This window comes from Acipenser ruthenus, chromosome 45 (genome assembly GCF_902713425.1).
Source record: "Acipenser ruthenus chromosome 45, fAciRut3.2 maternal haplotype, whole genome shotgun sequence".
Taxonomy (NCBI): domain Eukaryota; kingdom Metazoa; phylum Chordata; class Actinopteri; order Acipenseriformes; family Acipenseridae; genus Acipenser; species Acipenser ruthenus.
The window spans coordinates 1,904,315-1,976,403 of NC_081233.1; the positions used below are offsets into that span (position 1 = coordinate 1,904,315).

At 40.5% G+C, this 72,089-nt stretch overlaps 1 protein-coding gene across 1 annotated transcript; it reads right to left on the minus strand.

The window, feature by feature from the left end:
- Window positions 1-8,106: 8,106 nt before the first annotated feature.
- LOC117404794 (E3 ubiquitin-protein ligase BRE1B-like) lies at window positions 8,107-35,186 on the minus strand. Its single transcript, XM_059013036.1, has 7 exons — window positions 35,122-35,186; window positions 29,639-29,715; window positions 28,306-29,073; window positions 25,994-26,339; window positions 25,153-25,312; window positions 24,370-24,635; window positions 8,107-8,241 (listed from the first exon to the last, which is right to left on the minus strand). Exons 2-7 carry the CDS (start codon window positions 29,650-29,652, stop codon window positions 8,107-8,109), a joined length of 1,689 nt encoding a protein of 562 aa, XP_058869019.1. The 5' UTR covers window positions 29,653-29,715; window positions 35,122-35,186.
- Window positions 35,187-72,089: the final 36,903 nt, after the last annotated feature.

The window sequence follows — 72,089 nt, forward strand, 5'->3', positions numbered from 1 at the left end:
ATCCATGCGGGTGTAATAATGTCATCACCCTTTCACACAGCATGAAATCACACAATCCATGCGGGTGTAATAACGTCATCACCCTTTCACACAGCATGAAATCACACAATCCATGCGGGTGTAATAACATCATAACCCTTTCACACAGCATGAAATCACACAATCCATGCGGGTGTAATAACGTCATCACCCTTTCACACAGCATGAAATCACACAATCCATGCGGGTGTAATAACGTCATCACCCTTTCACACAGCATGAAATCACACAATCCATGCGGGTGTAATAACATCATCACCCTTTCACACAGCCAAAGAGGTCGCGCGAGTACAACCTTCAAACCTGTCAATCAACAGACTGTTCACTGACAAGACCGAACACGTGCACGCTGCGCCTAATGTGTAAAGAAAAAGGAGCCGAGACGCAATGACAATAATACCGACCCTAAGAAGAGCATATTCAAAATCAGAACACGTTTAAGAACATAAGAACATAAGAAAGTTTCCAAACGAGAGGAGGCCATTCAGCCCATCTTGCTTGTTTGGTTGTTAGTAGCTTATTGATCCCAGAATCTCATCAAGCAGCTTCTTGAAGGATCCCAGGGTGTCAGCTTCAACAACATTACTGGGGAGTTGGTTCCAGACCCTCACAATTCTCTGTGTAAAAAAGTGCCTCCTATTTTCTGTTCTGAATGCCCCTTTATCTAATCTCCATTTGTGACCCCTGGTCCTTGTTTCTTTTTTCAGGTCAAAGAAGTCCCCTGGGTCGACATTGTCTATACCTTTTAGGATTTTGAATGTTTGAATCAGATCGCCGCGTAGTCTTCTTTGTTCAAGACTGAATAGATTCAATTCTTTGAGCCTGTCTGCATACGACATGCCTTTTAAACCCGGGATAATTCTGGTTGCTCTTCTTTGCACTCTTTCTAGAGCAGCAATATCCTTTTTGTAACAAGGTGACCAGAACTGAACACAGTATTCTAGATGAGGTCTTACTAATGCATTGTAAAGTTTTAACATTACTTCCCTTGATTTAAATTCAACACTTCTCACAATATATCCGAGCATCTCGTTGGCCCTTTTTTATAGCTTCCCCACATTGTCTAGATGAAGACATTTCTGAGTCAACATAAACTCCTAAATCTTTATCATAGATTCCTTCTTCAATTTTAGTATCTCCCATATGATATTTATAACGCACATTTTTATTGCCTGCGTGCAGCACCTTCCACTTTCCTCTATTAAATGTCATTTGCCATGTGTCTGCCCAGTTCTGATTGTTGTCTAGATCATTTTGAATGACCTTTGCTGCTGCAACAGTGTTTGCCACTCCTCCTATTTTTGTGTCATCTGCAAATTTAACGAGTTTGTTTACTATACCAGAATCTAAATCATTAATGTAGATTAGGAATAGCAGAGGACCTAATATTTATTTGAAAGAGTATTGTACGGACTAGTGTTAGATGTTTACAATCATGTTTTCTACATTAAAAAAGTCCAGAAGGACGATATTGATGAAAAAACGCCCCCCCCCCCCCCCCACACGAGCATTGGTTTGCCCCGCGGTCTGCACTATTATCAGCGATGTGTGTGCAACAGAAGCTGCTGGGAGATTACAAAAAACATCAATTAAACTTAGGCTAGGTAGTTGTTAACTTTAGTATGTTTTATTCTTTATAAATTAAATTATATTCATTGAAAAAGGCAAGAGAACCAGATTGTTATTATTATTGTTTTGGTTTAATATAATATAGCAGGCTAATGTTCCTATTGAAGTAGGCTACAATATATTTTGTTGTGTACTACTCATTTAATCAAACCAAGTAGTGTTTGAAGTTGCTTGTATCGTTCATGACGTTTTTCAAATCAATTAAGCTTATTTGTGTATAAAAACGAGAATAGATTTGCAGCCAGTGTCATCTTACTTAAAGGCGCTCAAGCTGAAATCGTAAAGTAATTTAAAAGTCGGCTACAAACGTGGCAGCGGACTGTCTCTCTTTAACACGCACGCAAGAACTTGCAGACTTGATGCAACTGTGTTGAGATTTTAAAAAGAAAGCGTTTTATGAGATTTTTAACTATAGGTACCGGCACTATGACTCAAGCTCAGACACAAATGAATCCCTACGCTGTAGTGACGTGGCATGTTGCTTTGAAACCACGCCCTCTATAGTGCTTCAGTGGCGGTACAGCCTTTCACACAGGCAGTTAAGACGCTTCAGTGCCGTCTCTGAACCACCTGGTGAGGTGCTTCACAGACAGTATAAAATATGATGGTATTGCTGTGGCCGTATAAGCAATTCACACAGACCTATAAGCCGCTACAGTGGCGGTTCTGAACCGTCATAACTCCTCTGTGTGAAAGCACTTAGAATACCTGGCCAGGTTAAGTTAATTCTCTATTCAATTGCTAAGTAAGTAATTTATTGGTCGTTTATAAAGTCGGCCTTTCAGATTCATAAGGTAAAATTAGGTGAAGCTATATCAATTTACTGTCAGTTTTTGGTAAGGGGTTTATCTCTGCACTGGTCTCTCTCTCTCTCTCTCTCTCTCTCTCTCTCTCGTTGTTTTAACTGAATGATCTTTTCCTTAATTTCCACATGGAAATTCTAATTAGATTCAGGTGTTTTGCTAATTGCCTTGACAAAGGGCTTATTGAGCTTGATTAATCATTATGTCTTTAAGTATCTTAATTGGGAGCTCTTTAAATACGGCTATTACTTCCTGTGAAGGGGGAGTGGGTTCCTTTTTCTGGGGTGATTCTTTTTCGGGTGTGGTTTTTGTGGATGCAGAGCGTTTGGAGGAAGGAGCAGGGTTTTTTTTGAAGAGGAAGGTTGCTGGTCTGTAAAGGAGAGACCGGGAAGCAATAATCTTTTGGTTGTTAGAAACAGAGTGATTTCTCTAATCTGCCATTTTCCAGTTTGAAAGTAACCAGTTCTCTAATCTCCTGCCAAATTGAAACTATCCACATCATTCAAATGGTTTATTTTTATCCTAAGAGCAACAACGGTGACTAATCCATTTCTTATCCAAATCATCACTTTTTGTCTCCTTACCTGGTTGGAAACTCCAAGCTCTACAGGACCCAGGAGGACCCGGGTGAGATCCCCTGATGGGGAGGAATCTCTTATTTTTTAGCTGCTGGATTATCTGTTCTGTTCTGACTGTTTGTTTGGGATTATTCTCCTTTTTGTTTATTTATCAGGGTTTAACGAGCACCCCGCTCAGAAGTCTCGTTTTGTTTTTTTTGGTTTTCTGTTTAAACTGTTCTGGCTCAACTGCATTCTCAATACAGACCTGATATATAACAGCTTGGGACTTTCAAAGCATTGGCTGTTGTTGTTTCATGGACATTGTGTTTTCTATAAGGACTGCCTGATGGACTCATTGGTAAACACTTTAATCAACATTGGCTATGTTAGGCTGTACATTACTGAAAGCTTTGATCTGTCCTATATGACTGGTATTGATGCGTGTTCTGGTAAACATGTTGACTGGTCCAAATGCTGTCTGATTCAAACCCATGTACACCAAATGTTTGACAGGAGGCTGTGTGGTCTAGTGGTTAAAGAAAAGGGCTTGTAACTAGAAGGTCCCCGGTTCAAATCCCACCTCAACCTCGGACTCATTGTGTGACCCTGAGCAAGTCACTTCACCTCCTTGTGCTCCATCTTTCAGGTGAGACGTAGTTGTAAGTGACTCTGCAGCTGTTGCATAGTTCACACACCCGAGTCTCTGTAAGTCGCCTTGGATAAAGGCGTCTGCTAAATAAACAAATAATAATAAACACATCTGTCTACAAGTATAATATTCCAGGCATATTCAATAACATCTGCTATTTGAATTCTGGTGTTGTCTTCTGGTTTAATTTTCTTCCTATTTTCTAGGTGTTGTAAACAATCCTGACTTACCCAGCAATTTTTCTTGGTTCTGTCGCGCAATCCTACTGCTTTGGAGAGTTTATATTGTTCAGGGTAGTTTATTTGTATTTCCGTCATAAAATACTAGTTAATGGACGTTGCTTAAGGATTAGGTTTGTTACATATTTAGCATTAAAAAGCAATCCATGTGATTTCTTTACCAGTCGTTCATTATTTTGTGTATCAGCCTCCACACAAAGCCGAGCGCAGTGCGGTATACTGTAATGATGCTGCAGTCAGTCTGCCCAGACTGCAGCTGAACCATCTTAAAAACACGAAGCCTCCAATAAGCTCATTTGTAAAAGTTAGTAAAGAATGGCGCTATATAATCTAAGGAAGCTGAATGTGAACTCCTAGCTGGAGCAACGAGAGAGGGAGAGAGGGGGCGGGGCAGAGAAGGAGGCGGAGACGCTGCTAGGCAACCGGCTCCTGAACATTCCACTCCGCTGAGCAGAGACCGTTAGGATTTAAAAATGCCAAAGTTCCGAGCGCCGTTAGTATGGGCTGCCAGAAATGAGGAGAAAATAAATACAGCTTTTTATAAATGTGTGCATTCAGATATCATTTAGAAATCTAGTTACAACATTTAACAGTTAGCTAAATATTTAAATAAATCTTAAATCTCTCAACTAGATTTAACATTTAGCTAAATATTTAACTGGCAGCAAATGAGCGTTTCACGTGATTTGATTGGTTCTTGTAATGTTGAAATTTGCATGTTTATCAATTAGCATAAAATAAGTGCATAGCGTGTGTGTGTGTGTGTGTCAGTACTTGCAGGGAAATCTGTGTTGTGTGAAAGGTGAATTTTTCCATTCTTTGATAAATCGGCAGAAAATATTGCTATTATGGTATACATAATATTGCGGATATTTTTAATGACAATGGCCTGCGTACGTTCCATGATTTGCAACTTCAATATAACTTGCCAGGATCTTCTTCTTCTATTTACGTCTCTGTTCTGTAATGCGTGCCTATGGTGTTCCCTGGGGAGCACAGCTGCCTATGCACCCACTTCACAATTTATTAGATAAACAGGGCAAAACAAAAGGGTTGGCTTCAGCCATTTACATCTCTCTTTTAAAGACCTCTTATAAACCTCTAGCACTTTTTACCATATGGAATAGAGATCTGAATTTTGGAGATGACGAGATTTGCTGGAACACTCTCTGGGACAACATAAATCTGGCTTCCAGGAACCCTAATCATCAAATGATTCATTTCAATTTTTTTCACAGGGTATATTTAACCCCTCGCAGATGTTTTCAAATGCGACTTACCCCCAGTCCTTTGTGCATGCTCTGCCCCCAGGGTGCTATGGGTACTTTTTTACATATGTTTTGGGAGTGTCCAGATGTGGCTCACTTTTGGTCCCGAGTATCCTCATCCTTATCCACCATTCTTAACATGAATATTCCATGTTCTTCTCGGGTCCTTCTCCTGAATGATCACTGTACTCTCGATCTCTCACGGCAGCAGAAGAGGATTTGGTTGGCTGCCTCACAGCAGCTAAAAAGTTACTGGCGCTCCGCTGGGAGCCGCCCCACTCCCTCCCTTGGCAACATTGTATCCTCACTTTCCTTGACATTATCCATATAGAACTGTCTACTGCTCGAATCCATGGTGCCAGGGGGGACGTGGAGGCATAGAGGGCACCAACAGGGGGGGGGGGGGTTTGGTTTGTGTTTGGGTTTTTATATTATCTTGTGTTATGTATTGTTCCATGTTGTTCTTTTCTCTTTAAATAAATAAAAAAAGGATCAGAATAAACTGCTGCTGTTCTTTTATACAGCTCTGTAATGTGTGACATAGTCTGATTGGTGTATTTTATACCCCTCTGTAATGTGTGACATAGTCTGATTGGTGTATTTTATACCCCTCTGTAATGTGTGACATAGTCTGATTGGTGTATTTTATACCCCTCTGTAATATGTGACATAGTCTGATTGGTGTATTTTATACCCCTCTGTAATGTGTGACATAGTCTGATTGGTGTATTTTATACCCCTCTGTAATGTGTGACATAGTCTGATTGGTGTATTTTATACCCCTCTGTAATGTGTGACATAGTCTGATTGGTGTATTTTATACCCCTCTGTAATGTGTGACATAGTCTGATTGGTGTATTTTATACCCATCTGTAATGTGTGACATAGTCTGATTGGTGTATTTTATACCCCTCTGTAATGTGTGACATAGTCTGATTGGTGTATTTGTATTGAATTGTGTGATGCAAACAGGTGCATTATGGGTAGTTCCTGGTTACTTTTACAAGGTTGTTTACCATAACTATTGTGATCAAAGCAAAATGTAAAAACATTTTTATTTACATTTAGCTAATATTATTCAAATTCTTCCATCATCTGTCTTAGTGTATGTGTTAAGGAATGTTTATTGTGTTAACAAACCCATCTATCACTAAATCCATTGTTTCAGGTGACAAACATACTACTAGTGAAATCTAAGTAGTTTTGTATTTCCTTGAAAACAGAATTCCTACTATTGAAAGTATTTTTTATATTAGGGATTTAATTTTAATATTGGTTATAATTCAAAAGACTTCCACATGTGATCATGTCATATTTTATGCATCAATATGAGTAGTGTCAAATTGAAACTCCCTATACTATGCATGCAATGTGAATTGTGTCCATGCTAACTTAACACACACCAAGGATATCAATTAAACAATAAGAAATGTTAGACCTTAATCAGAGTTCAGTTAAACAAGCAGACAGACACAATTTCATAGAAATCTTATATGTACACGTTTACCATATATATATATATATCATCACGGGCCCTACCTTCTTATATGAATAACAACAAATTATATATATATTGTGATAAAGATCACTCTTTTTTTGGGTTTGTACCCCCTTTAAAACAGACGCAGACTCAGAAAGTGGAAGTAATTAGGCGTTGACGCTGCACTTTTAATGAAACAAAATAAAAATAAACAAACAAAAACTTGGCTCCACACGAGCACTTAACTAACACACTGTCACCTAAACTACCACCGGACAGCTAAGCTGTTTACCGGTTCGTACAAAACTGTACACACTCACGTAGAAACGGTTGCCTTCCCGCAACCAGACTCTTCACTCACAGCAGCCCCAGTCTACGAGACCGCCGTCTTTTTAACCACTAACAAATAAATTATTCAATTAAATAAAACAATTAACAAATAAACATTAAACAATGAAACAATAAAATAGATAATACTTAAATACACCCCAAATAAACAAAACTGGCTGTTCCTCAGGGATATATATATATATATATATATATATATATATATATATATATATATATATATATATGTATATATATATATATACACACATATACATAATCAGGGCTGGAAAAATCAGACACACTTAGTGGAAATTACTTGTGTCGCTGTGTGAGAGTAAATTCCAGCTCAGACAGTTTGTGTTTTGTGTGAACACAAGCGAGACACGCACTGTACCTTTGTGTTTTGTGTGAACACAAGCGAGACACGCCTGTACCTTTGTGTTTTGTGTGAACACAAGCGAGACACGCACTGTACCTTTGTGTTTTGTGTGAACACAAGCGAGACACGCACTGTACCTTTGTGTTTTGTGTGAACACAAGCGAGACACGCACTGTACCTTTGTGTTTTGTGTGAACACAAGCGAGACACGCCTGTACCTTTGTGTTTTGTGTGAACACAAGCGAGACACGCACTGTACCTTTGTGTTTTGTGTGAACACAAGCGAGACACGCACTGTACCTTTGTGTTTTGTGGCCTACAACTAGCAATACGGGCGGGTCTTAATTATAACACACGTGGAGAAAATACACTGAACTATAGTATGAAAACTATTTATGAGACAGTGTAGTATGCTAATCTATTTTACTTTTGGTAAATAGGAGAGAGAGGTAATTGTATGAAGTGCCTGTTCCAACCACAGTTGTTTGTCCATCAGGAATAAATATTACGTGAACCTGCCATGCTGTGTTGGTGTGATTGCTTAAGGCATAGCAAGCTGGAGCGCAGAGCAGCAAGCGAGATGGGACCGGTCACACGTACACCACATCTATCGCGGTGACGGTCTTTCTCTTGGCGTGCTCCGTGTAGGTGACGGCATCCCGGATCACATTCTCCAGGAAAACCTTCAGCACCCCGCGGGTCTCTTCATAGACCAACCCGGAGATTCGCTTCACTCCTCCGCGGCGAGCCAGACGACGGATAGCTGGCTTGGTGATGCCCTGGATGTTATCACGGAGTACTTTACGATGACGCTTAGCGCCCCCTGCTCAGAGTCCATTACCGCCTTTGCCTCGTCCATATATAACTTCAATAGGTATTAAGAAACTAACACAATGGTTACAACACACTCGGTGTTCTCTTATATAGACACAGATCGGACCTGATTGAAAAACAGGCCAGCAAAGACCCGCCCACCACTGTCCCTGGTCTGTGAGCGCGTGTTAACACGAAACTGCTGACGAGTTCACTGCGCAGTGTTGCTGATTAACAACGCGAATGTGCATTTCTTTATTGAATTGGTTGGGGGTTTTTTTGCAGTATTTGGCGCATTTCTTTTAGATATCTGTGTTACAAGGAGTAAAGAAACAACTAGGCAGATTCTTTAACCTGACTCGAAATAAGTTGTTTCACATTGTTTTCCTACATAATGGTTCTGTATTTCCCTGTTTATTTCAGTTGTATTTCTGCAGGAGAATACAGGTTTACACACACTGACACAGACACACACCGACATATACACACACACACACACACTGACACACACACACACACACAGTACATTATGAAAAGAAAAAAAAACAAACTACTATTTTATTTTTCACCAGGAGGCATTCCCTATGACATACACCCCAGTATAATATTTAAACTACTCGGACAATGCTGTGGTGATGCCAGAGTAATTACATTGTTGACAAGTGTAGATAGTGTAGTTTTCGTCATCTCAATTAAACATGCAGTAAAGTTCCTGGTGAAAGGATAAGTTATATTGTAAACACAGCCCTTCTCTATTAATATCCTCCGTTGTTTATGTAGATTTGTTCCTATTTCAATATCAAATTGTATTTTTTGTGCAGGTAGAAAACACAAGACAGGACGTTTTCACAAGGAGTGTGTTGCCAACGGGTCAGTTGAGTCTACTGTCAGGGTTCAGGTTTTTACGTACTCTTTTATTTATATATTTGCTCTGCACACACTCTTAACCTCAGGGGAGACGTTTAGGAGGACAGAGATGTTATAAACGCCTAGTGGTTTTTGTTCATGCACTGGACGAGCTGCATGTCCAGACAACCTTTAGTAATCAAGAAAATCACACAGACTCATTTATTTAGAATTTTTATGAATCTGAGCAATAATAATGCTCGTTCAGTTTATTAACTGCGTTAATATTGGATTGGTTGGTTGCGCATACCAAGCAACTGGGCGTTCCAGAGCTGTTTACAAGTTCAGCATTGATACTTCAATATAATAATACAATTTATATATGTTATGCAAAGCCCTCGGGCCGGCTAAGCAAAAAAGCTTAAAGCACCCATTAATACGTTTCAGCACATTCAATATATCACCCTCTTAATACTAAAACAAGGTTTCATACATGATAGCAATGTAGTCAATACATGTGAGATGCAATAGTCAAATATATGCTTACCATAATAAGCAAAAGAACAAGGAACTGTCTTTAAAAGGCCGATTCTTCTGAGTTCGACAGCAATCAGTTTTGCAGAGACTCTGAGAGCACGGACCACAGCGGCTTGCCAGATCTAATTTTCTGCTGCTCAATATGAATTTACTTTGAGTTTTTATAGGATTTTTTCCCCATTGAAATACAGGAGAAGTCCCAATTAAATCTGATCATCAATCTGCTTTGACAGTTTCTTATCTTTTGAAAAATGACAAACTCTAAAAATTCCAACCAGCTTTTCAAACTTAATTGGAGTCATATGCCAACAAGTTTAAGGTTTAACACCTGTCCAAAACATTGGATCATGACCTAATTTTTCTACATTCCTACCTTGCCAGACTTCCAGCTAATGTATGTAATTCATAGCTCTTATCTTAACACTGAAAAGGCATTTTTGTCCATTATTTTTAATGGGATTACAAAATACCCTCTTTTATCTTAGAAGTTGGGTGAACCAAAATTCACAAGGTCCTTGCTACAATACAATACAAACCAAGTTTGCATGTGTATTAAAAGAGATGCTGTTTGTTATATACAACATCGACATTTAGTTTGATTATATAAACCTGGTTCTACAATATATTCCTTCATAGCATATCATCTTTTCAAATTGGTTTTCCTTCATATACAGATGTGTGGTAACAATACATTTAGTAGGTTTGATAGGGAGTTACTACCCTATCCCTCTTTTCACAGAGTTATTTAATTATTAAAACTCTCAGTAAAGTTTTTAGCGCTGTAGTCTTTTTTAACACATTAAAAACATAACAGCCTCACATTAACTGGACCAAGTCTGACCCCCCTTTGGTTGTACAAAATTCAGCAAACGCAAGCTGGTTTTTAAGACAGTGTCTTCTTCAGTGCTTGATTAATGGTTTTTCTAGTTACTCATTCCACATCTTACTTATCTCGCTTCATCTTTACCAGGCAACTACTTATTTTCTAATGTTTACTTAAAAAAGTCTATCTTTATTCTAAACTCCCTTTTTTGAGACTAGAAGGTATTCCCACTTCATAACTGAGAGCTTTACTACCTAAGTTTTACTGATAAGGAGGATTCCTGCTTCGTCTGCCAAAAGCACTTCTCTGTACCAAGCAGCGACCTCACTAGAAACAGGTTTACAGAAAGTTCACAACAGTATGTTTTCTTGTGTTCAATCTATCTGCTGCCTTTCAAAGTTATTTTCTATTTTTATTCAGCCTTATTTTTAAACACATTATTGTATTTGCTGCACTATTTTCAACTCGGAACTTTATTTTAGATTAAAGCTTCCTATTTTTATCAAATAAGACTTAACTCTTTTCTTGTTTACCAGTAGCAACATTAAGACTGTATTAGTTCAATTTATCATATTCCCCTTACTTCAGAATACATTATTTTAGAATACTTGTTCTTTTTAAATCAAAGACTTATTACAAGTTCTATTCTAAAACCAGTCATGCAGTGTACTGGTTCTTTTAAGTCTTTCCAGTTTTTCCTCTTCTCCTAAAAAACCTCTATTCCCTTTTTACATCAAAATTCTATATTAGTTAAAGCAAGCATATTAACACACACATCTACTCAGCACAGCAACATTCTACATCAAACTGGAATGTGTTAACAAAAACTTGACCCTCAGTCCTGAGAGACTATTTGGAGCAAGCCAGCATATCATGCAGTCCAAAATCCTAACACATATTTTTAACATAGGGATTATTCATAGCACTTTCACACTACACATACAAACTAAAGATTATTAAACACTACTGTTATAGAACATATTATTTTGTTTTATTGTCTTACTTAATAGTTCCTTTGTTTGTATGCAGTAAAACCTTTATATAAACTAAACATTTATATTTGTTAGTTTAATTGATATTGTAATGTCCAAAATACTTTTTGTTTAGTTGAAGACAGAAACTAAACTAATTCTTAAATTGATTAAATGAAATGCTCGCTCCTGCGTTTACATTCTATTTGCATTACAGTAGAGCCTTAAACCAATACAAAGTATATTTAACATTATCTCAAATTTGTCTTAACAATGTGTTTAAAACATTCAAAGTCAAGCAGATCAATTATTCTGTTATGCTAAGCTTTTAATATGTTCTTTCAACAGTTTAACTTTAAATGGTTTTACAATATGTGTTTCTAATTCAGATACCTCAATATAGCAGTCACTCCTAGATATTGTAATTTCATTTTACTCCATTGGTGTACACAGAAGGCAAAAGGTTAATTTTAATTAGACACCTGCTTGGCAGAATAATGCAACCTTGAATATTAAAACTTAGGACTGCATTACTTTAATACAGACTAACATCCTCATACATTTACTTCATGTTAGTATAATAGGTTTCTTATTTATTTAAATACTTTTAGTTTTTCCTTACTATAATCAGACCACACACATTTTAACTGAATCTGGATCTTCAAAGAACTGAACCCCCTTACAAGCCAGGTCTTCCATACAAAAGGATCTAATGACATATAGCACACAAGGGACGTGCCAGAACCGTCTGTGACAGGGCGCCATTTTACCCCCTAACGTTCATCCAAAGTTGTGTCAGATTGAACATTCCCTTCACCCGAGGAGTGGAGAGGACAGACAGAGTTCAATACAAAGGTTTTCTTACAACACAAAACAGTCTAGTTCAGCTGCAGATTGTTACAGTGGAATAATAACCAAGCCAAAACCCGAGCTCAGCGGCTCAGTGAATGTGGTTTGGAAGCTGTGCAGGAGGGTCATTGTGTCAGAAACACCATAAAATGACAGAGTGCTGGCATTAAAGTCCAGATCCACTCCTATTCTGGGGGAGCGGGGGGCAGTTATTGCAGTTTTATTGGTATTGTGCCAGGCAGAGTAACTGGAATCAGAGCAGTACAAACTCCAGGATTTGTCATTGTATCCAAGACCACAGGAAAGATCCTCTCCTTTCTTGCTGATTCCTTTTATATGTGACTCCTATATCAGCCCCTCCCCCACTCCACTCAATCTCCCAGTAACAGCGAGTCCCAGACAACCCCTCTCTGCAAAGCACTTGGGTAGAGCTGTCAAATCTCTCTGGGTGATCAGGACATCGCTGGATCTCTCTCCTCCGTGTCACCTTTCTGTTCCCTTCAGACAGACAGAGGTTTCTATGCGCTGTGTTGGGGTCCAGTGTGAGCTGACAGGAATCTGATTGAAGAGAAGAGGACGGGTAGAGGAGAGACAGTTTGAAAAGACAAGTATATTTAGTAGGGATGTGCTTTTGGTAATTTTTTATGAATGTTTCAACACTTTGCAGTTTAAACCATATTTACACACACACACACACACACACTGAACACACACACACACACTGAACACTGACACACACACACACACACTGAACACACACACACACACACTGAACACTGACACACACACACACACACTGAACACACACACACACTGAACACTGACACACACACACACACACACTGAACACTGACACACACACACACACTGAACACACACACACACTGAACACTGACACACACACTGAACACTGACACACACACACACACACTGAACACTGACACACACACACACACACACACACTGAACACACACACTGAACACTGACACACACACTGAACACTGACACACACACACACACACACACACACACTGAACACACACACACACTGAACACACACACTGAACACTGACACACACACACACACACACACACACACTGACACACACACACACACTGACACACACACACACACACACACACTGAACACTGACACACACACACAACACACACACTGAACACACACACACTGAACACTGACACACACACACACACTGACACACACACACAACACACACACACACTGAACACTGACACACACACACAACACACACTCACACTCACACTCACACTCACACTCACACTCACACTCACACTCACACTCACACTCACACACACACACACCTTCCTGATACGAATCATTTTGCTCTGGAAAATGGTTTTAACGTATCTATTGTTTACATCAACCAGGCCATACTGTCCTTACACCCCCCTCACCAACAAATGTTTGTATGCTAATATTCTCATTGTGTTGTTACGTCTGTGGTACAGAGACAAAATAAACAAGTTTAAACTACTTTGAAAGCCCTACCATTTTATTATTATTATTATTTATTTCTTAGCAGACGCCCTTATCCAGGGCGACTTACAATTGTTACAAGATATCACATTATTTCACATTATACAGATATCACATTATTTTACATACGATTACCCATTTATACAGTTGGGTTTTTACTGGAGCAATCTAGGTAAAGTACCTTGCTCAAGGGTACAACAGCAGTGTCCCCCACTGGGGATTGAACCCACAACCCTCCGGTCAAGAGTCCAGAGCCCTAACCACTACTCCACACTCCTGCCGCACTGCTGTATTTAATTAAATACATAAATGTAATAACAATTGGGTAGTTTTATATTTATGAGTGTTTCTAATGATGAAGTTTGGGGGTAGTGATTGCTGTGTGTGTGTGTGTTTGGCCTGTTAATATAAAGTTTATGAAGGAGGGGATAGTGACGGTGTTAACAGGGGTGCTTTGTAACCTATAAGAACGGAATTACACTGTAAATAAGTGTACAATAAAACATGGCTGAAACAGATAAAGCACAGATTACAACAGGAATAAAAATAATGACTGAAATGTAATTTCTTGTAACTTATTTTTAAACAAAAAAGCTGTTATGCATCGTCAAAAATATTAATACTTAAAATTACTATTTAAATAAATACACCGTAGCCAACTAATATTTGGATGAATTTAAATAAATAAGTGGTGTTACTTTTAACAGTAAGCTTTCTGTTTTATAACAGCTACGTTACTGTTTATTTAAGGGCTCTTACTGTAGTTACATTTTTCCTACAAAAATCAAAATATGTTCCATTAATTTGAATTTGAACTGTATGTTGTGCAGAATAGCCGTTGAGAAACATGATAATGCTATAAATAATGTTAAATAAAGAGTTATATTATGTACTGACGGTGAAAGTTTTTCAGAGCTTCTCTGAATTTACTATTCATAATCATAGTGAACTATTTCTGTTCTGTACTGGTGATACTTTATTAATACATTTGATAAACTCCTCAGCCTTAAATGAAATGGTAATAGAAAAATAAACGTGAAGGATAACGTTCATGGAGCTGTCCCTGTTAAATCTGTTTTGACCAAGTAAGTTAGATGCAGTTCTGTACTTGGCCCCGATGTGCTCCTGCAATACAAGCTTACTGCATAGAGTTTGCAAGCATCATCTATTACATGCACTTAAAACAACGTGTATTTTAATCATGAAAAAAGTGATTAAGGGGAACGGTGATACTCGTGGGTGGCCAAATGTATTCCTACCCTAGCGGTGTTACCTGAATCCTGCATACTCTGTAACAGCCTCTTCTAAAATATCACCAGATGGATGATTTCATACCTTTTGCAAGAGGGAAATAGGTCATTTTGTTACGTACACAAATTGTTTACTATCCGACATTTTATTTTGCTTGTTGAGTTTCAACACAGAAGACGGTCCATGATAGTACTTGTAAAAACTTTTGACGCTCAGAATTTTAAAATGAAAAAACTTGCTTATAGTAATCGTTTACTAATTTATAAAAATACAGTATAGCGATTGTTTTTAGGAAATATATTATCTACAATCTACTCACGTCTTAAATAAATAAATAAATAAATAAATAAATACAGGGTCTTTAGTAAACTGAAATTTTAGCGGCCTAAATTGAAGAAGGCCTATAAGATAGAGGCATGAACCTACTCCACTTTATTACTTCCTTCTAATTTATTTTACAGTAAACAGGTCTACTGTATTTGATTTTGCACGACAGCAACGCATATACAGAGACCGTGCTTCCTTTTGTTTTCTTCAAAATCGCACTTGAAGTACCAAAAATAACCCAGCCAAAAACGAAAAAACAATAAGTTTAGTTTTATTTTCTAAATAAAAAAAAAAAAAAACATTTTATTGTTTTACTTAATTTATTCCTAAAATATTCTGTGTACAAAATGTGTTTTTCGGAGCGAGGGGTGGGCTTCTCGAACGTGCAGCCGTCATAGGGGGATACATATGGAAGCTTGCCTCCATATGTATAGGATAGATTGACTTAATTAAAATAAAGAAAGAAAGAATGAATACAAGTAACATTCACTAAACTATACTGAAAGATCGCCTTTTAAAAACAAATGAACATCAACTGAAAACAAACACAAAATAAAGAAAACACAAAAACATTAAATTACCTATGGCGTTTCAAAGAGTCCTCCGATTGAAAGTGTACACCCCCGTTACTGAACGAACAAGTGGAGATACCTAGGGTGTGCGTGGAGGGTTCAAAAAAAAAAGTAACATCGTTGTCATGGGTCAAAAACAGCCGGGGGGTTGTTCGAGATCTTAACATGTAAATTAAGCAAAGGCGTTTTATGACGCTGCTTTACAAAGACAGGAGACGTCCTCAATAGTTCAAAGCTGTGTCGGCACCCCTATTCAACTGTTCTGGACTTGTTTTGAGGCTGCCTGTCCCGGCGCCACAGACGTGTCAAACATAAACAGAAGAGCCGATACAAGGAATCTATTAACCCTAAAATAAAGTGCACGTATATATGGGTACTGCTTCTTTGTATGTTTTTCGCATGGCTTCTAAATATATTATTCTTTGGTGGTTGTATTCTTTAAGAATGTAAAACAGCTAGTTTAGAGATATGCTGACTGTGGTGTTATGTTTAACAGGAAGCTTTCTGTTTTAAAACAGCTAGTTTAGATATATGCTGATTTTCTTTATACACACGCTGGTGAAGGTTGAAATTTATAACATATCTATTATAATTTGACAGCAAAAAATCTTAATCTAACAGAAAAGAAACAATTCCAAAATAAATGAGGCCCAAATAACTTATGTAGAGAAATTATTTTTCTATCCACATGTATGAAAAATACCACAAAGGTGTTTGATAAGATTTTCAGGTATTTTAAGTATGTCATTTTGTTTCAAGATCTAAAATGAATATGTTAAAATAATGCAAATACTTAGTTAAATACAGTAAAATCTTAAACATTATAACATACAGGCCATATCATGTTAAGTTAGATCATATTAAGTGTGTCATAAAAAGACAACCATATCACATTTGCAGCTGCCTATCCGCCCAGTAAAATCAGAAACACAGTACTAAAAACATGTTTGTTTTTTTGTTTGTTTTTTACATAATGTCCGACCATTTGTGATTGTAAAACAATTTCTGACCTCCATTCAATCAATTCAAAGATAAGCGTCCATAGTTTGTCGCTGCTTACATCTGAACTAAAATATTTGTAACAAACTTGAACACTGTCTACAATTATAGACTGTAATTGAACAGCAGACATGTATTTATTTATTTGTGTATTTATTAATTTCATCGCTTTGTAAATGTTTTCATCTTAACTAAAATAATTGTAATTATTAAAGAATTGAATTTACACACGACCAAACAGCCAACTTCGAAAGATTTTCATTTATTTTTTGTTTTTAGAACTTTAATTTGAAAATAATTAGAGAAACTGTATACAGTAGATAGAAAGACCCCGTATTCGAATATCAGCCAACAGCCTTGTGGGAACAGTCCATGCATTACCCTTGAGCAAGGTACTTTACTCAGATTGCTCCAGTAAAAACCCAACTGTATAAATGGGTAATTGTATGTAAAAAATAATGTGATATCTTGTAACAATTGGAAGTCGTCCTGGATAAGGGCGTCTGCTAAGAAATAAATAATAAAAAAATAAATAATTACACAGTGAACAGCCCACCCCCAAGTCTACCTCCCTGAAAAAAGAACAGGCTCAATAGACTTTTCACAGTTAGATAAGGTTCTTTTTCAGTGTAATGGTTTAAAATATTACATATTGATTAAGAAACCTTTATGTAAGATGTATTCTTCTGAAGGATAGTAGTTAAGACTCTTATTTAAGAAAAATCTCTTACTAAATAAAAAACAGGTTTTTGTACCTTTTCTTCTCTAAGACTGCTTCTTTCTTCTTGGCCAAAAGACAGGGTCTGTTCACCATATTCCCCATAACTCTGCTGCTTTCTCTATAATTTCTTACTAGTCCTGAGAAATCCCAAAATATATTCAGTTTTAACAGGAAAAGATGACCCTTACTCCTAATCACGTATTAAGCCAAAGAATGTAGTGGTCAAATTTTTTAGCTTCAAAAATAACATTAATTAGATGTCTTTGCTTACAATTGTAAGTCGCCCTGGATAAGGGAGTCTGCTAATAAATAAATAATAATAATAATAATAATTAGAGTTCTCTGTAATGTTAATAGAAACCGGTATGCAAATACAGGTGCATTATGGGGAGGCTCCTAAAAAACCCTAAAACCTTTACAATTCAGCCTGTGCTAACCTTTATTGGGTTCAAAAACAACTTTAAATTGTTTTTTAGAATATTAAAATCAACCATTACATAGAACCATGTGTATGGACACAGTTACCTACCACGGCCTGAAAATCCCACAGAAATGTAGGGCCCCCCAGCACATTTAATGGATGCTGTTGTGGGTTATTGCTCAGTGTAATATGTGTATAAACACACTGATGAGAAAACGCTTTCACATGTTTAGGGACTCTCTGTTTGTTAATAACCCTGGTTATTGTTACAGAGGGTCTCAAACATAGTCAAAAAAACATTATAATGTAACTTGTGTTTTTATATTTTTTTTACTAGTTCTGAGAAACACCCCAGGATTTAACCATAAAATACACACACCCTCCGTAGCACAAAAAAAAAAAAAAAATTACAGCCTGGAGATTGATTCTTTCAAAGAGATGTCTACCCCATTTGAATACAGTACACAGAACGATCAATTAGACGTAACCTTGTTACACAGCGTCTATTTTTACAGCCTGCGGATGTAAGTGAGTTGAAACTATCGATAAGACTTTTATTCATATTAAAACATTAGTTTTCACTTTCAAACATGCTTTTTTACAATATTTATTTTGAAAATAATTAGAAACCGATGCTAGTATTTTAAAAACGAGCTACAGACAGAGTCTGCGGCATGCTTAATCCTGCAGCATTGATACAGTTTTTTAACAGAAAAAATATTATTCTTGTACCTAATCACGTCTTGTATGGTCTTAAAACAAGCACAATAAGACACAGAACGTAGTGGTAAAATCTATCAACGTCTAAAATACATTTTAAATCGTTTTTAAGAGGACGTTACACATAACCAGGTCGTAGCCACTGCAATATTCAATTCAACCAGCAGATGGCAGTAGGCGGCATGCTTAATACAGCAGCATTGATACATTTTTTTAACAGAAAAAATATTATTCTTATACCTAACCATGTCGTGTATGGTTTTAAAACAAGCACAATAAGACAAAGAACGTAGTGGTAACATTTATCAATGTCTAAAATACATTTTAAATCGTTTTTTAGAGTTCTCTGTAATGTTAATAGAAACCAGTATGCAAATACAGGGGCATTATGGGTAGGTTCCCAAAATACCCTAAATCCTTTACAATGCAGCCTGTGCTAACCTTTATTGTATTCAAAAACAACTTTAAATCATTTTTTAGAACATGTTGTAATATTAAAATCAACCATTAGATGGATACATGTTTATTATGGAATTGACACATCTACCTACCACGGCCTGGAAATCCAACCGAAATGTAGGGCCCAGCGCACTTGAGTCTTGTTAATTTTCGGTATAATATGTGTATAATATACTGATTATGAGACTCTTTTCTATGTTTATGCATATATGGTAATAACTGCTGATTATTGTTAAGCAGGGTCTCAAACATAATAAAAAAATGTTTTGGGACTCTCTGTATGTTAATAATCTTGGTTTTTGTTATGGAGGATCTCAAACATACTAAGAAGTGTTTAGAGAATCTCTGTATGGTAATAACCCCTGGTTATTATTACAGAGGTTCTCAAACATAGTCAAAAAACAATGCACTACAATACAACTTTCTTTCTTTCTTTCTTTCTTTCTTTTCTTTGTAATAGTCTATAAAATAAAGGTATAACAGACACCATTTTTAGGGAGGGCATTTTTGACGGATGTCCGGTAGAAAGGGACGGGTCATAAATCACTCAAAAGCGTGGGAAAAAGGGGGTGAGGCTTTAGAGCCATAAATCACTCAAAGCATGGGAAAAAGGGGAGGGGCTTAAGGGTCATAAATCAATCAAAGCATGGGAAAAAGGGGAGGCGCATAAGGGTCATAAATCAATCAAAGCGTGGGGAAAAGGGGAGGAGCTTAAGGGTCATAAATCACTCAGAGGCATGGAAAGGGGCGGGGTTTAAGGTCATAAATCACCCAATAGGGGCAGAGCTTAGGGTCATAAATCAATCAAAAGGTGTGAACGGGGCGGGGCTTAGGGTCATAAATCAATCGAAATGGCGGGGCTTAGAAAAGTGACAGACGCTGTCGTGCCTTTACTACTAATGCTTTCTTCTTGATTATTTCAATGCTTGCTTCTTGATTATTTCAATGCTTTCTTATTGATTATTTGCAAATCCAAATCGACTGTAAAACAGTAGGCTATTATGACATGTATTCCTAAATTGTGTTTCAAAGTGTCAATTGTCTGCTTTTGTCAAGATTTTTATATATATATATATATATATATATATATATATATATATATATATATATATATATATATATATATATATATATATATATAATATATATTTGTAACGTAGCCTCTCTGTCGTCGGCTTGTTTGCCCCTTAAAACATAGACCCAGACACAGGATTTGAATGTTTTTAAAGCGCTACGCGCTATTTTTAATAATCACAAAAACAAAACAAACAAAATGAAACAAAACAAAAGCCTCACTCAAACGTAGAGCCTCACTAAACACATATGCAGGTACCTGTCTAGCATGCAGGACAGCTAAGCTGTTTACCTGACATATAACTCCAACACAAAACACACGGTTTACCCAAATACACTACAGTAGTGATGGGTACAAAGCCTCACCCGCTTCGACTCGTCTCGGACCATTAGAAGGAAACAGTGTTGTGCATCAAAGGTTCAATTGGTTCGCATGAAGCAATACATCACGTGACACAAACCCCAACAGGTCTGTGGATCCTCTGAAGCTGCAGACGCTCGGGGTGTTCAGTCACGCACGCTCACAGAGTAAAATCTTGCTGACGGCATCGTAGGTGCACTATCGAAACGTTTTGATGGTGTATTTCCAAAAGAAGACACAAACCACTAATACAACGCTTTACTTCAAATACTTCAAATCCAGAGGTCCGGGTTCACTTCCGCCAAGTCATATATGTAATATGCATTTTTTTTAATAAAAATATATGTGGATGTATTTGAACAAATCTTTGCATTCAAGTATGTTTTACTGAAATGTAATAAAATAAACATTATTATTATGTTATGTTTCTATATTTTATGCACTTTAAAAACACTTTTTAAAAAAAATGTCCAATAGGCTTTAATTGACTTGGGGTTACGCTTCAAGTATGTATATATATATATATATTTAAAATGAACGTTGTATTGAAAATAATTAATTAATTAAATCCAGTAGGCATACAACGTGGGGAAAAAATACATTTTCCTAAAGTTGTACTTCGGGCGATCTGTAAAATAAGATTGAAGAGGTTGGCAGTTAGGATGTTTCTATGGTCGCTGCTATGGTCTGCCCTATTTGCAGATATTGTTTTTAACACGCTTTGAGGACCTAAAAAATTCAGCACTCTTTAGTGAACAATGGCTTGCATATCAAACACCTCCCTCGTGGTATTTTTTATGTAATGTGCATACATTTCCATCCATTAACATCATTAATTATATTTAAATGACCAGAACGCGGTACTTTTTCTGTGCATTGTTTGCCACATGTAAGGTTACTTTTACTGGTAAGTGAATACAGCGGGTGTACAAAGCATGAGGTAAGAGGCTTACTGCCTGGTAAACACGTTACCGCTGTGTAGTGCATGAGGTTCATAGACTTGGAACATATTATACAACATTGCTACACACTCACACACACACACAAGTATATATATATATATATATACACATCTATAACAAAAACCTTAAAAAAACAATTTAGAAAAACGCAACAGCCGTTTAAAGGGGTGATATCAAACACAAAAGAACAAGTTAGGAGAAGCAATTGGGGCAACCTTGTCAAGCATCAAGCAAATAGGCACACTTGGAAAGGTGCTGGGGCCCAAGATTCACACAAGTGTTGCTTCTAACTTGGCTTCTTTTTTATTAGATTGTATTTGTAAAAAGAGTAATCAAATATTAATTGCAAAAAAAGAAAAAGAAAAGAAAGTTTTACATCATAGGTTTTTTGAAAATTCAAAGTTTACAAAATATGAAACGGTGAAATAAGTGCAGGCGTTATAGAAATATAGATATATAAACTTGGAGTAAAACTGAAAAATAAACGAATAACAATATATAATGACAATTAATACTTGAATGCAATGGATACAATTTGCATATCGTTCAAACCCCATAAACTTACAAAAAGTCCCATTTAAAAATTGTTGTATTTATCCGTCAGGTATTTCATTAAACATACGCTTCATTGTCTATTACTAGCTGCTTGAGCTGCATTGATATAATAATAATCTGCATTTTCTACAGCGCCTTTCATGAAGAATACCCCAAAGCATTTAACAAGAACAAGACAGATAAAACAATAACAAGTTGTAGGTCGCATATAATATAAACAATAAAACAGAACAGCAGTAAAAACAAGTCCCAGAATAAAAGTTTGAGTATAAAAGTGAGTTTTCAGTTTAGAAACACTGAACGAGTTGAAACGCATCTGATTAACATCAGCAGATTGTTTCCACTCTTTCAGAGTGCTCCGACCAAACACAGGCACTGCATTTCCCATGATCCTTTTTAACAGGAAGTGATGTAGAGTGGCCGGGTGCTTCAGAATTCCATGAGCTAGTTGCAGTGTGGCAATTGTGAAGCTGGTGTTTTTATGTTTCTAAATCATTAAAAATTGAGTTCCAGAAAGCAAAAATAACAGAAAAAAAGTAAAAAAAAGGAAACTGAGTGGTAACCAAAGATATTTCATTTTTCATGTTTGGGTTTATAGTAGCCCTTTAAGGCCTCGATATGCGTGTGGATACAGCACTTTACAAATGAAAATGGAAAAGGCTCGGAAACGATCCGATATAACCTTAGACAGAAAGGCTGTAATTGCTCTATCTGAGGAAGGAGAGAGAAAAAAACGATTTAATAAATGATATGTATTGGAACTAAATAAAAGAAGTGTACAGTATATATTAATTCCCAAAAGTGCATCATGTGGTGGTAGTTTCTGGAATTTTGCACACGGTAAACTGAAGGAGAGTTTTATTAAAGCTGGGGGTTTCTTCTAATAACGGTAGCATCATAGTGCATTTATTTTAGTTATTGGTTAACTTCTGATAATGTCACAACTCTGTTTATTGTCGCTGTTTTTGTACAGTCCCTTTAAAAGTGATATTAGAGGTTTCGAATGTAGTTACATTTGATATTTTATTTGAAAATATATCAACTATCAAATAGTTGATGTATAATTAAATATTTTTTTTCACAAAGTGAATTATTTGAAAATATTTAAATATTTAAGGAAAGTAAATTCAAATTGAAATATTTAAGTACAGGTATAAGTATTTATAGCTGAAAGAAACATTTTCAACTGTTTTCAGGTTTGTAACTGGTGGTTATTGATGAGGTTTTCTTTGAAGTAGAATGCTAAATAAATAAATATAAACACATTCATTTCAATCACTTCAAAATGGGCGTCTGACTTTAACCAATGAGGAGTAAAGAGCTCAACAGTGAGGAGTTTGATCACTGAATGAATGAATTCCCTTTTGTGAGCTGCTCTGTTAATGGCAGCAGGTGGAATAACTATTTTACATATTTTAAATATTTACTTTCCACAACAGATATTTAACTATCTTCAAATAATATTAACTTTGTGTGCTTTAAAAAAAAAAAAAAGTTTAAATAGTTAATTTCCGCAGGTCTGATATCAATGCTCTTCTTCTCTCTCCTCTCCTCTATCCACTCCTTTCCTCTCCTCTCCTCTTGCCTCTCTCTTCCTCTCCTCTCCTCTCCCCTCTCTTCCTCTCCTCTCCTCTCCTCTCCCCTCTCTCTTTCTCCTCTCCTCTCCTCTCCTCTCTCTCTTCCTCTTCTCTCCTCTCCCCTCTCTTCCTCTCCTCTCCTCTCCCCTCTCTCTTTCTCCTCTCCTCTCTCTTCCTCTTCTCTCCTCTCCCCTCTCTTCCTCTCCTCTATCATCTCCCTCTATCCTCTCCTCTCTTCCTCTCCTCTCCTCTCCTCTCCCCTCCCTTCCTCTCCTCTCCCCTCTTCAGTAGTCTCCCTCCTCTCCTCTTTCCTCTCTCTTCCTCTCATCTCCCTCTCTCCTCTCCCCTCCCCCTCTCCTCTCTCTTTCTCTCATCTCCCTCTCTCCTCTCCTCTCTCTTCCTCTCATCTCCCTCTCTCCTCTCTCTTCCTCTCATCTCACTATCTCCTCTCTTCCTCTCATCTCCCTCTCTCCTCTCCCCTCCTCTCCCCTCTTCAATACTCTCCCTTCTCTTTCCTCTCCTCTCATCTCTCTTCCTCTCATCTCCCTCTCTGCTATCCCCTCCTCTCTCCTCTTCAATACTCTCCCTTCTCTCTCCTCTCCTCTCCTCTCTCTTCCTCTCATCTTCCTCTCTACTCTCCCCTCTTCAGCTCTCTCCTCCCCCTCCCCTCCTCCCATCTCTCTCATCTCTTCCCATCTCCCCTCTTCTACCCTCCTCTCCCTCCCTTCCCCCCCTATCCTCCTCTCCTTTTTCACTTTCTTACAAAGTACAAAATATTTCACACAGATGATGAAGGACAGAGAGAAAGATGCCCAGGCATAGGAAAGTCTCGAATAGTCCTCCTGTTTGTTCTTTAAAAACTGGTACGTGAAGATCGAGGCAACACTCCCGATGACAAAACCTATACGAGAAAGAGAGGGGAAGAGGGGAGAGAGTTTCAATTAAACAACGTTACTTCCACAGGTAGCCTGTGTGACTCATAGGCCAGCAGTTGGAATATTCCATCTCTCCCTCTCTTTCCCTTATGCTCCCTCCCCAGTCTCCCTTTTCCTCCCTCTCTTCTTCTCTCTCCTCTACCCCTCTCCCTCCTTCCCTCTCCTCTACCCCTCTCCCTGCCCTACCACCCTCTCCCTCTTCCCTCCCTCTTGTGTGTAACTCACAGACAATCAGTTGTAATATCCTTCTCTCCCTCCTTCTCCTTTAACACCCTCTCTCTCCCTCCATCCTCCTCCCTGCCCTGCCACCCTCTAAATCCCTCCCTCTCTCCCTCCCTCTTGTGTGTAACTCACAGGCCATCAGTTGTAATATCCCTCTCTCCCTCCCTCTCCTTTAACACCCTCTCTCTCCCTCCCTCCCCCTCCCTGCCCTGGCCCCTTCTCAATCCCTCTCTCTCTCCCTCCCTCTTGTGTGTAACTCACAGGCCATGAGTTGGAACATCCCAGCCAAGATGCACCTGTGATCCTTGCGCAGACAGCAGAGAGTCAGGAAGACAATGAGACTCAGAGCACTGAATATAACAGCGAGCAGAGCTGGGATTGACCACACGCTTTTCATGTTCTCGAGAAATCCTTGAAAATCCTGGGAAAAAAAAAATTGTCATGGAAAGTCATGGCCAAAAATTGAAAAAGTTAAATCTGTCAGTCTTCCAGTATGCTGATTTCTCTAAGTCTGGATTTAAGTGTGCAGTTTCAGACCTACTTTATTCTTATGGAAACTGCATTGAATTGACACTGAAGAAGACTCACTGAGAAAGACTTCAAGTGGCATTGAATTGACACTGAAGAAGACTCACTGAGTAAGACTTCAAGTGTCATTGAATTGACACTGAAGACACACTAAGAATGACTTCTAGTGGCATTGAATTGAATTGACACTGAAGAAGACTCGCTGAGAAAGACTTCTAGTGAAACTGCATTGAATTGCCACTGAAGAAGACTCACTGAGAAAGACTTCTAGTGGAAACTGCATTGATGAATTGACACTGAAGACTCACTGAGAAAGACTTCTAGTAGAAGCTGCATTGAATTGACACTGAAGAAGTCTCACTGAGAAAGACTTCTAGTGGAAATTGCATTGAATTGACACAGAAGAAGACTCACTGAGAAAGACTTCTAGTAGAAACTGCATTGAATTGACACTGAAGAAGACTCAGTGAGAAAGACTTCTAGTGGAAACTGCATTGAATTGACACTAAGTCCCAAATGCTGCTCTGTCTGTCTGTTGGATTGGGTTTAGTTTCAGAACAGTGCTTGCTCTTACTTTGAAAATGGAGATCAGCAGTAGAATTATTGAGCCGATGTATAGGAGTGGAACCAGGAAACAACAAGGACAGCAACAGGGAAGACCAATGAAACAGCAACCAGGAGAGCCACCGGGAGAGCCACAGGTAGGAATACCGGGAGGGAAACAGACAGGAATACCGGGAGGGCAACAGTCAGGAATACCGGGAGGGCCATTGGAAGAACCACCGAGACATCGACGGAGACAGCGACGGAGACATCGACGGAGACAGCGATGGAGACATCGACAGGGACAGGAACAGGGACAGCGACAGGAACAACAGGAACAGCAACAGGAACAGCAACAGCAACATGGACATGGAGAACTACAGAGAGAGAGAGACAGAGAGAGAGAGAGAGAGAGTTGAGAGAATCACATACTCATATCAATAATCCTCATTAAAGACATTTGGTTGTTCATTAGAAACACACCCTCCCGTGACAAGCTGCTGGACTGTGCATATAAACTGATATAGAAGAGACAGGCTGCTGGACTGTGCATAGAAACTGATATAGAAGAGACAGACTGCTGGACTGTGCATATAAACTGATATAGAGACAGGCTGCTGGACTGTGCATAGAAACTGATATAGAAGAGACAGGCTGCTGGACTGTGCATATAAACTGATATAGAAGAGACAGACTGCTGGACTGTGCATATAAACTGATATAGAAGAGACAGGCTGCTGGACTGTGCATATAAACTGATATAGAAGAGACAGGCTGCTGGACTGTGCATATAAACTGATACAGAAGAGACAGGCTGCTGGACTGTGTATATAAACTGATATAGAGACAGGCTGCTGGACTGTGCATATAAACTGATACAGAAGAGACAGCCTGCTGGACTGTGCATAGAAACTGATATAGAGACAGGCTGCTGGACTGTGCATAGAAACTGATATAGAAGAGACAGACTGCTGGACTGTGCATATAAACTGATACAGAAGAGACAGGCTGCTGGACTGTGCATAGAAACTGATATAGAGACAGGCTGCTGGACTGTGCATATAAACTGATACAGAGACAGGCTGCTGGACTTTGCATATAAACTGATATAGAGACAGGCTGCTGGACTGTGCATAGAAACTGATATAGAAGAGACAGACTGCTGGACTGTGCATATAAACTGATATAGAAGAGACAGGCTGCTGGACTGTGCATATAAACTGATATAGAGACAGACTGCTGGACTGTGCATATAAACTGATATAGAGACAGGCTGCTGGACTGTGCATATAAACTGATATAGAGACAGGCTGCTGGACTGTGCATATAAACTGATATAGAAGAGACAGGCTGCTGGACTGTGCATATAAACTGATATAGAAGAGACAGACTGCTGGACTGTGCATAGAAACTGATATAGAGACAGGCTGCTGGACTGTGCATATAAACTGATATAGAGACAGGCTGCTGGACTGTGCATATAAACTGATACAGAAGAGACAGGCTGCTGGACTGTGCATATAAACTGATACAGAAGAGACAGGCTGCTGGACTGTGCATATAAACTGATATAGAAGAAGAGACAGACTGCTGGACTGTGCATATAAACTGATATAGAAGAGACAGGCTGCTGGACTGTGCATATAAACTGATATAGAGACAGGCTGCTGCACTGTGCATATAAACTGATATAGAGACAGGCTGCTGGACTGTGCATATAAACTGATATAGAAGAGACAGGCTGCTGGACTGTGCATATAAACTGATATAGAGTCAGGCTGCTGGACTGTGCATAGAAACTGATACAGAAGAGACAGGCTGCTGGACTGTGCATATAAACTGATATAGAGACAGGCTGCTGGACTGTGCATATAAACTGATATAGAGACAGACTGCTGGACTGTGCATATAAACTGATACAGAAGAGACAGGCTGCTGGACTGTGCATATAAACTGATATAGAAGAGACAGGCTGCTGGACTGTGCATATAAACTGATATAGAGTCAGGCTGCTGGACTGCATATAAACTGATACAGAAGAGACAGGCTGCTGGACTGTGCATATAAACTGATATAGAGTCAGGCTGCTGGACTGTGCATAGAAACTGATACAGAAGAGACAGGCTGCTGGACTGTGCATATAAACTGATACAGAAGAGACAGGCTGCTGGACTGTGCATATAAACTGATATAGAGACAGGCTGCTGGACTTTGCATATAAACTGATATAGAGACAGGCTGCTGGACTGTGCATAGAAACTGATATAGAAGAGACAGACTGCTGGACTGTGCATATAAACTGATATAGAAGAGACACGCTGCTGGACTGTGCATAGAAGATACCTCTTTTTGCCCTTCTTCTGATTCCTCTCCATCTCTTTCTGCTGTTTCTTCTCCATCTCTTTCAGTCTCTCCTCCATTCCTCTCTTCTGTTTCTTCTCCATCTCTTTCAGCCTCTCCTCTGCCTCTCCCTTCTGTTTATTTTCCATCTTTTTCAGCCTCTCCTCTGCCTCTCTCTTCTGTTTCTTTTCCATCTCTTTCAGCCTCTCCTCTGCCTCTCCCTTCTGTTTCTTCTCCATCTTTTTCAGCCTCTCCTCTGCCTCTCCCTTCTGTTTCTTTTCCATCTCTTTCAGCCTCTCCTCTGCCTCTCTCTTCTGTTTCTTCTCCATCTCTTTCAGCCTCTCCTCTGCCTCTCCCTTCTGTTTCTTCTCCATCTTTTTCAGCATCTCCTCTGCCTCTCTCTTCTGTTTCTTCTCCATCTCTTTCAGCCTCTCCTCTGCCTCTCTCTTCTGTTTCTTCTCCATCTTTTTCAGCCTCTCCTCTGCCTCTCCCTTCTGTTTCTTTTCCATCTCTTTCAGCCTCTCCTCTGCCTCTCTCTTCTGTTTCTTCTCCATCTCTTTCAGCCTCTCCTCTGCCTCTCCCTTCTGTTTCTTCTCCATCTTTTTCAGCATCTCCTCTGCCTCTCTCTTCTGTTTCTTCTCCATCTCTTTCAGCCTCTCCTCTGCCTCTCTCTTCTGTTTCTCCTCCATCTCTCTCCTCTGTTTCTCCTCCATCTCTCTCTTTTGCTCCTCCTCCATCTCTCTCTTTTGCTCCTCCTCCTGGTCATCCCCACTGTTGATAGAATCACACACTGATATCAATACTCCTCCTCATAAATAATCATTTTTTTCTGTACATGATTGAAGTGATGTCTCCTTGTTCACTCTCTGTCTCTGTCCATCTCTACCTGCCTCAGTGAGCCTCATTTCTCCTTTGGACACACTTTCAATAATACTGCTGCTGCTAAACTTGCTGCTGCACTGGAGTCTCATCAGCAGCAGAGTGTTTAATAGTAAACTGGAGCAGAAATCAGAGAGGATTCTGTACAGACATGTCCAGTGGAATTAACTCATAACTGTTGCTTGGAGTCAGTCCATATTCTGGACTCTTCCTCTGTTGAGAGAATCAGACTCATATCAATAATCATCATTAATAATCATTTTGATTTTTTAATAGACATTTTTTTCAATCTTGGTTCTTGGTATGGTGGTGGAAAAAAAATATGTAAAAAAAAAATCATTGAAACAACATGCTTTCATAACAGTGACAGAACAATGCCAACATGGTGCTGCAGTGTCGTGGAAGCGAGGTCTGGACCAAAAGCTGGACCAGGCAAAGAAATCAGGAATAGATTTACCCGGAATTTGCCATATCAGGTAGTTCCTCTTCACCGTTCGTTTTTTCCAAATCTCTTATTCTTCAGCTTTCCTTCCTCTGCAACACAATTTCAAAACGTCAATTCTTAAATCACATAAGTAACTCTACAGCCATTAGCTGGCCACATATACAATAAATATTATAACCCACTTATCCCGAAACATTAAAAGCAATGCAATACGATAGAACTATGGAAACGAGTGGATTTGTTCTGATTTATAAGGTGGCTTCAGTCCAAAGCTGTGTGTGCACCTTTTCAAGAGATGCTTCCCTTGGGATTTTTTCATTTATTAATTTTTATTGTCTTCCTATAAACAACTTGCTGGAAATTGTATTTTTCCATAAAGTGAAGATTTTGTTTGAACAGAAAGACACTTTTGCGTGAGTACACTTTAAATACAATAGTATTAGTTTGGTGCTGGCATCAACTCCAAAGGCTTCACCTTTGGTGATATTCAGCTCAGCCCAATACTTTGGACACTGACTGAACTAGTCTTCAGACCTACTGTTATCTTTGAAAGGGGGGGACGTGTGACCATATGTGAACTTGATTTAGGTATTAATCTTGCCATACTCTGACCATTGAGATGATGAGTCTCACAGACTTTCCTCCTTATTGTTTACGTCTGGATCTTTGCCAGATGTTATCCGTGTGTGAGATGTTTATTTTCTACGTTTTATGACCACATTGAACTTGAGAGGTAACTGGACCTCCTTCAAGGTCAACATAATGTGTTGTCCTTAATTCCACTCAGTAACATGTAAAAAAACAAAACACATTATGGGTTGTTTTGAATACATTTGTTCTAAGAGTGTATTGTTTTAGTTGCAGCCCGAGCCCTGAGGCACTGCCCTTTCAGGTTCTTGTTGCAAAGCAAATCTAGAGGTATGACACAGGCCCAGTTTTTGGGATGGAACCACATAACAGTCTTGCAGTCTATGACATCAGACGAGTGGGAAAGCTTGCAGGCATTTTAACATTGCGATCAGAGAGAGAGAGAGAGAGAGAGAGAGAGAGAGAGAGAGAGAGAGAGAGAGAGAGAGAGAGAGAGATTGCTGTACTAATATCACAAACTATGGGTTATTACTTTATATGAATTGTCATGTTATGCACGAATGTAAGAATTGGCTTTCTGTGGTGGTGTACTTTTTTCTTTCAAATAGCATATATCTATAATCATTTGTACAATATATTTTAATAGCAAATGTATAGCTTCCACACTATTACAGTTCTGTTACAGGATACATTAGTTTATCTCTAATGTAATCACAGGTTTACATATAGACTGCCCCTGTTTTCATTTACGGCCGCTTTGCTTTTCAGATAATGTCCCAAATTCAGGGCCGCTTTGCATTTCCGAATTCAGCCCAGTTTTTGGGACTCAGCTGACAGCCAAGTTTCTAAGTCATGCATACACAGTTTACCATAAACTGGATCGTGAATTCATTTAAGAGTAGCCCTTAGTACATGAATTAAAGTTAATGTATTTTTTACTCTCCCCAGAAAACATTATTTTTTATGAAGAAACAGAAATAAAATGTAAATGTTAAAAAAAAAACATTTCTTTATTACAATGAAGAAACTACATTGCACTGAAATAGATACATGAAAATTTTCCTTTACCATTTTTGAGAAGGAACACGGTATTCTCATTTTTTATGTAATGTACATCAATATATTGTAGCGTTTCGGGTTCATTTTGGGACAGAAATGAGACTGCAACCGTGAGTAAATGAAGGCCGTTTATTTTTACAATAATTAAATAATCACAAAATAAAATCATAAAGTGAGGGAAAGGGGACTGGGAGTCGAAAATGAAAATAAATGATTGTAGTAGTTTATATTTTACCCTACCCTTCCCAGCCTTTTCCCTGCACTCCCTTATATCCCCTTGCCTCCCCCCCTCTTTTGCACCAAACCTGCACTCCAATTCAAATGAAGTTTATAAGTGGTTGTGTTCCTCAAATACACAATAAAAACTGATATTTATAGGGTGTACAGTTATACAGCGATGCACTGGTTTCGGCCATCTAAGGACAGGTACTGCATGGGAACCAAATATGCTAGACACTCAAGCTTCTCGATTCATTATCTGCATGTCCCACAGATACTCTGTAGCAATTTCCAGCCTCCCAGCCCATTTACAGCTTAGCTGACACCCTCTTGTAGTTGCCCGTTTCTGCATATAAAGCAATACACTGCAGTATAGTGGTTTGCATCCGTCTAAGGCAAGCTAGACACTTGTGTTCTGGATTTATTATCTGCATGTCCTAAAGGTACTCTGTACCAAGTTGCTAAGTGGTTGCATTCCTCAAATTTGCACTACAAAGTGATACTTTAAAGAATAAGGTATATAGTGGTTTTTGTTGCCTCCGCTCGTGCACGCAACACTTTCGATGCAAAACTATGCTCCGATACACCCAGGTTGATACTGTGATCACAAAACACTTTGAATGGACTTAATTGGTGCTTTTGTTGCATAAATACACTACAAAATGTGCATGTTTCAGGTCTTATATATAATGAACATTTTTTATATGTATTTTGCCATAGGAAATTGAGGTCGGTGGGTGGTATCTTATTGCACCCATATCTCCACGACCCCTGGGCCTACAAACTCGGAAGTACTCTCTTTAGATACACAACAGTCTTAGCTAAAGAAAATTCGTTCCTTTGGGTTCCTACAACCCCCGACTGCCATTTGGCGGACCTAAATATGACATGTTTACTTTCTACCAAATCCGCCATTTTTTAATGGGATTTCCCATTAATGGGATTCCCCATAAGTCCACAAATCCTGGGCCAACGAACCCAGGAGTACTCTTTGCCATAGGGAGGGGGGTGGTTTCTTATCGTACCCATATCTCCACGACCCCTGGGCCAACTAACTCTGCATGCACAGGAGTCTTGGCAAAAGAAATACATCGGCCACGTTTGAGGATGTTGTACCGAAGGTGTTTTATAATGGGATTTCCCAAAGACATTTTTCAGGGTGCTATATCTTGGGTTCCAGGGGTTCCTGAGACGTGAAAATCGGTACGGGGGTCCATGTGTCCCCAGCTGGAAAGGACTCCAATTTAGACTTTTTTTGCCAACCTGGAAATCTAACCTTGACACCCCATCATGCTGAAAATGTGAAAATGTGATGACAATGGAGCATTGAAAACAGGTGGCTCTTTGTGAAAGAGGTCCCCCAGACATGACCTTAGGAAGTTCAACCCGGGATCTAGGCCCCGGGGTCATGGGAGAAGGGTCTTTTTTGGACATTTTTGATGGGGCGTATCTCTGGTTCTATGGGGGTTAGGGACTTGATTATTTTTTTGCGGTGGGACCCCACGGTTCTAGGTGCCAGGACGGTTCGGCAAGTTAATTTTTTCGTTAATTTTTTTAACTCGAGTTTTTGGGTAAACACACGCTGTTTTAGGAGGTGGTTTGGGGTGCTCCCGAGTCTAGAATTTGAACGGTCTTTGAATGGTGGTTTATACGTGCTCGGGTTCGAGAAATATGCCTGAAAATGTGTTTTTCAACCCTGCCATAGAATGGGGCTGAACACCCGAAAATATTTTTTTGCAAATAATTGCTACGAAACTGGGCGTGTTACATTCAGGCTGGTCCTCTGAGTCTAGAACCATTTGAATGGTGGTTTTAGGTGCTTCTTTTCCATAAATATGCACTAAAAGTGATGGTTTTAAGCAGAAGGCGATAGTGTGATTTGTGCAACCTAAGGAAAGCAGAACTGGAACTACAAACTGCTATTTTTACATATAGGGTGATATGAACAAAGCAATTTTTCAGGCCTATTTCTGGAACCGTGGCACGTAGACGTAGTGTTTTGTGATCAGAGAAGCAGCCTGAGTTTGCATGCCCATTCAGCGCAATCCTTCACAAAAACGTTTTTTGTGTGTATGTCACTTTAAATAAACAAAGGCGCACGCAGTTCTGCGCTGCACATGCGTAGAGGCTCGAACGTGGGCTCTATGGATAGGTAAGACCAGTGAGCACCTAAAGAGATCAGTGGTTGCAGGATTATGGGTCAAATAAGAGCCCACCCACCTCCCATGCAGGTCTATGGCAAAACACAAATATTAAAGTTGAAAATTCCATGTTTTTAAGCATATCTCTGGAACCATGGCACGTAGACGCTCCATTTAAAGAGTGTTGGCATCGCAAGAACAGCACCAGTGTACCCAATAGGTGCTTAATTGGTCCAATTAAGTAATTTAGCGTACATCTGGAACAAAAACCAGGAGGGACACCAGCCCTCCAACACCAGGATTGGAGACCCCTGCTAGCAGATTCATTGCTCCATATCACTAGATTTATACTGCACCCTTTTTAATTCAAACACTTAATGAATCCCCCCATTGTTTGTTGCTAATTCTGCATTTCTTATGTGCTTCTCCAGGCAGAAAGTATGCATTTTATGAAACAAGCGGTGTGTAGTGTAGTGACATCATCATCCTTACAGTGAGTGTAAAGCGATCATTTTATGAAACAAGCGGTGTGTAGTGTAGTGACATCATCATCCTTACAGTGAGAGTAAAGCGATCATTTTATGAAACAAGCGGTATGTAGTGTAGTGTCTACATCATCCTTACAGTGAGTGTAAAGCGATCAGTTTTGTTCAAGGAATGTATAGCTAGAAACATGTTTCAGCTCGTTTCATCATTGTCACATATCCGTGATGTAATTAAGAAATTGAGTTGGTTTAACAATGTTAATTACAGCTTTAAAGGCAGGTAGAGAGTAGCAAGCCTAATTATAAACAACCTGTCTTGCATTTTGTGTTTACCCACAGCTGAGTTTGAGATAAGAACGTGCTAAATAAAAACTTGCTGTGCCCTCTACCAGCATCCCAAAGCGGGCACTGATAAGCAATGGAATGGAAATGGAAGGTTCTGAAACTCCAGGCGCAATTAGAGAGCTGCTTATGCTGCCAGCATACCACGTTTCAGGGTCTTCAAACACTTTTAACTCCCAAAATCATTGTACCCCTAGTTTTAAAAAGTTCTTTATTTAAATGAAAGATAATACCTTGGATTTATATAGCACCTTTCATCGCATAGGATACCAAAGCTCTTTACACGTGTCAGCTGTTTACTTTGCCAGCACACTGACACAACAGTTAAAGTGGGAGAAGTGAGGAATTGCTTAGCCAATTCAACTACCGGAGGAAATTTAGGTAAGCCAGATTGTAAGTGTCTGAATTGGAATTTAGCTGTTATATTTGCATAGTCCAACTGTTTAAACATTATCCATAGCCTACAGTTTAAACTATCTGTAATAGATAAGGAATATTTTACCAATACAATACACCACACACCACACATCACACACAAACACACTGACACACACACACACATACACCACACACACACACACACACACACACACACACAATGTTAGTAATATTCTGTCATTATTATCATCCTGCAAATATTTTTTACTATAAACCACTTTACCTGGTCCGGTATCTCTCTCTCTCTCTCTGTCCGTGTGCGACCGCGTTCTTCTTCTTCTTCTTCTGTGTTGGTGCTGTGTGAAACAGGAAGTATTTTTGATAAAAACTTTATTGGAGAGGAAACAGGGTGTTTCTTTCCCATCTGAAAGTATTCCATTTCATCATTGCTTATTTTTCCAGTGCTGTATTGAATCGCACTCACACGCACACACGTGTTTATAAGTAGCATAAAAAAAACACTACATTATTATTTATTATTATTATTATTATTATTATTATTATTATTTATTTCTTAGCAGACGCCCTTATGCAGGGCGACTTACAATCGTAAGCAAATACATTTCAAGTGTTACAATACAAGTAATACAATAAGAGCAAGATAAATACAATGACTTTTGTTCAAGCAAATTACAAGTGTGACAAAATACAATTCAATAATACAGCAGATAACAGTGTCAGTGATAGTTACATCAGGATATGATTAAATACAAAATACTACAGATTAAACACTTGGCAGATTACAGTATTCTGAAGTACAGGATTAAATGCAGTAAAATAGGGGGCAGATAAGAGCAAATAAAGCGCATTTAAGGAAGGGTGATAGTGTCCCAGGATAAAAACAGAGGAGTTCTACAGGTGCTGTCTGAAGAGGTGAGTCTTGAGGAGGCGCCGGAATGTGGTCAGGGACTGGGCAGTCCTGACATCTGTAGGAAGGTCATTCCACCACTGTGGAGCAAGGGTGGAGAAGGAGCGGGCTCTGGAGGCAGGGGAGCGTAGAGGAGGTAGAGCCAGTCTTCTAGTGCAGGCGGAGCGGAGAGGTAGAGTGGGGGTGTAGGGAGAGATGAGGGTCTGGAGGTAGCTGGGTGCAGTCTGGTCAAGGCATCTGTAGGCTAGTACAAGAGTCTTTAACTGGATGCGTGCAGTGATCGGGAGCCAGTGGAGTGAGCGGAGTAGTGGAGTAGCGTGGGAGAAGCGAGGCAGAGAGAACACCAGGCGGGCAGCAGAGTTCTGGATGAGCTGGAGCGGACGAGTGGCGGACGCAGGGAGGCCAGCCAGGAGGGAGTTGCAGTAGTCTAGGCGGGTGAGTACCAAGGCCTGGACCAGGAGCTGGGTGGCGTAGTTGGTGAGGAAGGGTCGGATTCTTCGGATGTTGCTCAGGAAGAATCGGCAAGTGCATGCCAGAGTGGAGATGTGCTGGGAATAAGAGAGGCAGGGGTCCAGGGTGACTCCGAGGTTCTTAGCAGAGGAAGATGGAGAGAGTGTGGTAGATTCCAGAGGAACAGAGATAGAGAGATCAGAGGAGGGGGAGGAGGAGGGATAGAAAAGGAGGTCAGATTTAGAGAGGTTGAGTTTGAGGTGATGCGAGTGCATCCAGGAGGAAATAGCAGACAGACAGGTAGAGATACGGGAGGAGATGGTGGAGTCAGAGGTGAATTTGTATTAAATATTATACAATTTTATACAATTATACAATTTTCTTCGTCGTATGGCTGCAGAAGCAGTTATAATTCAATGTCAAGATTAGCAATCCATTCAACAGCTTCAGGTGAGGCAGTGTGAATGGTTGTGATGCCACCAGAAATGGATCTCCCAGGGCAGGAGTTCAGTATGTGGGTGATGGTCTGACTTGGGTGGCCACAGTCACTATTTGAGATGTTCCTCATGTTCCACTTGTGAAGTAAGTGGCCACATCTTCCCTGGCATGTCCTAAGGTGGTTGAGGGTTGTCCAGGTTTTCCATGGAAGGCTGAAGCCTCGGACTACACTGCTTGTGTCAGTTACCAGGTTGCAGTTGGTGATAAGAGGTACACCATGGAGAGGTGGGGCTGTCATCAGTTTGTAGAGTGTGCAGTGTATTCCAGTAGGGGCTGCGGGATTTCAAACGAGCGCGTGGGTTTTTTTTGAGGTCCCGTGTTATTGGGAGTGCTTCGTTGGCTGACAGCCAGTGGTGTTCTTTGAGGAGGATGCTTTTCCTACGAACATCAGGAGGTTCAATGCAGGCTAGCACAGGAAACCACGTGAGCTGTGTTGTAGGTGTGAAACGATACACCAAGGTCATGATACAATACGTATCACGATACACAAGCCACGATAAGATACGTATCACGATACACAAGCCATGATACAATACGTATCACGATACACAAGCCATGATATGATACGTATCACGATACACAAGCCACGATAAGATACGTATCACGATACACAAGCCATGATACAATACGTATCACGATACACAAGCCATGATATGATACGTATCACGATACACAAGCCATGATATGATACGTATCACGATACACAAGCCATGATACGATACGTATCACGATACACAAGCCATGATATGATACGTATCACGATACACAAGCCATGATATGATACGTATCACGATACACAAGCCACGATAAGATATGTATCATGATACACAAGCCATGATATGATACGTATCACGATACACAAGCCACGATAAGATACGTATCATGATACACAAGCCATGATATGATACGTATCACGATACACAAGCCACGATAAGATACGTATCACGATACACAAGCCATGATATGATACATATCACGATACACAAGCCATGATATGATACGTATCACGATACACAAGCCACCATATGATATGTATCACGATACACAAGCCATGATACGATACGTATCACGATACACAAGCCATGATATGATACGTATCACGATACACAAGCCATGATATGATACGTATCACGATACACAAGCCATGATATGATACGTATCACGATACACAAGCCATGATACGATACGTATCACGATACACAAGCCATGATACGATACGTATCACGATACACAAGCCATGATATGATACGTATCACGATACACAAGCCATGATATGATACGTATCACGATACACAAGCCACGATAAGATACGTATCATGATACACAAGCCATGATATGATACGTATCACGATACACAAGCCACGATAAGATACGTATCACGATACACAAGCCATGATACAATACGTATCACGATACACAAGCCATGATACGATACGTATCACGATACACAAGCCATGATACGATACGTATCACGATACACAAGCCATGATACGATACGTATCACGATACACAAGCCATGATACGATACGTATCACGATACACAAGCCATGATATGATACGTATCACGATACACAAGCCATGATACCATACGTATCACGATACACAAGCCATGATACAATACGTATCACGATACACAAGCCATGATACGATACGTATCACGATACACAAGCCATGATACAATACGTATCACGATACACAAGCCATGATATGATACGTATCACGATACACAAGCCATGATATGATACGTATCACGATACACAAGCCACGATAAGATACGTATCACGATACACAAGCCATGATATGATACGTATCACGATACACAAGCCACGATAAGATACGTATCACGATACACAAGCCATGATATGATACGTATCACGATACACAAGCCATGATATGATACGTATCACGATACACAAGCCACGATATGATACGTATCACGATACACAAGCCACGATACGATACGTATCACGATACACAAGCCATGATATGATACGTATCACGATACACAAGCCATGATACGATACGTATCACGATACACAAGCCATGATACGATACGTATCACGATACACAAGCCATGATATGATACGTATCACGATACACAAGCCATGATATGATACGTATCATGATACACAAGCCACGATAAGATACGTATCATGATACACAAGCCATGATATGATACGTATCACGATACACAAGCCATGATATGATACGTATCACGATACACAAGCCATGATATGATACGTATCACGATACACAAGCCATGATACGATACGTATCACGATACACAAGCCATGATACGATACGTATCACGATACACAAGCCATGATATGATACGTATCACGATACACAAGCCATGATATGATACGTATCACGATACACAAGCCACGATAAGATACGTATCATGATACACAAGCCATGATATGATACGTATCACGATACACAAGCCACGATAAGATACGTATCACGATACACAAGCCATGATATGATACGTATCACGATACACAAGCCATGATATGATACGTATCACGATACACAAGCCACCATATGATATGTATCACGATACACAAGCCATGATACGATACGTATCACGATACACAAGCCATGATATGATACGTATCACGATACACAAGCCATGATATGATACGTATCACGATACACAAGCCATGATATGATACGTATCACGATACACAAGCCATGATATGATACGTATCACGATACACAAGCCATGATATGATACGTATCACGATACACAAGCCACAATACGATACGTATCACGATACACAAGCCATGATATGATACGTATCGCGATACACAAGCCACGATAAGATACGTATCACGATACACAAGCCATGATACAATACGTATCACGATACACAAGCCACGATAAGATACGTATCACGATACACAAGCCATGATATGATACGTATCACGATACACAAGCCATGATATGATACGTATCACGATACACAAGCCATGATACGATACGTATCACGATACACAAGCCATGATACGATACGTATCACGATACACAAGCCATGATATGATACGTATCACGATACACAAGCCATGATATGATACGTATCACGATACACAAGCCACGATAAGATACGTATCATGATACACAAGCCATGATATGATACGTATCACGATACACAAGCCACGATAAGATACGTATCACGATACACAAGCCATGATATGATACGTATCACGATACACAAGCCATGATATGATACGTATCACGATACACAAGCCACCATATGATATGTATCACGATACACAAGCCATGATACGATACGTATCACGATACACAAGCCATGATATGATACGTATCACGATACACAAGCCACCATATGATATGTATCACGATACACAAGCCATGATACGATACGTATCACGATACACAAGCCATGATATGATACGTATCACGATACACAAGCCATGATACGATACGTATCACGATACACAAGCCATGATACAATACGTATCACGATACACAAGCCATGATATGATACGTATCACGATACACAAGCCATGATATGATACGTATCACGATACACAAGCCACGATAAGATACGTATCATGATACACAAGCCATGATATGATACGTATCACGATACACAAGCCACGATATGATACGTATCACGATACACAAGCCACGATAAGATACGTATCACGATACACAAGCCATGATACAATACGTATCACGATACACAAGCCATGATATGATACGTATCACGATACACAAGCCATGATACGATACGTATCACGATACACAAGCCATGATATGATACGTATCACGATACACAAGCCATGATACGATACGTATCACGATACACAAGCCATGATATGATACGTATCACGATACACAAGCCATGATACCATACGTATCACGATACACAAGCCATGATACAATACGTATCACGATACACAAGCCATGATATGATACGTATCACGATACACAAGCCATGATACAATACGTATCACGATACACAAGCCATGATATGATACGTATCACGATACACAAGCCACGATAAGATACGTATCATGATACACAAGCCATGATATGATACGTATCACGATACACAAGCCACGATAAGATACGTATCACGATACACAAGCCATGATATGATACGTATCACGATACACAAGCCATGATATGATACGTATCACGATACACAAGCCACGATATGATACGTATCACGATACACAAGCCACGATACGATACGTATCACGATACACAAGCCACGATATGATACGTATCACGATACACAAGCCATGATATGATACGTATCACGATACACAAGCCATGATACGATACGTATCACGATACACAAGCCATGATATGATACGTATCACGATACACAAGCCATGATATGATACGTATCATGATACACAAGCCACGATAAGATACGTATCATGATACACAAGCCATGATATGATACGTATCACGATACACAAGCCATGATATGATACGTATCACGATACACAAGCCATGATATGATACGTATCACGATACACAAGCCATGATACGATACGTATCACGATACACAAGCCATGATACGATACGTATCACGATACACAAGCCATGATATGATACGTATCACGATACACAAGCCATGATATGATACGTATCACGATACACAAGCCACGATAAGATACGTATCATGATACACAAGCCATGATATGATACGTATCACGATACACAAGCCACGATAAGATACGTATCACGATACACAAGCCATGATATGATACGTATCACGATACACAAGCCATGATATGATACGTATCACGATACACAAGCCACCATATGATATGTATCACGATACACAAGCCATGATACGATACGTATCACGATACACAAGCCATGATATGATACGTATCATGATACACAAGCCATGATATGATACGTATCACGATACACAAGCCATGATATGATACGTATCACGATACACAAGCCATGATATGATACGTATCACGATACACAAGCCACAATACGATACGTATCACGATACACAAGCCATGATATGATACGTATCGCGATACACAAGCCACGATAAGATACGTATCACGATACACAAGCCATGATATGATACGTATCACGATACACAAGCCACGATAAGATACGTATCACGATACACAAGCCATGATATGATACGTATCACGATACACAAGCCATGATATGATACGTATCACGATACACAAGCCATGATACGATACGTATCACGATACACAAGCCATGATACGATACGTATCACGATACACAAGCCATGATATGATACGTATCACGATACACAAGCCATGATATGATACGTATCACGATACACAAGCCACGATAAGATACGTATCATGATACACAAGCCATGATATGATACGTATCACGATACACAAGCCACGATAAGATACGTATCACGATACACAAGCCATGATATGATACGTATCACGATACACAAGCCATGATATGATACGTATCACGATACACAAGCCACCATATGATATGTATCACGATACACAAGCCATGATACGATACGTATCACGATACACAAGCCATGATATGATACTGTGGCGGAGTGTCCCGCCCCTATTTATTATTATTTGTATTTTTGTTTGCGGCGCGGGTAAAAGCGCCGCGTCTTTTATTGTTATATTTAAAAACCTCGTGAGGATGCATGGCTGATCAGCTAGTTAAATAATCAGTAGCTGATCAGCCATGCATCCTCACGAGGTTTTTAAATATAACAATAAAAGACGCGGCGCTTTTACCCGCGCCGCAAACAAAAATACAAATAATAATAAATAGGGGCGGGACACTCCGCCACAGATACATATTGCGATACACAAGCCACGATACAATACGTATCACGATATACAAGCCATGATACAATACGTATCACGATACACAAGCCAGGATATGATACGTATCACGATACACAAGCCATGATATGATACGTATCGCGATACACAAGCCACGATACGATACGTATCGCAATACTAATGAAAAACTAATCTCTACTTGACGGACTTGAAAATAATTACAATTTCAATTCTATAGACACAGATTCAGTTCAAGATAAATTATATTTATTTCCCACAAAGACGTAAACCACTAGTTTGAATTGAAAGACAAAGCAGTTCCTGGGATATCCATTTCAGCTGAATTAACGAAATCTCCTGACCACATTTCTGAGAAAGAAAAAAAAAACTAAGCAGTGCATTTGATAGCTATTAAACTACTTTGTTCTATTCTACATTATGCTGTTTTTAAATGTGGTTAGAAATAATTTTAATTATTAGATTAAAATAAATGATAAAAAAGTATTAAATAAGTCATTTTCATCAGGATTAACACATTTCTTTTACAGAAAAGAGGAGGCACTTTTTTACACAGAGAATTGTGAGGGTCTGGAACCAACTCCCCAGTAATGTTGATGAAGCTGACAATGTGGGGAAGCTATAAAAAAGGCCAACAAGATGCTTGGATATATTGTGAGAAGTGTTGAATTTAAATCAAGGGAAGTAATGTTAAAACTTTACAATGCACTAGTAAGACCTCACCTAGAATATTGTGTTCAGTTCTGGTCACCTCGTTACAAAAAGGATATTGCTGCTCTAGAAAGAGTGCAAAGAAGAGCAAACAGAATTATCCTGGGTTTAAAAGACATGTCGTATGCAGACAGACTAAAAGAATTGAATCTATTCAGTCTTGAACAAAGAAGACTACGCGGCGATCTGATTCAAACATTCAGAATCCTAAAAGGTATTGATAATGTCGACCCAGGGGACTTTTTTGACCTGAAAAAAGAAACAAGGACCAGGGGTCACAAATGGAGATTAGATAAAAGGGCATTCAGAACAGAAAATAGTAGGCACTTTTTTACACAGAGAATTGGGAGGGCCTGGAACCAACTCCCCAGTAATAATATGCATTAATCAATTGTCCAACTCTCTCTCTCTGTCCATCTCTCTCTCTGTCTCTCTGTCCTGCTCTCACTCTGTACATCTCTATCTGTCTCTTTGTCTAACACTCTCTCTTTTCCTGTCCATCTCTCTCTCTCTCTCTCTCTCTCTCTCTCTCTCTCTCTCTCTCTCTCTCTCTCTCTCTCTCTCTCTCTCTCTCTCTCTCTCTCTCTCTCTCTCTCTCTCTCTCTCTCAGGATTGTGGGATTGTGGGAGGGGCTTGTGAGCTGAGAGCGGTGTGTTTGAATAGTGCAGGTCTGTTTTTACAGTCTTGGTTTTACTATTTTTACACGCTTAATTTAAAAGGAATTTTATAAGTTTTAAAATATATATATATATATATATATATATATATATATATATATATATATATATATATATATATATACAGACATGCTCAAATTTGTTGGTACCCTTACAGCTCATTGAAATAATGCTTCATTCCTCCTGAAAAGTGATGAAATTAAAAGCTATTTTATCATGTATACTTGCATGCCTTTGGTATGTCATAGAATAAAGCAAAGAAGCTGTGAAAAGAGATGAATTATTGCTTATTCTACAAAGATATTCTAAAATGGCCTGGACACATTTGTTGGTACCCCTTAGAAAAGATAATAAATAATTGGATTATAGTGATATTTCAAACTAATTAGTTTCTTTAATTAGTATCACACATGTCTCCAATCTTGTAATCAGTCATTCAGCCTATTTAAATGGAGAAAAGTAGTCACTGTGCTGTTTGGTACTATTGTGTGCACCACACTGAACATGGACCAGAGAAAGCAAAGGAGAGAGTTGTCTGAGGAGATCAGAAAGAAAATAATAGACAAGCATGGTAAAGGTAAAGGCTACAAGACCATCTCCAAGCAGTTTGATGTTCCTGTGACAACAGTTGCAAATATTATTAAGAAGTTTAAGGTCCATGGAACTGTAGCCAACCTCCCTGGGCGCGGCCGCAAGAGGAAAATCGACCCCAGATTGAACAGAAGGATAGTGCGAATGGTAGAAAAAGAACCAAGGATAACTGCCAAAGAGATACAAGCTGAACTCCAAGGTGAAGGTACGTCAGTTTCTGATCGCACCATCCGTCGCTTTTTGAGCAAAAGTGGGCTCCATGGAAGAAGACCCAGGAGGACTCCACTTTTGAAAGAAAAACATAAAAAAGCCAGACTGGAATTTGCTAAAATGCATATTGACAAGCCACAATCCTTCTGGGAGAATGTCCTTTGGACAGATGAGTAAAAACTGGAGCTTTTTTGGCAAGTCACATCAGCTCTATGTTCACAGACGAAAAAATGAAGCTTTCAAAGAAAAGAACACCATACCTACAGTGAAACATGGAGGAGGCTCGGTTATGTTTTGGGGCTGCTTTGCTGCGCCTGGCACAGGGTGCCTTGAATCTGTGCAGGGCACAATGAAATCTCAAGACTATCAAGGCATTCTGGAGCGAAACGTACTGCCCAGTGTCAGAAAGCTCTGTCTCAGTCGCAGGTCATGGGTCCTCCAACAGGATAATGACTCAAAACACACAGCTAAAAGCACCCAAGAATGGATAAGAACAAAACATTGGACTATTCTGAAGTGGCCTTCTATGAGTCCTGATCTGAATCCTATCGAACATCTATGGAAAGAGCTGAAACTTGCAGTCTGGAGAAGGCACCCATCAAACCTGAGACAGCTGGAGCAGTTTGCTCAGGAAGAGTGGGCCAAACTACCTGTTAACAGGTGCAGAAGTCTCATTGAGAGCTACAGAAAACGTTTGATTGCAGTGATTGCCTCTGAAGGTTGTGCAACAAAATATTAGGTTAGCGGTCCCATCATTTTTGTCCATGCCATTTTCATTTGTTTTATTATTTACAATATTATGTTGAATAAAAAATCAAAAGCAAAGTCTGATTTCTATTAAATATGGAATAAACAATGGTGGATGCCAATTACTTTTGTCAGTTTCAAGTTATTTCAGAGAAAATTGTACATTCTTCGTTTTTTGTGGAGGGGTACCAACAAATTTGAGCACGTCTGTATATATATATATATATATATATATATATATATATATATATATATATATATATATATATATATATATATAGCCTTTACATTTTGATTTATTTATTTATTTATTTATTTATCTATCTATCTATCTATCTATTTATCTGTTGGCCTTTCCTTTTGGGAGGCTAAGTTAGTTTGTGTAGCCTGAGATCGGCTCACACTCCGGCGGTATAGAGGGACTGACACGGAGACATGGGTTCAGGTGTGTGCCCGACAATGAAGTTTCCATGGAGGACGTTCTGTTATCGGTCGGTAAGTCAATTGGTTTTAACAACATAAAATCTGCTTCACGTATGAATAAGGCCATTGTTGTGTTTTTAAGTCAAGAAACACTGGTAAATAAGATTGTAGAGGAAGGATTTTCTGTCAATGATGCTTTTATTTCTGCTTTACCTCTTTCAACTCCTCTAAGGAAAATGGTTTTATCAAATGTCCCCCCTTTTATTCCAAATGCAGTGATTGAAAGAGAATTGGCAAGATACGGTAAAATCATGTCCCGGATTAGAATGATTCCACTAGGCTGTAAGAACCCTGAGGTGATGTCCTTTCATAGACAAGTGTTTGTATTGTCGCATAACCCGGGGCAGGATCTGAATATAGCCTGGAGGTTTATTATAGAGGGGAAGGAGTGTGTTATTTTTGCAACCTCGGACACAATGAAATGTTTTCATTTTGGCGAAGAAGGGCATATGAAGCAAGCCTGCCCTAAGCTCAGATCAGCGGCTGCGGTGGAGGGCAGCGCTGAAAGGCAGGGGGCTGGTCAGGCTGAGGGTGTTCGGGGAGCACAGGTGGAGGAGTCGGCGGAGACGCGCGTGCCTGCGCCCCGAGTTAAGAAGAGGATTGCTGCGGAGGAGCAGTCTACAGTAGCGGATCCTCCTACAGAGTCAACCGTACAGGAACCCACTGCCGATCCTGAGGGGAGCTTTACTGCTGTGATTAAAAAAAAGAAAATGCAGAAAAGATCTGAAGCAGTGGTCATGGTGGAGTCTATCTGGGGCCCTGTGGTGGCTCACAAAGGTAGCGGCGAGCCTCAACTCGCTGCTCCTGGGGAGCCGAGCCACGGCTCGCTGGTTGGTGGTGATGCGGGGTCTCAGCCCAGCTCTGCCGCTGTCGGAGAGTCGGGGCCGGGGGAGAGCAGCAGCGACGGCGGTGATCAGGCCGTGGCTGCGGAGCTTCCCCGCACAGGGAAGGAGGCTAGTGGCAGTGCTGGACTAGCATCCAGTGACGCCATAGCCCTGCCCTCAGCAGAGTCCTCACGGCCGGAGGAAGAGGAGTCGGGAGCCAGAGAGGAGGATTCGGCCGAGGAATGGGAGGCGTTCGCGGGAGAAGACGAGGATGAGGAGGGAGAGCTCTCTGACACCTCGATGCTCTCCGACATCCAGGTCAGTCAGCCAAAAAAAAGAAACTGTATTCGCTTGATCAGTTTATTAATTTTATGGATTGCACAAAGGGTAAAAGGGGAGAGGAAATTCCACTTTTCTTTCCTGACTTGAAATTGTTTTTAGTCTCTGCTAATGTACTGTTAAGAAAAGCGAGTTTAGAGGAATTTGACAGGAAAAAGAGGTTTCGTTTGAAAAAGTTTATAAGCACTGCTAGGAATATGGTTGCACAATCAAAAAGTTTTTAATGGATCAATTCAATTTTAAAGTTTTTACCCTTGTTTTTTGTATTTATTTATTGCCATTTTATTTTTCTTCCTTCATGGATAAGTTTTTAGTGAGTTCTTTAAATATAAACGGTTGCCGTGATGATTTTAAGAGAGCCCAATTATTTAATTTAAAAAAGCCAATTTTATTCTATTGCAGGAGACCCACTCTGACAGCAGCACTGAAGCGCACTGGCTGTCAGAGTGGAAGGGGAAGGCGATTTTAAGTCACGGCTCTAATGTTAGTGTGGGGCTAGCAGTTTTATTCTCTCTGGGGCTGGGAGTAGACATGGTGTCTGTAGAGGAGGTTGTACAAGGGAGGCTTTTAAAAACTGAATTGAAATTAAATGGTGTTTTTATTGATCTTTTTAATATCTATGCTCCTAATTTGTATAATGACAGGATTTTATTTTTTTAAAAACTCAACCAGGTTTTAGAGAAGTGTGATCCAGAGCATTTTATTTTGGTGGGAGGGGATTTTAAATGTACGCTGGATTTTAATTATGACAGAAATCATGATGAACCCAGTCCCCAATCTGCGGGAGAGCTGGCTGGCGTGCTGACAAAATTTGATTTAGTTGACATCTCGAGAAATTTACATAACCGATCTAAACAATATACTTGGATTAAATTAAATAATGGTCAATTGTCTGGAGCACGGTTAGATAGATTTTACACCCAAAAGCACCACCTTCATAGAATTATTGGCAGCAGTATTTATCCCACATCTCTATCTGATCATCACCTCATCACAGCTGTTTTGTGCTTACCCACTGCACAGCACTCCAAATTCTATTGGCACTTTAATATTAAATTATTACAAGACACACAGTTTAAAGAAACATTCAAACTATTTTGGAGTAACTGGAGAAAATAAAAGAGATGTTTTTCTAAGTTGAGACAGTGGTGGGATGTGGGGAAAATCCAAATTAAAATATTCTGTCAGCAATTCACCCAGAACGTCACTAGTGAGTTGAATGCAGTGGCCAGCCAGCTAGAGAATGAGATTTTAGAGATTGAGAGAGAGCTGGGTGGTCAGAGCACAGAAGGGGCTTATCAGAGCTTGAAAGAGAAGAAACAGCGCCTGGGCAGCCTGCTGGAGGAGAAGGTCAAGGGGTCCCTGGTAAGAGCAAGATTTGTGGAATTAAGAGACATGGACTCCCCCACGACCTTCTTCTTCAGCTTGGAGAAGAAAGAAGCTGAAAGAAAACAAATACTTACTCTGAAGCTGCCCGGGGGGAGAGAGGTCTGCAGCCCTGCGGAGCTTCGTCAGGCCGCGGTGACATGTTATTCAGAACTGTACCAGGCTGAGGGCTGCGACCAGCAGGAGACGGAGCGGCTGTTGGAAGGTCTCCCTCACCTGGGTGAGGAGGAAAGCCGCAGCCTGGACACCGTCATCACACTGGAGGAGCTCACAACTGCCGTCACACGGCTCTCCAATGGAACAGCACCTGGGCCGGATGGGCTGCCTGCTGAATTCTATAAACATTTCTGGAGTTGCATTGGAAGTGATCTGTACCAGGTGCTGAATGAATGTGTGGCGGGAGGGAGAGCTGCCTCTGAGCTGCCGCAGGGCAGTACTGACTTTACTACCCAAAAAAGGAGACCTCTGTGAGCTGAAGAACTGACGTCCTGTGTTGTTGCTGTGCTGCGATTATAAGGTCTTTTCCAAAGCTCTGGCCGGCCGTCTTAGGGAGTGTATGGGTACTGTGGTGCACAGTGACCAGACATACTGTGTACCAAAACACTCAATTTTTGATAATTTGTTTTTAATCAGAGATCTTTTTAATGTATCTAAGCTTTTTAACTTAGATTTCGGGCTGGTGTCGCTCGACCAGGAGAAGGCTTTTGACAGGGTAGACCATGGCTTTTTATTTCTCACCCTAGAGGCATTTGGTTTTGGTCCTGTTTTTATTTCTTATATTAAAATTTTATATTCTAATATTTTTAGCCTTGTCAAGATTAATAATTGTCTGAGCCAGCCCTTCCCAGTGAAGAGAGGGATTAGACAGGGCTGCTCTCTGTCGGGGATGCTCTACACCATCTCCATTGAACCGCTGATACACCAGCTGAGGGAGCGTCTCGCTGGCCTGGCCATACCTGCCCTCCCCTCCGCCCAGCCCGTCCATCTCTCAGCGTACGCTGATGATGTGAATGTGTTTGTAACCAGTGATAAAGACGTGGCGGTGCTGGAGTCATGCATGAGGGGCTTTGAAAGAGCCTCCTCAGCACAGGTGAATTGGGCTAAAAGTGGAGCATTCCTCGCAGGGAGCTGGCTGAGAAAACCTCCTCCTTCCCTGCCACAGATGCTGGAGAGGAACAGAACTGGATTAAAAGTGCTGGGGGTGTGCTTAGGAACTGAGGCATTCATGCAGCGAAACTGGGAGGGGGTGCTGGAGAAGGTAGCAGGAAGGCTACAGAGCTGGCAGTGGCTGCTAAACAGCCTCTCCTTCAGGGGGAGGGTCCTTGTGATTAACAACTTGGTAGCGTCCATACTGTGGCACAGATTAATGTGTCTGGACCTTCCCCCAGGGCTGCTGGAGCAGGTCCAGAAAAAACTAGTTAATTTTTTTTGGGATGGAAACCATTGGCTGAAACCAGCAGTACTGTACCTGCCCCGAGACGAAGGAGGGCAGGGACTGATTGACATCCCCTCCTGGGTCGCTGCGTTCAGATTGCAGGCAGCCCAGAGACTGCTGTACACCCCTGAGCTGAGCTGGAGAGGCATGGCTTTGTCCCTCTCAAGAGGGTTGGGGGGCTTGGCTTAGACAGACAGCTGTTTTTAATGACCCCCAGTAAAGTTATTAGAACTGAGCTGGAAAGCTTTTACAGTAACATGTTAAATGCCTGGGGGTTAATTAAGATTTTAAGGACAGATGAAAGCCTCTGTACATGTTTTATTTTTGAGGAGCCTTTGTTTTTTAATAGAATTTTTAACATTGATGCTTTTAATTCAAAACAGCTTTTTTTAGTGTTTTTACAGGCCGGAGTCACCACCCTGGGTCACCTGGTAGACTGGACTGAGTGGCGATGGAAGAGTGGTGCCGAGTTGACTGCAGTGTTGGGTCTGCACTCAGTGCGCTTTATAGAGAGGGTGCTGCGAGAGATCCGAGTCTCCCTGAGCCCAGCAGTGTTGGAGTTCGTGGCGCGGTGCTTCTCAGACAGGCAGGCCCCTGAGCGTGAGCCTGATTTCCCCTCAGTGCTGCTGTTATCCCTGGATGAAGAGACCAATTTACAGTTTCACTCTGCAGAGAAGAGGCAGCTGTACAGCACTGTGGTTAAGACCCAGCATTATCACAGACTTAAAGACCTGACTGATAGCAAGTGGAGGGCTTACCTGGCGATGGAGGAGTCTGTGTGGCCATCCTGGAGGGTGCTGTACAACTGCCTCTGCCCAAGCGCTCCGGGGACCTGCAGTGGCGAGTGTTGCATGGTATTGTCGCCACAAACCGCTGGCTGAGCCGAGTTGACCCAGGTGTGGGGGAGCAGTGCCCCTTCTGCCCCGCCGTGGAAACTGTGTTTCACCTTTTCACAGACTGCCCACGACTTTGGCCTTTTTTTATTTTTCTAGAAGGCCTGCTGATGAACCTCGGGGTGCGTTTTACTAAAGAGTTATTAATTTTAAGTATTAAGTATTCTTTTAAATATCGTCATCGGTGTGCCCTGATTAATTTTCTCCTGGGTCAAGCGAAGCTGGCGATTTTAAAATCCCGTAAGAACAGATTATCCAGCACTGGTATAGATGATGCCCTGTGTGTTTTTAGAGTTCTGGTTGTAACCAGGGTAAAAGTTGATTTTTCTTATTACAGCATGATGAATGACATGGATAATTTTATGATGAGGTGGTGTATTGAGGATGGGGTGTGTGCAGTGGGTGAAGATGGCATGCTAATTTTTAATTTTTAAAATTGTTGGTGTGTTTTTAGTTTTTTTTGCTATTTTTAGAAAGTTTCAGTTATTTATCTGTGTTTTTATTCTTGTTCTATTATGACCAGTGCTGGAATTTACTAGTTTTATTTATGTTACTTTAATGTTTTGTTGTTTTTCTTTTGTGTTGTTCAATAAAGGGATTTAAAAATCTAATATGTCTCTCTCTCTCTCTCTCTCTCTCTCTCTCTCTCTCTCTCTCTCTCTCTCTCTCTCTCAGATTCAAATTTAAATGAGCTTTATTGGCATAACACTCTGGTGTTGCCGAAGCTTTTAATTCGTTTTACAAAACAGAAATGATCAAATAAATTTTCCAGACAAAAAAAATACTCAAAAAAACCACCATGGCCGACGTAGACAATACATTATCCAGCCCTCCCTCAGTTTCTGATATTACCCAGCCCCCCCTTTCCCCTTTACAATAGAATGCTCCCTCCCTCCCTCCCTATCAACAGTAACAATGTGTTGTCTGCAGGGTGTCTTCACACTGTCCCTCAGACTGTGGCAGGCGGACACATATTTGGCTGCTAGATTTGCAGTCCGCTCCTCCTCTCCCAGTAGGATGGGGATTTTAATGTGGTCTACTAATTACAAGACACAGTTAGACAAAACAAACAAACACTCACGATACGGATACACAAAACATCCGGGTTCTTTTTCTCAAACCAAAACGAAGGAACAGATTGCGTCACTTCGACCCCTACTTATACCATCACTCATGATCCCTTGGTAAACGATTGCAGCCAATCCACGGCTGGCACATCATTTCCCTTCGAGGTTGATGAGTTAATGTACCGAAGCTCTGCCCCTTTTCTAAATGACCAACTTCCTTTTAACCCTTGGAGCGAAGTCTAAGGCCAAGTAGTCCAGGGTACTCTGTTCCCATTACTTAGCGCCCTCACAGGTCGGGAGGGAGATTTGCCGCCAAGAATCATTGTCTTTCTGTCACAGTGGCTTCATTTTGTATAGCCGATTTTCTATGGCATAAGAGGTGGAAAGCAACGAAGTAGAAATACCTTGTTTCACTACTTAAGTGTCTGTTTTCGGGATCTGTACTTTACTTAAGTAATTTATTTTTGGGATACTTTTACTCAAGTATGTTTGTTTAGAAAATATTGTACTTTTTACTCCACTACATTTCTCAGAAGCATCTCGTTACTCGTTCTTTCAGCACACAGAGGGTGCGTTCACGGAGATCATTATGCGCAGAATGTGACCAATTTAGCCAATGATCTTCTAAGAATTGGTCAGATTCTGCACAGAATCTGCACAGAATGATCTCCGTGAACGCACCCTGACTCATGCGCTGGCCAGGATTCTGATTGGGTAAAGCAGAGCCGCATGCGCAGTGTCGGCTTTCTTTTATGATGACATAGTATGTTGAAGCCTGACCAGAGCCGTTTTGATTTTTAAAATAACCAATCAACAAACATAATGTTTAGCTGTGGAGAATGCATTAGTAGTTTAGAAGAGTAACAGGAACCTACAAGCAGTTTCAAAACAGGATTTCACATTTTTAACATTTGATCCTAGAATTGTTTCATGAATTGTATTTTACTTATGGATAAAGGTTGTGACTAAATTTTAAAATTCCTGATTTAAGATTTAAATTAAGCATTTGAGCCCGAAGGAGCGGGCTTAATCGTGTGGTAATGCCCGCTTCGTGCAGTTACATGCCCGAGCTGAAGGCGAGAAGACTTCTGAGGGTTGAAATGCTATTAGAATATGGATATGTTAAACAAAATTAAAAACGTTTTTCTAATAGTTTTATCTAGATTTTATGAATAACTATTTTTTGTTGCTAAACGTTTTCCTCAGTATTCCATGAGTAAAGCAGTTTTCTCAAAAAACATCTGCGGTCTGTTCAGGCTCTTTGGTTTAATCCAAGTGGTGGACGCTGTAGGCTACTTCCAGTTGTGGCTTAAATAACAACTTAATATAGTACCATATTTAATTAAAATATTCTACTTGCATGCAGCTGTTTTGAGAAGTGTTTGTTATCGATAACTTTAAAAAAAATAGGATTTGAGTGCATATTTATACAGCCAGCTAAATATCAGTATTTACTATTAGGCTACTTTTTTAATGTGTTATTGGTAATCGTGCTGTTGTCTTTATAAGGTTTATTCAGAGTGCTGTCAGAGAACAGGGACCATGTCTGTGTTGCTGGTGATCCATTGAAAAAAGTTATTGAATGTCAGTCTGCATCCTTTTGTTTTACAACTTGTGAATAAAACCACAGAGTAGCTGCTATAGCCTCTGAGTAACACTATTTTCGATTGAGTTTAAAAAAAAAACAACAACTTTATTTGCTATTCTATATTTAAACAGATACTGTAAGGACAGCTAGGAAGCAGACATCGACAGACTGCGTTCAGAGTGTGTGGACAATGAGAACGGAGATGTTCCTCCATCAAGCAGGACAAGGTCAATAATATCAGAAGTGAACACATGCTGCAGGTCTGCAGGACGGGGTTTTTTTCAGGTGAATTTCCACGGGTAGAATTTAAGGGTGGCTGCTTTTTACTGCTGATACTTGAGTACTTTTAAGATATGATACTTTTGTACTTTTACTCAAGTAGTTTTCTAGAAGGAAACTTTGACTTTTACTTAATTTTGTTGCTGTTGTATATAAAACTGAATTCTTTAATGGCCAAAAGCAAAGAAGTTTCACTTCTTTATACTACAACATAACCATCCTCCCCAACCTTCATTCTAGCCACTATCACCCAATCATATTTGGACAACTCTCCTTTAATCTCCACCTTTAGACAAAAAACAATCCAATCATTAAACCCCCCCACCCCACCTCACTCCAAATGTCCCACATGCCCACCCCCTTCCCAAACTTGTTCAATCAAAGCTGCTTCCCCAAGACACACCCTGACCACATGATACTTTCATACCATATACAGGGTTACATGACATAACAGCGAGTCCAAAACCGCGCCGACATCACCGTGAAGAAACATTACACCGCTGACCATTACAGCGACTGCCCATAACAGCACTACGACATCACCACGACATGATTTACAGGGACATCCTCCTGCAGCGAATAAAAACCGTATACCACAACTGATGATTTAGTATTCTCTATGCACAGTTCATTTATTTGAGACCCGAAGGTTCAGTGGGCATCCTTCGATCCCACGGACCAAGCCAGCTACCTTTCTTTCACACAGGAAGTCGAGAGTGGATGTGAGTGGGCTACCCCGAGCTCATTGAGCGCCTGGCTGGCAGGGGTCACTACAGAGCAATGAGGAGAAGTTCCCTCTGGAGGACCGAGGCCAGCCCTGCAGGTGTCTGCCCCGAGCTCATTGAGCGCCTGGCGGGCAGGGGTCACTACAGAGCGATGAGGAGAAGTTCCCTCTGGAGGACCGAGGCCAGCCCTGCAGGTGTCTGCCCCGAGCTCATTGAGCGCCTGGCTGGCAGGGGTCACTACAGAGCAATGAGGAGAAGTTCCATCTGGAGGACCGAGGCCAGCCCTGCAGGTGTCTGCCCCGAGCTCATTGAGCGCCTGGCGGGCAGGGGTCACTACAGAGCAATGAGGAGAAGTTCCCTCTGGAGGACCGAGGCCAGCCCTGCAGGTGTCTGCCCCGAGCTCATTGAGCGCCTGGCTGGCAGCGGTCACTAAAGAGCAATGAGGAGAAGTTCCCTCTGGAGGACCGAGGCCAGCCCTGCAGGTGTCTGCCCCGAGCTCATTGAGCGCCTGGCTGGCAGGGGTCACTACAGAGCGATGAGGAGAAGTTCCCTCTGGAGGACCGAGGCCAGCCCTGCAGGTGTCTGCCCCGAGCTCATTGAGCGCCTGGCGGGCAGGGGTCACTACAGAGCAATGAGGAGAAGTTCCCTCTGGAGGACCGAGGCCAGCCCTGCAGGTGTCTGCCCCGAGCTCATTGAGCGCCTGGCGGGCAGGGGTCACTACAGAGCAATGAGGAGAAGTTCCCTCTGGAGGACCGAGGCCAGCCCTGCAGGTGTCTGCCCCGAGCTCATTGAGCGCCTGGCGGGCAGGGGTCACTACAGAGCAATGAGGAGAAGTTCCCTCTGGAGGACCGAGGCCAGCCCTGCAGGTGTCTGCCCCGAGCTCATTGAGCGCCTGGCTGGCAGGGGTCACTACAGAGCAATGAGGAGAAGTTCCCTCTGGAGGACCGAGGCCAGCCCTGCAGGTGTCTGCCCCGAGCTCATTGAGCGCCTGGCGGGCAGGGGTCACTACAGAGCGAAGAGGAGAAGTTCCCTCTGGAGGACCGAGGCCAGCCCTGCAGGTGTCTGCCCCGAGCTCATTGAGCGCCTGGCTGGCAGGGGTCACTACAGAGCGATGAGGAGAAGTTCCCTCTGGAGGACCGAGGCCAGCCCTGCAGGTGTCTGCCCCGAGCTCATTGAGCGCCTGGCTGGCAGGGGTCACTACAGAGCAATGAGGAGAAGTTCCCTCTGGAGGACCGAGGCCAGCCCTGCAGGTGTCTACCCCAAGCTCATTGAGCGCCTGGCTGGCAGGGGTCACTACAGAGCGATGAGGAGAAGTTCCCTCTGGAGGACCGAGGCCAGCCCTGCAGGTGTCTGCCCCGAGCTCATTGAGCGCCTGGCGGGCAGGGGTCACTACAGAGCAATGAGGAGAAGTTCCCTCTGGAGGACCGAGGCCAGCCCTGCAGGTGACTGCCCCGAGCTCATTGAGCGCCTGGCGGGCAGGGGTCACTACAGAGCGATGAGGAGAAGTTCCCTCTGGAGGGCCGAGGCCAGCCCTGCAGGTGTCTGCCCCGAGCTCATTGAGCGCCTGGCTGGCAGGGGTCACTACAGAGCGATGAGGAGAAGTTCCCTCTGGAGGACCGAGGCCAGCCCTGCAGGTGTCTGCCCCGAGCTCATTGAGCGCCTGGCGGGCAGGGGTCACTACAGAGCGATGAGGAGAAGTTCCCTCTGGAGGGCCGAGGCCAGCCCTGCAGGTGTCTGCCCCGAGCTCATTGAGCGCCTGGCTGGCAGGGGTCACTACAGAGCGATGAGGAGAAGTTCCCTCTGGAGGACCGAGGCCAGCCCTGCAGGTGTCTGCCCCGAGCTCATTGAGCGCCTGGCTGGCAGGGGTCACTACAGAGCAATGAGGAGAAGTTCCCTCTGGAGGACCGAGGCCAGCCCTGCAGGTGTCTGCCCCGAGCTCATTGAGCGCCTGGCTGGCAGGGGTCACTACAGAGCAATAAGGAGAAGTTCCCTCTGACTTTCCTTACCTGCCCACAGAAGCGTCTGGAACAATGCAATGGAGTCCCCAGCAAAGATCGGCCACTTTGCACAGCCAGGGTTCAAACCTGTGCTGTCTGACACACCCTGTGCGCCACACGGCAGCACTTTTACCAGGGGAGACTCTCAGGGACCCCCCATATTCACAACATACTTTAAAGAAGCAATGTGATGGCACCAGGAACCTTAATTGTGATTATCACATATTGGGGTTACACTCCATGATGGAAGCTCTGAGTTATTTTTCTAAATATACTCCATACTGGAGGGTCCCATATTGTTAATATCTCTCCAATACAGGAAAGTGTCAACTTTGATCATGTGAGTGTGCTTTCTAAATACCGCTGTGATTCACTGGGTTGAATACCTGTATTGGACAGTGGGGGTACTAAGCACCTCATCTGGGGAGCCTGCCATAGCAGAGGCTTCTTTTTGTGGTCATTTTTAAATGGTATCAACATTTGAAGAGTATTTCTTATTTATATATGCATTATTGATGTTTGTAAAGATTTAAGTATTTAATAATAGAAAATGTGTTCAAGTTTTGAAATATTAATGAAAACGTGTGCTTTTGCTGTATAACCTGAATTAAATGCTGATAAGGTATTTTGAAAAAAAATCTGTATGGCTATTTTTTAAGAAAGAATGTTTTATTTGAGGGTGTTGTCTTCAACATTTAACTTCTTCATTCTTTGGAACAATGTTTTATTTGCAAATGCTATCTCTAGAATTCCAGTTCTGCATTCCTTGGAAGAATGTTTTATTTGACAATATTGTCTTCAGTCTTTCACTTCTCTTTTTTTCTTGGTTACAAATGAGAGCATTTGTATTGCCTATGTGCAGTACCTTAGACTTATCTCTATTAAATGTAATTTGCCATGTTTCTGTCTGTGGCGGAGTGTCCCGCCCATATGTGTGTGTGTGTGTGTGTGTGTGCGTGCGTGCGTGCGTGCGTGTGTGTGTGTGTGTGTATATATATATATATATATATATATATGCGCTGTTATTATTTATTATTATTATTATAGTATTATGATTTATGTAAATATGACCTGTGAAAAGCATTATTTAATTGTATTATTATTGTTTGCAGCGTGGATGAAAAGTCGCCGCCATTATTTGTTAGCTACTGATTTTTTAACTAGCTGACAGTCATGCAGACTTAATAAACTTGTGCAGACCATGGCCGAGGGGTAATAAGATCATTAAAAGCTAGTTAACCCCTCGGCCATAATTATAAAAGACCTGGATTTTGGCTGCACAGTGATAAGGGTGTCACAGACGAGACAAGAGACGTGCTTGGCCAACGTTCCATGTTTTTGTATAATTTTGTTTAAATCTTTTATTTGTTTATTGTTTTATAAATGTCTCTGACGTCACTCCTGCAGCCATCTTTATCATACAGCCCAATTCTGAACGCAGTCTACATCATTGGATTTACAAATAAAATATTATTGCACCTGGATTATCATTGCCTGTCTGTTTATTGATCACTGCTGCATTCCTGCACACTGTTAACCACTTTGCCACAATAATGTACATATGCACTGCCTACATGCAGTACCTTACACTTATCTCTATTAAATGTAATTTGCCATGTGTCAGCCCAATTCTGAATGCAGTCTAGATCATTTTGAATTACCTGTGCTGCTGCTATAGTGTTTTCCACCCCTCCTATTTTTGTATCATCTGCAAAGTTAACACGTTTGCTGACTATACTGGAATCTAGGTCATTAATATAAATTAGGAAGGCAGTGGGCCTAATACTGATCCCTGTGGTACTCCATTGGTTACCTCACTCCATTTTGAGGTTACTCCCTTTATCAATACTTTCTGTTTTCTACATGTTAACCACTCCTTAATGCATGTGCATATATTACCTTCCATACATAAAAGCTTTCTGGAAATCCAAATAAATCATGTCATATGCTTTACAATTATCCATTGCAGAGAGATTAATGTATGCTTTTATATCCTCTAGGATTGACTATTGCAATGTTTTTTTTTTTCATTGGGACTAACCACAACATTATTTCTTGCCTTCAACTTGTACAAAATGCTGCAGCTAGAACTTTAACTCGGGTCAAGAGGCGAGAGCACATCACCCCGGTGCTGGCATCTTTGCATTGGCTACCAGTTAGTTTTAGAATAGATTTTAAGGTATTGCTGCTAACTTATAAGGCTTTAAATGGGCTTGCACCTTCATACCTTAAAGACCTTTTGGAACCGTATGTCCATTTAATATATCCTCTATTTTGATCTTTTAGACACTTTATTTCCTCCCTTATTGTTCTTTTGCTGTTCTGGTATTGGAAACACTTCTTTATTGGTTTTAGCCCCCTTGTCAGTGTCCTTTTCTATCTCTCTCTTAGCCTTTCTAACTTCTTTTTTGACTTGCGCTTGCATCTCCACGTACTCTTTCTGTTTACTTTGTTCTTGGTCTCTTTTATTTGCTGTATAAAGTGCCCATTTTCTATTAATAGTTTTTTTAATGGATCCATTAAACCATTTTGGCCATTGTTTTTAGACTGATTTGCTTACTTTTACTTACTAATTTGTTCTGTGCCTCTAGTAATATATATATATATTTGTTAAATAAAACCTATGGATTTATTCTCTATTTTATCCAGTCTACCTCTGTTCAGATCTGTTTCATTCCTTCCTAGTCTACCTTTCCTGGGAAGAATGTTTTATTTTCATTTGCTGTCTTCAGACTTTTAGTTCTGCTTTATTTGTTTGGTGGGTTTTCAGTGCAACTCAATAACTTCTTCAAAGAGGACTCGTTCACACAGCAGTTTGTATCTTTGGTCACACTTAATTCCCAAGAGATTCTAGGCAGGAGAGATTTTTTACACCCACAATTAGAAAACCACATGATTGATCTGGAAATGCCAATAATCAGAATTAATTTAAAAATGTTTTTAATTGTGCAACAAAATACATCATCTGTACAGGATTCAAAACGTCTAGAAGAAGTAACATTTAAAAATGCAATCAGTATAAGGAAAGCGATTGAACAGTCCACTGCAGAATTAAACAGACAGTAGAAAAAACATGCTGTATGCCCTTTTTCCATCCAACGTTTGCAAACTTGCGCACAGTCGCAACAAAGCAATTTTGAGAAATTATGAGAGGGTCAGACAATTATTTAATGACAATATACATTCTGATTCAGCATTAATACACTGTTTGTGGTGCCAGATTATGAATGTTTCTGAAGTTTTTTCTTTAGATTTTTCAAGTCCTTCACTATTTTCAGTGAAAGCGGGGTCTTTTGAACTTCTGAAAAAGTGTCTGAAAGGAAATCAGAAAAACGCATCTGCCTGCTTCTAAATATGAATAACGTATTTTAATATTCTGATGAAAATGAGTGGTTTTTGCTTACCAAAGACATTTTTCGGATAGTCAGTATTAATAATTGATTTAAATTGGTGTGAAGTGATGGAAATGGTGTTTGAAATTGGTGTAGTTACTGTAGGACTGCAGAACAGGTTAACAGATTTAAAGGTTTTAAAAAACAGTGCAGCTTGTTATCCTGACTGTTTTTTTTTTTAATTTGATTAAAATAGGCTGAGCCTGTTTTAAAGTATAAGCTAGTGCTATGTTAAACTTCATTTATTTGGCCGCCTTATGTTGGAAAAAAAAGTCAAATATTTATGTAGCATCCCTGAGTGGTTTCGAGGTCTGTTTTGTGCTATAAATTATTATACAAGTTCTCAAAATAAAAGTTGACAGTTGACAGTCTGATTATTTTTCAAACTCAACACAATGAATGAAACTTATCTGAAAGTATTCAGACTCACTAGTAACAGAGTAATTCACTGGTCACTTACAAGGGCTTGAGTAGTGCAGAATAGGGGGATTTAATTTGAGGAACGGGGGTGCTTGTGTAACATGGAATTAGAGACATATTATTATTATTATTTATTTTTTAGCAGACGCCCTTATCCAGGGCGACTTTCAATTGTTACAAGATATCACATTATTTTTACATACAATTAATTTTACATACAATTACCCATTTATACAGTTGGGTTTTTACTGGAGCAATCTAGGTAAAGTACCTTGCTCAAGGGTACAGCAGCAGTGTCCCCCACCTGGGATTGAACCCACAACCCTCCAGTCAAGAGTCCAGAGCCCTAAACACTACTCCACACTGCTGCCCTGCTGGACATAAAGCTGGACAGATTGAGATTGGAAGAGCTGGTCAAGACATACAATGTAAAACATTCTGAACTCTCATGTCTCACTGGGTCAGGCAGCATCCTCTGGCTGTTGGGCGGCTATTGAGAATGAGAGACAGAACAAATAAGGACAAAGTTCTCAGTCCAGGTCGGAACCAGGCAGCGTCTCTTAGCTGCTTGATGAACAAGGAGAATGAGAAGACAAACATAAAAGACACTCTTGATGAGAGACTTAAAAGACAAAGGGATAGATCCGTCACTACTCAGTGCAGCATCCCCAGGCAGCGTGGCTGGCAACTGGGTGGCGTGGAGAGTTAGGATAAAGAGTCTCGGGTCCGTGTTGGAGAGACGAAAATAGAGAACCCCCCCCCCCCCCCTTGGTGGGGCCCGGCTCGGCAGGTGGGGACTCGGCCAGCCAGAAGGGCCAGAAAAGTGCTCAGACCTGAAAAAGAAAGTAGGTAGATGGAATAGCAAGGTTGTGAGCTTGGTGAGGCTAGCGGATGAGCTGCGACAGAATAGTTGTGGCCGGGGGTCCCCTCTAGCCGGCAAGGAACCGCCGGGGGCGGCAGTGACTTGGGCAGGAGGCCGACCCAGTCGGTCGGGGGAGTGAAAATCACTTCCCCCCCCCAAGAGGGATCCCTGTGCGGACAGAGCGGTATTAGAAATAAGAGGAAGTGGAGGAGGAGGGAGGAGGAAGACAAAAACAAACACAGACAAAGGGAGGAAGCAGTGCTAGGTTATAAATAAAAAAGAAGGAGATTGACATGCAAGCTACCTAACGGGATTGCCCATACCGTTCTGGTCATGCCCCTTTTTTACCTGATCAAACAGAGCAGCGAGAGCTATAGGCAGAGAGACTGGAACTTGATTGAAACTGAACTGCCCCCCCCCCACCTGGAAGTAATATGCGTGGCTAATCCCGCCCCACTGAGTGCTGCCAGGGAGGCTAGAGAAGCTGAATACAAACATAAAAATTGGAAGCTCAGCGAGGGAGCGCCCTCTACAGCGTCCACCGAATTACACCTAAAGGTTAACATTAAAAAATAAGGCAAGTCTTAATTTTATATATATTGTGATGGAGTATACATTCACAGCACAAAATTGGAGGCATTAGGACCCTGGGGATGAGGAATCTATACTCCATCTTGGTGAAGGAGCTGGTGGAACCAGCAGCCATATTCCTAAAGGCCTTACAAAATTGGTTAATTGTTTGGGTAATGAAGGGCACCTGTGAGACATAGATAAAACAAGCACATGGAGGAACCATGGGAGAGGGGAGATCAAAGAAAAGAGACCAAACGCTGAGGTAACAAAACTGAATGGATAGTTTGTTTCAGGGTAAGCAGAATTAGCTTGCCCCTGTTTAGTTTGGAGAAAAAATAAGTGTTTAGTTTAGGACCCAAGAAGGGTTAGGTTTTGTTTGTTTATTTGATTTTGTTTTCAAAAATAAATACAACCCACGGAGGGTAACTATGCTACTGTTGTCAGTGTTTGTTATTTAAACATACCTGGTAGTGGGTGGAATAATATACAATACAGTCATAGAGTGCAACCAGAAGCAAGAATTCATCACAATATATATATATATATATGTGTGTGTGCGTGTCTTAATGTACATCGTTGGGTTTAATAAATGCAAGCGGAAAAGTATGGAATAGCCTCTCCAAACGAAAGACTCACGTGCCGCCTATGACTGCATTGTTTTCAAACGATCATTATTTTTCAACATATTATGAGTGTACATACTGAACGTGTTCTTAAAACGTATTACATGTGTAGAGAGATATAAATTATACATTTGGTATGACCTAATTGATGTCAGTTTAAAAAAAAAAAAAGAACACATCTTTTTTTGTCGTAATTCTAAAATTAACACACTGCATCCACAGGGTTGAAAATTTTAGCTTTTGCACTTTTAAAAATATAACAGTTTTTGTAAGTTGACAGTCTGGTTCAGCTTCTGTGAGCTGCAAGCGCGGATTTAAATCGACAGGCATATACATATTTCTGCAACAGAATCACCTAGAAACTCAATTTCAAGTGTTCTGGTAGCAGACTAATACTGTCTAAGCGTCTACTGAGTTTCAAGAACTTGGCTTTTTAGGTTCAGATGCAGCACCTATGCAGACATGCACTCCACATGGTTTTGTCACAAACACATGTTCAGTTCTGCGCTGCACATGCTTTTAGGGTCAAACACAGTTTCTTTGGATAGATAAGACCCTTGTGCATCTAAAGAGACCCCTATTGTCCCAAGCCTTGCAGGGCGACTGGGTCAACAACAGCCGTACACCTCTCCCATTCAACTCTATAGCAAAGTAAAACACCATGTATACTATGCCCTTGGGCTCTGAATGTCCCAGGAGGCTGAAGCACAGAGTATCAGGGTGACGTGTCCAAAATAAATCCAAAAGCTCAAGTGCCTGGCTCTTTTGGTTCCCATGCAGGAGGTATGCTCAGTCAGCTGTCAATTAAATTAAATGCTTTCAAAAATAAACATGTTAATAGTTTATATTTATCAATTAACAAAATGCAAAGTGAGTGAACAGAAGAAAAATCTACATCAAATAAATATTTGGTGTGACCACCCTTTGCCTTCAAAACAGCATCAATTCTTCTAGGTACACTTGCACACAGTTTTTGAAGGCACTCGGCAGGTAGGTTGGCCCAAACATCTTGGAGAACTAACCACAGTTCTTCTGTGGATTTAGGCAGCCTCAGTTACTTCTCTCTCTTCATGTAATCCCAGACAGACTCAATGATGTTGAGATCAGGGCTCTGTGGGGGCCATACCATCACTTCCAGGACTCCTTGTTCTTCTTTACACTGAAGATAGTTCTTAATGACTTTCGCTGTATGTTTGGGGTCGTTGTCATGCTGCAGAATAAATTTGGGGCCAATCAGATGCCTCCCTGATGGTATTGCATGAGTCGCTTGGCCTTGTTTCCACGTCGGAGGTATGGCTTTTTGGCCGCAAGTCTTCCATGAAAGCCACTTCTGACCAGACTTCTCTGGACAGTAGATGGGTGTACCAGGGTCCCACTGTTTTCTGCCAATTCTGAGCTGATGGCACTGCTGGACATCTTCCGATTGCGAAGGGAAGTAAGCATGATGTGTCTTTCATCTGCTGCAGTAAGTTTCCTTGGCCGACCACTGCGTCTACGGTCCTCAACGTTGCCCGTTTCTTTGTGCTTCTTCAAAAGAGCTTGGACAGCACATCTGGAAACCCCTGTCTGCCTTGAAATTTCTGCCTGGGAGAGACCTTGCTGATGCAGTATAACTACCTTGTGTCTTGTTGCTGTGCTCAGTCTTGCCATGGTGTATGACTTTTGACAGTAAACTGTCTTCAGCAACCACACCTTGTTAGCTGAGTTTGGCTGTTCCTCACCCAGTTTTATACCTCCTACACAGCTGTTTCTGTTTCAGTTAATGATTGTGTTTCAACCTACATATTGAATTGATGATCATTAGCACCTCTTTGGTATAATTGTTTAATCATACACCTGACTATATGCCTACAAAATCCCTGACTTTGTGCAAGTGTACCTAGAAGAATTGATGCTGTTTTGAAGGCAAAGCGTGGTCACACCAAATATGGATTTGATTTAGATTTTTCTTCTGTTCACTCACTTTGCATTTAGTTAATTGATAAATTTAATCTATTAACATGTCTATTTTTGAAAGCATTCTTACTTTACAGCATTTTTTCACACCTGCCTAAAACTTTTGCACAGTACTGTATATATATATATATATATATATATATATATATATATATATATATATATATATATATATATATACTCTTTAAGAGCAGCCAGTAAATGCATACATGTCACATTATCAGAATACTACTTATGCTAATTATTGTTTGAAAAAATGTATCCACGTCAAAGGACAGTCTGTTGAAAACAAAGCAAAGATCTGCCAAGTAAAATAATCACTGAATTAATTGATTTAATACAAAAAAAGTTTTAGAAAATTGCTATTCATTTTAAAAATACACTTGTGGTATGAACGGAATACTGAACGATAGTTCGTGGTATACATTTTATTCCCCTTAGTAAGATATCTTTACATAAACCACTCACCCCTGTCAAGGCTCATGATTTACAGGGACATCCTCCTGCAGTGAAAAAACACCGTATACTAAAACCGATCATTTAATATTCTCTATGCACAGTTCATTTATTTGAGACCCGAAGGTTCAGTGGGCGTCCTTCGATCCCACGGACCAAGCCAGCTACCTTTCTTTCACTCAGGAAGTTGAGAGCGGATGTGAGTGGGCTGCCAGCCTCTGGAGGACCGAGGCCAGCCCTGCAGGTGTCTGCCCCGAGCTCATTGAGCGCTTGGCGGGCAGGGGTCACTACAGAGCGATGAGGAGAAGTTCCCTCTGGAGGACCGAGGCCAGCCCTGCAGGTGTCTGCCCCGAGCTCATTGAGCGCCTGGCTGGCAGGGGTCACTACAGAGCGATGAGAAGTTCCCTCTGGAGGACCGAGGCCAGCCCTGCAGGTGTCTGCCCCAAGCTCATTGAGCGCCTGGCTGGCAGGGGTCACTACAGAGCGATGAGGAGAAGTTCCCTCTGGAGGACCGAGGCCAGCCCTGCAGGTGTCTGCCCCGAGCTCATTGAGGGCCTGGCTGGCAGGGGTCACTACAGAGCGATGAGGAGAAGTTCCCTCTGGAGGACCGAGGCCAGCCCTGCAGGTGTCTGCCCCGAGCTCATTGAGGGCCTGGCTGGCAGGGGTCACTACAGAGCGATGAGGAGAAGTTCCCTCTGACTTTCCTTACCTGCCCACAGAAGCGTCTGGAACAATGTGATGGAGTCCGCAGCAAAGATCGGCCACTTTGCACAGCCAGGGTTCAAACCTGTGCTGTCTGACACACCCTGTGCGCCACACGGCAGCACTTTTACCAGGGGAGACTCTCAGGGACCCCCCATATTCACAACATACTTTAAAGAAGCAATGCAATGGCACCAGGAACCTTAATTGTGATTATCACATATTGGGGTTACACTCCATGATGGAAGCTCTGAGTTATTTTTCTAAATATACTCCATACTGGAGGGTCCCATATTGTTAATATCTCTCCAATACAGGAAAGTGTCAACTTTGATCATGTGAGTGTGCTTTCTAAATACCGCTGTGATTCACTGGGTTGAATACCTGTATTGGACAGTGGGGGTACTAAGCAACTGATCTGGGGAGCCTGCCATAGCAGAGGCTTCTTTTTGTGATCATTTTTAAATGGTATCAACATTTGAAGAGTATTTCTTATTTATATATGCATTATTTATGTTTGTAAAGATTTAAGTATTTAATAATAGAAAATGTGTTCAAGTTTTGAAATATTAATGAAAACGTGTGTTTTTGCTGTATAACCTGAATTAAATGCCGATAAGGTATTTTGAAAAAAAATCTGTATGGCTATTTTTTAAGAAAGAATGTTTTATTTGAGGGTGTTGTCTTCAACATTTAACTTCTTCATTCTTTGGAACAATGTTTTATTTACAAATGCTATCTCTAGAATTCCAGTTCTGCATTCCTTGGAAGAATGTTTTATTTGATAATATTGTCTTCAGTCTTTCACTTCTCTTTTTTTCTTGGTTACAAATGAGAGCATTTGTATTGCCTATGTGCAGTACCTTAGACTTATCTCTATTAAATGTAATTTGCCATGTTTCTGTCTGTGGCGGAGTGTCCCGCCCATATATGTGTGTGTGCGTGCATATATATATATATATATATATATATATATATATATATATATATATATATATTGTAAAACGACTCACCCACTTGGGTTCGTTGCCCCTTTAAAAATACGACCCAGGACACTCAAATGGATTTTTTTCAGCGCGGTTGCGCTATTTTTTAATAAACACAAAAGTAAAACAAAGTACACAAAATAAACACCTAGCTCTTTCTGAGCACTAACTACACACACAGGAACCTAACTATCACAGGACGGCTAAGCCGTTTCCCTGTTCCACAAAACTTAACCACACAGGTTTGCACTGTACCTTTTTCCTCAGGACTGCCAGGAAGCAGCACACTCCTTTCTGCCTCCTTCTCCTTAGCAGCCCCGAGCAGACTGCTTGCTCTCCTTTTAAACCCCGCACCTGGGCCTAATTTCCAATAGCGCCCAGGTGCGGAAGATAATTCATAATAAAACAATTAAACAATTAAACAAAACAATAAGACAATTAAGAAATCAATTAGAAAATCAAATGAAACAATAAAACAACACAAATCAAAACGGTGCATTTCTATAGCAGGGAGGTTTTAACCCCCTCCCTGCTGTTTCTCATAACCCGCTACTTCACAATATATATATATGCGCTGTTATTATTTATTATTATTATTATTATTATAGTATTATGATTTATGTAAATATGACCTGCGAAAAGCATTATTTAATTGTATTATTATTGTTTGCAGCGTGGATGAAAAGTCGCCGCCATTATTTGTTAGCTACTGATTTTTTAACTAGCTGACAGTCATGCAGACTTAATAAACTTGTGCAGACCATGGCCGAGGGGTAATAAGATCATTAAAAGCTAGTTAACCCCTCGGCCAGAATTATAAAAGACCTGGATTTTGGCTGCACAGTGATAAGGGTGTCACAGACGAGACAAGAGACGTGCTTGGCCAACGTTCCATGTTTTTGTATAATTTTGTTTAAATCTTTTATTTGTTTATTGTTTTATAAATGTGCTCTGACGTCACTCCTGCAGCCATCTTTATCATACAGCCCAATTCTGAACGCAGTCTACATCATTGGATTTACAAATAAAATATTATTGCACCTGGATTATCATTGTCTGTCTGTTCATTGATCACTGCTGCATTCCTGCACACTGTTAACCACTTTGCCACAATAATGTACATATGTACTGCCTACATGCAGTACCTTACACTTATCTCTATTAAATGTCATTTGCCATGTGTCAGCCCAATTCTGAATGCAGTCTAGATCATTTTGAATTACCTGTGCTGCTGCTATAGTGTTTTCCACCCCTCCTATTTTTGTATCATCTGCAAAGTTAACACGTTTGCTGACTATACTGGAATCTAGGTCATTAATATAAATTAGGAAGGCAGTGGGCCTAATACTGATCCCTGTGGTACTCCACTGGTTACCTCACTCCATTTTGAGGTTACTCCCTTTATCAGTACTTTCTGTTTTCTACATGTTAACCACTCCTTAATGCATGTGCATATATTACCTTCCATACATAAAAGCTTTCTGGAAATCCAAATAAATCATGTCATATGCTTTACAATTATCCATTGCAGAGAGATTAATGTATGCTTTTATATCCTCTAGGATTGACTATTGCAATGTTTTTTTTTTTTCATTGGGACTAACCACAACATTATTTTTTGCCTTCAACTTGTACAAAATGCTGCAGCTAGAACTTTAACTCGGGTCAAGAGGCGAGAGCACATCATCCCGGTGCTGGCATCTTTGCATTGGCTACCAGTTAGTTTTAGAATAGATTTTAAGGTATTGCTGCTAACTTATAAGGCTTTAAATGGGCTTGCACCTTCATACCTTAAAGACCTTTTGGAACCGTATGTCCATTTAATATATCCTCTATTTTGATCTTTTAGACACTTTATTTCCTCTCTTATTGTTCTTTTGCTGTTCTGGTATTGGAAACACTTCTTTATTGGTTTTAGCCCCCTTGTCAGTGTCCTTTTCTATCTCTCTCTTAGCCTTTCTAACTTCTTTTTTGACTTGCGCTTGCATCTCCACATACTCTTTCTGTTTACTTTGTTCTTGGTCTCTTTTATTTGCTGTATAAAGTGCCCATTTTCTATTAATAGTTTTTTTTAATGGATCAATTAAACCATTTTGGCCATTGTTTTTAGACTGATTTGCTTACTTTTACTTACTAATTTGTTCTGTGCCTCTAGTAATATATATATATATATATATATATATATATATATATATATATATATATATATATATATATATATATATATTTGTTAAATAAAACCTATGGATTTATTCTCTATTTTATCCAGTCTACCTCTGTTCAAATCTGTTTCATTCCTTCCTAGTCTACCTTTCCTGGGAAGAATGTTTTATTTGCATTTGCTGTCTTCAGACTTTCAGTTCTGCTTTATTTGTTTGGTGGGTTTTCAGTGCAACTCAATAACTTCTTCAAAGAGGACTCGTTCACACAGCAGTTTGTATCTTTGGTCACACTTAATTCCCAAGAGATTCTAGGCAGGAGAGTTTTTTACACCCACAATTAGAAAACCACATGATTGATCTGGAAAGGCCAATAATCAGAATTAATTTAAAAATGTTTTTAATTGTGCAACAAAATACATCATCTGTACAGGATTCAAAACGTCTAGAAGAAGTAACATTTAAAAATGCAATCAGTATAAGGAAAGCGATTGAACAGTCCACTGCAGAATTAAACAGACAGTAGAAAAAACATGCTGTATGCCCTTTTTCCATCCAACGTTTGCAAACTTGCGCACAGTCGCAACAAAGCAATTTTGAGAAATTATGAGAGGGTCAGACAATTATTTAATGACAATATACATTCTGATTCAGCATTAATACACTGTTTGTGGTGCCAGATTATGAATGTTTCTGAAGTTTTTTCTTTAGATTTTTCAAGTCCTTCACTATTTTTAGTGAAAGCGGGGTCTTTTGAACTTCTGAAAAAGTGTCTGAAAGGAAATCAGAAAAACGCATCTGCCTGCTTCTAAATATGAATAACGTATTTTAATATTCTGATGAAAATGAGTGTTTTTTGCTTACCAAAGACAGTTTTCGGATAGTCAGTATTAATAATTGATTTAAATTGGTGTGAAGTGATGGAAATTGTGTTCGAAATTGGTGTAGGTACTGTAGGACTGCAGAACAGGTTAACAGATTTAAAGGTTTTAAAAAACAGTGCAGCTTGTTATCCTGACTGTTTTTTTTTAATTTGATTAAATAGGCTGAGCCTGTTTTAAAGTATAAGCTAGTGCTATGTTAAACTTCATTTATTTGGCCGCCTTATGTTGGAAAAAAAAGTCAAATATTTATGTAGCATCCCTGAGTGGTTTCGAGGTCTGTTTTGTGCTATAAATTATTATAAAAGTTTACAGCTTTTATTTGTGTCCAACAGTCTGATTATTTTTCAAACTCAACATAATGAATGAAACTTATCTGAAAGTATTCAGACTCACTAGTAACAGAGTAATTCACTGGTCGCTTACAAGGGCTTGAGTAGTGCAGAATAGGGGGATTTAATTTGAGGAACGGGGGTGCTTGTGTAACATGGAATTAGAGACATATTATGCAAAGTGAGTGAACAGAAGAAAAATCTACATCATATAAATATTTGGTGTGACCACCCTTTGCCTTCAAAACAGCATCAATTCTTCTAGGTACACTTGCACACAGTTTTTGAAGGCACTCGGCAGGTAGGTTGGCCCAAACATCTTGGAGAACTAACCACAGTTCTTCTGTGGATTTAGGCAGCCTCAGTTACTTCTCTCTCTTCATGTAATCCCAGACAGACTCAATGATGTTGAGATCAGGGCTCTGTGGGGGCCATACCATCACTTCCAGGACTCCTTGTTCTTCTTTACACTGAAGATAGTTCTTAATGACTTTCGCTGTATGTTTGGGGTCGTTGTCATGCTGCAGAATAAATTTGGGGCCAATCAGATGCCTCCCTGATGGTATTGCATGAGTCGCTTGGCCTTGTTTCCACGTCGGAGGTATGGCTTTTTGGCCGCAAGTCTTCCATGAAAGCCACTTCTGACCAGACTTCTCTGGACAGTAGATGGGTGTACCAGGGTCCCACTGTTTTCTGCCAATTCTGAGCTGATGGCACTGCTGGACATCTTCCGATTGCGAAGGGAAGTAAGCATGATGTGTCTTTCATCTGCTGCAGTAAGTTTCCTTGGCCGACCACTGCGTCTACGGTCCTCAACGTTGCCCGTTTCTTTGTGCTTCTTCAAAAGAGCTTGGACAGCACATCTGGAAACCCCTGTCTGCCTTGAAATTTCTGCCTGGGAGAGACCTTGCTGATGCAGTATAACTACCTTGTGTCTTGTTGCTGTGCTCAGTCTTGCCATGGTGTATGACTTTTGACAGTAAACTGTCTTCAGCAACCACACCTTGTTAGCTGAGTTTGGCTGTTCCTCACCCAGTTTTATACCTCCTACACAGCTGTTTCTGTTTCAGTTAATGATTGTGTTTCAACCTACATATTGAATTGATGATCATTAGCACCTCTTTGGTATAATTGTTTAATCATACACCTGACTATATGCCTACAAAATCCCTGACTTTGTGCAAGTGTACCTAGAAGAATTGATGCTGTTTTGAAGGCAAAGCGTGGTCACACCAAATATGGATTTGATTTAGATTTTTCTTCTGTTCACTCACTTTGCATTTAGTTAATTGATAAATTTAATCTATTAACATGTCTATTTTTGAAAGCATTCTTACTTTACAGCATTTTTTCACACCTGCCTAAAACTTTTGCACAGTACTGTATATATATATATATATATATATATATATATATATATATATATATATATATATACTCTTTAAGAGCAGCCAGTAAATGCATACATGTCACATTATCAGAATACTACTTATGCTAATTATTGTTTGAAAAAATGTATCCACGTCAAAGGACAGTCTGTTGAAAACAAAGCAAAGATCTGCCAAGTAAAATAATCACTGAATTAATTGATTTAATACAAAAAAAGTTTTAGAAAATTGCTATTCATTTTAAAAATACACTTGTGGTATGAACGGAATACTGAACGATAGTTCGTGGTATACATTTTATTCCCCTTAGTAAGATATCTTTACATAAACCACTCACCCCTGTCAAGGCTCATGATTTACAGGGACATCCTCCTGCAGTGAAAAAACACCGTATACTAAAACCGATCATTTAATATTCTCTATGCACAGTTCATTTATTTGAGACCCGAAGGTTCAGTGGGCGTCCTTCGATCCCACGGACCAAGCCAGCTACCTTTCTTTCACTCAGGAAGTTGAGAGCGGATGTGAGTGGGCTGCCAGCCTCTGGAGGACCGAGGCCAGCCCTGCAGGTGTCTGCCCCGAGCTCATTGAGCGCTTGGCGGGCAGGGGTCACTACAGAGCGATGAGGAGAAGTTCCCTCTGGAGGACCGAGGCCAGCCCTGCAGGTGTCTGCCCCGAGCTCATTGAGCGCCTGGCTGGCAGGGGTCACTACAGAGCGATGAGAAGTTCCCTCTGGAGGACCGAGGCCAGCCCTGCAGGTGTCTGCCCCAAGCTCATTGAGCGCCTGGCTGGCAGGGGTCACTACAGAGCGATGAGGAGAAGTTCCCTCTGGAGGACCGAGGCCAGCCCTGCAGGTGTCTGCCC

What these genes read in the sequence shown, in the direction of transcription:
- LOC117404794 (XM_059013036.1), bottom strand. An exon ending in CAGAAGAAGGGCAAAAAGAG is followed by an intron (nt 26,340 to 28,305) that starts GTATCTTCTATG and finishes CTCTCTCTGTAG; the next exon opens with TTCTCCATGTCCATGTTGCT. An exon ending in AGAGAGCTGAAGAGGGGAGA is followed by an intron (nt 8,242 to 24,369) that starts GTAGAGAGGAAG and finishes TACCTATTGAAG; the next exon opens with TTATATATGGACGAGGCAAA.